At 45.3% G+C, this 72089-nt stretch overlaps 3 protein-coding genes across 4 annotated transcripts; 2 read left to right on the top strand and 1 right to left on the bottom strand.

The window, feature by feature from the left end:
• Nucleotides 1–21968: 21968 nt before the first annotated feature.
• GNG3 (G protein subunit gamma 3) lies at nt 21969–32450 on the bottom strand. Its single transcript, XM_066582847.1, has 3 exons — nt 32313–32450; nt 22763–22867; nt 21969–22378 (listed from the first exon to the last, which is right to left on the bottom strand). The coding sequence occupies exons 2-3, from the start codon at nt 22859–22861 to the stop codon at nt 22250–22252; spliced, it is 228 nt and encodes a 75-aa protein (XP_066438944.1). The 5' UTR covers nt 22862–22867; nt 32313–32450; the 3' UTR covers nt 21969–22249.
• An 8895-nt stretch (nt 32451–41345) lies between these two features.
• BSCL2 (BSCL2 lipid droplet biogenesis associated, seipin) lies at nt 41346–63340 on the top strand. 2 transcript variants are annotated; one of them, XM_066582844.1, is made up of 10 exons: nt 41365–41838; nt 43862–44467; nt 47982–48063; nt 50817–50960; nt 51042–51176; nt 56679–56776; nt 58439–58562; nt 58657–58708; nt 60188–60262; nt 61032–63340. In XM_066582844.1, exons 2-10 carry the CDS (start codon nt 44256–44258, stop codon nt 61208–61210), a joined length of 1101 nt encoding a protein of 366 aa, XP_066438941.1. In that variant the 5' UTR covers nt 41365–41838; nt 43862–44255; the 3' UTR covers nt 61211–63340. The 2 variants fall into 2 exon arrangements, with proteins under 2 accessions (XP_066438942.1, XP_066438941.1); XM_066582845.1 differs by lacking the exon at nt 60188–60262 and having other exon boundaries at nt 41346–41838.
• A 4483-nt stretch (nt 63341–67823) lies between these two features.
• On the top strand, nt 67824–71359 carry LOC136582070 (LRRN4 C-terminal-like protein). The gene is made up of 2 exons (XM_066582843.1): nt 67824–68032; nt 70395–71359. Exon 2 carries the CDS (start codon nt 70395–70397, stop codon nt 71244–71246), a length of 852 nt encoding a protein of 283 aa, XP_066438940.1. The 5' UTR covers nt 67824–68032; the 3' UTR covers nt 71247–71359.
• Nucleotides 71360–72089: the final 730 nt, after the last annotated feature.

Genomic DNA, 72089 nt, shown 5'->3' with positions numbered 1-72089 from the left:
CCGGCATTTTGAATTTTTCCTCGAGGCGAACAGGTCTATCTGCGGTTCTCCCCACCGGCAACTCGGTTGGTCGAAGACTCGCTGGTTCAGCCCCCATTCTCCTGGAAGGATGCTCTTGTCTGCTCAGGAAGTTGGCAAAAACGCTTGTGAACCCTTTTAGATGGATTGCTGAGAGAAAAGACAGCCCGTTGGACTCCGCCTAGCGGAGTATTTTTATCGCCAGTTGTTGCAGGTGTGGGTCGCGTTCCCCCTTGGTGACGAACAAACGACAGAGCTGTCCTATTATCAGTCAGAATTTTGATATGCCTTCCTCTTACAGGGGGTTCTGCTGCCTGAAGGGCCTCCCAGATTGCCCTTAATTCTCTGTAACTTGATGAGCGCTTAGCTACTTGTGGGTCCCAGATTCCCTGTAGATTTAGGTCGGCTACTTGCGCTCCCCATCCTGTTTTGCTGGTATTTGTTGTGATGGGTATAGTAGGTTCTTGTGACCAGGAGGTACCTTTGCTTAGGTTCCTCTATGAGGTCCACCAGCGTAGAGACTCTGACTCGGACGGACAGGCTCACCTTATTATCCAGGGAGGTCTGCCGTTTGTCCCACCTGGCAAAATGAACCCTTGTAGTTGTCGAGTATGGGCTTGTGCCCATGGTACTATCTGTATGTAGGCTGTTTAGGATGCCGAGCACCTTCATTGTTTCTCTGATAGAAACCGTCGTAGCCTGACAGAGGGAGGTTACTCTTTGGAGGAGGTCTTCCTCCTAGATGATGGAAGCCGAGATTCCTGGATGTGGGAGTCTAATAATACACCCAGGTATACCTTCTGTGTACCAGGGTTCAGGTCGGACTTCTGTTTATTGACTATCCACCCTAAACTGTTTAGGGTAGACTGGACCATAGATAGGTCTATACGTATAGTCCTTCTGTCCTCGACACTGAGAAGAAGTCATCCAGATATGGGAATATACGGATTTGGTTCCATCTGAAATAGGCTACCGTCTCTATTATCTTTGTGGACACCCGAGTAGCAGAGGAGATTCCGAATGGAAGGGCCATAAACTGATAATGTTGGATTCTGTCCCCTCCTGCCGAGCGAATCTCAAGTACTTGTGATGGACTGCAGCTATTGGGACGTGACAGTATGCATCTTTGGGATGCATAGTGCACTTTACAGTATCCCCGTCTATTAGTGAGACGATAGACCTCACTGTTTCCATCTTAAAAAAATTTTTTTTATATGAAATAAATGTATTTAGGGCCTTAAGGTTAAAGATAGTCCTAATGGAACCGTTTGGTTTTGATTAGAAATAAGGGAGAATAGAATCCCTCACCCCTTTCATAATCAGGGACTTGTGCAATGACCCCTAAGTCCTTGGGTTCGTGTACGCTTTTTATGAGGTTCCCTTGTTCTTGTAGGGACCCAGGGGAGGTTATGAGGAATCTCCTAGAGGGTAGAGAGTGGAACTCAATTCGGTACCCTGCTTCAATTATTCGGAGTACCCAGGGGTTAGATGTTATCCCCTGCCACTGACTTAGATAGCGTGCTAATCTACCCCCTGTTTGTTCAGGAGAGGGTTGAGCTTCCTTAACCCGACCTCCCTTGGGGTACGACCATCTTCCAGTCTTCCCTTTAACTTCGGGAGGTGGCTGGCGCCTCGGAAAGGATGGTTTCCTGTAAGGCTATCTGTCGCTGATTTTCTCCAGGATCTTGTCCAGGACGGGCCCAACATGTATTCCCCTTAGAGGGGGCTGGCGCAGGGCTTGTTTTTTGATGTCACATCTGCGGCCCATGTCTTCAGCCATAATGTGCATCATATCTTACTGTCTCTGCTGATGCATCGGTCAGAAAGGCGGTAATCATTTTTAGGAGGGAAAGACAACCGGCTAACTCCTCTCTAGGGGCCCGATCTATGATGGAGGCTTCCAGCCTATTTATCCATAGGACCATCGATCTGGCCACAGAAGTCGAGGCTATGTTCTTATCCATTGGATAAGACAGTTGTGAGGTATCTTCAGGGGCCAAGAGGGTTTTCTTGGCCACCTTGATACCTCTATTCTTTTCTCAGGCTCCTGCCATTCATCGGCAATTACCTGTTGTAGGGTCTAGTTGACCGGGAACATGGTATTTCTCCTTGACCGGAGGCCGCCGAGCGTTTCATCTTGGTTTTATGGAACGCTTCACGAATTTGCGTGTGCGTCTATCGTTCCAATTTTAGTATATGTGCTGCCGAAGCGAGCACTGTCCTAGGCGGGTGATCCTCTTGTATCTGCATTGTCTCCCTCACCGCCTTGATGAGGTGCGCAATGTCATTTGAGGAGAAATAATACTTTTTCTCATCCTCTAAAAGTACTGGCGGGTTCTCTAGCTCTCCAGACAGGAGCTGCAGGGATCCCGGAAATTGGGCTCGCCAATTCGGTCTTGGCCTTTTAGGGACCCGTGACGGACCTGGCTGAGCCTGGGGAAGGGATGCCATAGAGGCTGCCCTGATCCTACAGCGGATGCCTCTGCCCTGTGCATTCCTCGCATAGGGTATTTTTTGGGGGGGGGGTCCACCATCGCGGCAGCGGCGGCCGGAACATGTGGACCGCGCGAGGGAGACCTGCGCTGCTGCGGCGACTTACGGCTCAGTCGGCGCCGCAGGTCGGGGATGCAGGGACTCGTGAGTGTGCGGCCCCGACCTCTACCCCTCCAGGGGGATCGCACAGCGTGCGGTAAGTCCTTATTCTTTGGACTCTAACCCATACCACAATGGGGGAGAGGGGAGAGAAAAAGCGGAACATATATGCATCCAATCCAGTACAAGCGGTAATTTGCATTCCGTTTTTTGGCATATAGCCTACTCACGGCTTGTAGGGTATCTGTTTCTCCCTCTCGTGCTGAGCTGTCGCGGGTAGACATGCTGTTTGGCACTTCTAGTCAGTCAGCAGGATATCTCCATGGAGTAGAGCCTGCTTTAGATGGGAGAAACTTTGAATTTGGCGCCATTTCCGGGTTCTCGCCGGTAGCCACGCCCCCTACGTCGAGCGCGTGACGTCACCACGCCAGATGACGTCACCGCTATGCGAGCCGAGGATCCAGGAGCTCCGGGAGGCCGCCGCTGCTGTTCCTCTGCCAGGAGGAACTATCCCATTGCGGCAGCGGTGGCCGGAGCATGCGGACCGCGCGACGGAGACCTGCGCTGCTGAGGCGACTTACGGCTCAGTCGGCGCCGCAGGTCGGGGATGCAGGGACTCGTGAGTTTGCGGCCCCGACCTCTACCCCTCCAGGGGGATCGCACAGCGTGCGGGAAGTTTTCTTCTGATAAGTTTTCTTCCTTCTCCTGCAGCTCTGGAAATGCTCCTCTGTCCCACTGTAGGGACAGGAAGACACTGAAGCATGGGTGGAAAGGGAGGTGCTTTTAAACTCTTCCTGTCCCTACCTGGGCCAGAGGGCAACCTCCATATGTAAATGGGGCCGTCGGGATGATGACCTGGAAACAGGAAATCCCCCTAATTAGTTACATGGCACGTCAGTCACATCTGCTGGCAGTGAAATAGCATTAATAAACAGTAAGTTATCAAGTTGTAGATCAGAATGAACTAGAAATGACACAGAAATTAACATACTATCTGTAAAAAGTCCCTGCGGACGGGTCACAGAATCTGCGTCATCGCCTAGTGACGGTGCAGCTTCATCTGTTCTGCGCATGTGCCGGTCGGCACATCCACATTACAGATGAAGAACACTATGGACAGGTACACAGGGGTCACCAGCCGGGCGCTGGGTCCAGTTCTGCTGTGGGATCAGATCGGGCTGTGTGCATTCAGCCAAAAGCAGCTTTTATCACCGATTTTTTTCTTCAACCTACAGGGTGCCCTTTATTTAAAGTTGAAGAGGTCTGTGAAGACGTGGCGACGGATTAAACTCTGGATGGTCTGTCATTTAAAGGACTAAATGTTGAGAGAGAGAGACCTTAAGGGGGGGGGGGGAAGGGGATGGGAGGGGGGGATAGGGGAAACAGTTATATATATAAAAACGTTATAAAGATATGTAAAAGATGAAAAGTTGAATAAAAACACTTTCAATTAAAAAAAGAAACTCTGGATGGACCCAAACTAACTGGGAATATTTTATACATAATACACCTCACTGCCTCCTGAAAAAAGAGCTGCAAGGATCCTGTAAGATCGGAGTAGCTGATGGCAAATCCTGCCAGGACCACCTCTATTCTAGTCATTTCCCTACCAAGGACCACCCATCAGGACCAGCTTCAGCTGTGCAGTTTAAAATAAAAAGTCACAACCTCTCTGCTCCTTGCATTTCCAGGGCTACAAGCCACTTCTTAGCATCCAGTGCCACAGCGGTTGGGGTTTTATAGCTATTAGTCTGCAGCAATAGCCAGGATGTGAGAAAACCTAGATTTCGTGGCCATTTAACCCCTTAATGACGTGGCCTTTTTTTCCCCATTTTCGTTTTTTCCTCCCCTTTAAAAAAATCGTAACTCCTTTATTTATCCATCGACGTCGCTGTATGAGGGCTTGTTTTTGCGGGACGAGTTGTAGTTTACAATGGTGCTATTTAATGTACCATATAATGTACTGAAAAACTTTTGAAAAATTCTAAGTGGAAAAACGACATTCCGCTATCTCTCAGTGCGTCTTGTTTCTACGGCGCACAAACTGCAACAAAAACGACATGATAACTTTATTCTATGGGTCAGTGCTATTGCCCGCGGGTGTCAGCTGTAGTAAACAGGGTGAGAATAGGCCTTCCACAATGTGTGCGGCATCTTCTCTGCACGCAGTCACAGCTCTTCTGTCCTCCTGTGGGGAAACATACAGGTTAGAAAATTAGACTTTTGATCAATTTAAAAAAACAAGCATCATCCTAAATAACGGAGAGTAGGGGCCGGCACGGGACATCTAGAGGGCACCTGGGGCTGCCACCCAGCCGGTAATTAAGTCCAGTCATATTAACCCCTTAAGGACACGGCCTATTTTGGGCTTAAGAATGCAACGATTTTGGGGGGATTTTCATTTCCACTTTTCAAGAGCCATAACGTTTTTACTTTTCGGTCGACGCGGCCGTATGAGGGCTTGTTTTTTGCGTGACGAACTATATTTTTTATTGGTACCATTTTTGGGTGCCTATAATGTGTTGTAAAACTCTTTAATTTTTCCCCCCAAAAGCATGGAGAGAAAACGCATCAATTCTGCCATTGCTTTTTTAACAGCGTCACTCACAGAAGCCTAAGTGACACAATACATTATTTCTGCTACGATTACAATACGAAAACATTAGAATTGTGTTCGGTTTTTCCACTTTTGCACAATAAAAAAAACCCTTTTCTTTTGGAAATTATAATTATTTTTGCATAGTTGCATTCAAAGCCACATAACTTTTTTTAATTTTTCCATGGGCGGAGCTCTGTGAGGGCTTGTTTTTTTGCGTCAGGAGCTGTAGTTCTTATTTTTACCATTTCCGAGTACATATTATTTTTTACTGCTTTTATTGCGGACACGATGATGCCAAATATGTGGGGTTTTCTTAAATTTTTTAATGTAAATATAGGGAAATTAGCAAAAAAGGTTTTTTTTCTTTTAATCTTTTTTCTTTTCGCACTACTTCTTTTGTTTTTTACACTCTTTAGGTCCCTGAACTATAACATCGATGATCGCTATGTAAAGGCATTGCCGGACTTCCGTCCTGCAATGCCTTATCACTGGTTATAGCGATCACAGTCAATGGCAAAGCAGGATGCCTGTAGGGATTAAATCAGGGGCGTCCGATGACGTCACAGAGGGAACGCGCTCCCTCTGTGAACCCTTTACACGCCGCAATCTACATAGATTGTGGCGGGTAAGGGGTTAACAGTGGGGGTCACTGTCCTGATGCACCCCCGCTGTTGCAGTGGGAGCCCGGCTATCAGTAACAGCTGTCTCCCGCTGCTGGATGCTGCGGGATCTCTTCAGATTCTGTGAGCTCCACATGACGTAAGGGTACATCATGTTGCCTTAGGAACCACCCTGCCATTGCATAACCTTATGTCCTGTGGCGGGAAGGGGTTAATGCACGCTAAAAAAATTATTGCCATCTGCGAACACTTCCTGCCAGGCAGCAACCCCAGTATTACACTCACTCCAAGGCTCCACTGATATAATCAGGGTCTCTGACCTCCCCCCATTCCTGCATGTCCTGAACGCAGCGTCGGGGTGAGTGGTCAGTGGGCGCAGTCCATGGTTACCGCAGCAGTGGCAGCACGGTGGGGAGCACAAAAAGAGGGAGCCCTATTACCACTGGGGCCACCAAGGGGTCTATTATTACTAATCTGGACAGTAAGGGGGCACAATTACCACTGGGGCCACTAAGGGGGTCATTATTGCTACTGGGGATAGTAAGGGGGTTACTATTACTACTGGGGTCACTATTACTATCGGGGACAATATTACCACCGGGGCCACTAAGGGGGTTATTATTACTAATCGGGACAGTAAGGGGGCACAATTACCAGGTATTAGTGTATCTTGACGCCACCAGGAACCCCTGGTGGAGTCAAGATTGACAGGGGGGGACGCCCCCTGAATCTGGTTGGCTGCATAGAAAGGCTGCCAAATAGGTCCTGGAAGGCCACTACAAGTAACGGGAAAATACTTGCAGCGTCCCGTGGTGCACAAGGCGCTCCCCGGCTGCCTGTACTAGCACTGTGGCAAAACAGTGGAGAAGCGATTTGTCCAGCGGCGCCGTTGCCCCTTCAGAAGAGGTGATTTGGACATACAGTGGCTGCAGGGAGGCGAGACTGACCGCACAGTACAGGACGAGGACAGCATGAAGGCCACATCAGTGGCGGGACATGGACTCACAGCTGCCGGGCGCTGAGTATAGGAGGAAGAGGACAGCAGGAAGGGCCAGTGTCCCAGGAAACATACACTCAGCTCAGGGTGGAGAGTCACACAGCTGGACGACAGCGTTGGGGACACCGGAAATCAACATCAGCGTTGGGGACACCGGAAATCAACATCAGCAGCAAGGGGGAACCATGCCGATCAGCAGCAGCGGCAGGGACAATGGGGATGAAGCGGCAGCTGCATCCACAGTAGGAGCGGGGAGGACAAGTGTTGGCCAGGAGAACAGGGGAGAATGAGACTCAGCTTCCAGGACCTGCAGGAGAGCCATCTGTGCAGCTAATGAGGTACTGGGGGCATCACTGGGCTGTCAGTGCTCTCTCCAGCACTACTTCCTGGTGGCGTCAAGGTACATTAATACCCAATTACCACTGGGGCCACTAAAGGGGTCATTATTACTACTGGGTATGGTAAGGGGGGGTACTATAACTACTGGGGTCACTATTACTATTGGGGACAGTAAGGGGGCACTATTACCACAGGGGGCACTATTACTATTGGGGACAGTAAGGGGGCACTATTACCACAGGGGTCACTAAAGGGGTCATTATTACTATTGGGGACAGTAAGGGGGCACTATTACTATTGGGGACAGTAGAATTGGGGAATTTAACTCATACACTGTGCTTAGCCTCTAGCTGAGGCAGCCCTTTTTGTGACAAAGTTGGCCCTGCTGACTGGATGTCCATCCTCCTCAGAGGGCAGTCTGCGGTGTGAGAGGGCAGCTGTCTCGTGCACTCCACTATACACGTCTCTCGGCAGCCGGCCGTCTCACACTCCACTACACACGTCTCTCTGCCCCGTCTCCCCACCCCCGTGTCTTCCCGCCATAGCTCACAGACCCTCCCTCTCCGCCGGCCGCTATGGACGGGGCGCGGAAGTCTGCTAGGCGCCGGAGCTCCGGGATGCTGGTGAACGCGTCCCCGGCGCAGGGGGGAGAGAGCCGGGTGCTGTGCGATGCGCTGGGCAAGATGACCGCCGTGACGAGAGCAATAGCCGCCAATCTGCGGTATGTGAACGCCATCCTGGAGAGGTAAGTCCCGGCTGCGGGGTGTGCGGGGACCACAAGTCCCAGCATAGCATGCTATGAGAGGACCGCTGTCACTGCCGAGCCACCAACCCGGCCACCTTCGACTGTGTGTGGGCTAACAGCCGCCCTAGAAGGGAGTTGTGGGGCGGATTCTCGGTGCCCGGCAGCAGGCTCGCCGCCTGGCAGCACCCGCTGTGGTGGCATCCCGGACTCCCCACTGCCAGGGCTATTGTGGCTGGTACTTTTATGGGGACTTAGTGGCGGCTTTAGTAGTTGCTGTAACCCTTCCCCTCCCAGTGAGCTGATAACTGTACTCTACGGGGCAGTGCGATTACTACCATACCAAACATATATATAGGCGATTACTGCCATACCAAACTTATATATAGGCGATTACTACCATACCAAACTTATATATAGGCGATTACCGCCATGCCAAACTTATATATAGGCGATTACCGCCATGCCAAACTTATATATAGGCGATTACCGCCATGCCAAACTTATATATAGGCGATTACCGCCATGCCAAACTTATATATGGGCGATTACCGCCATGCCAAACTTATATATGGGCGATTACCGCCATGCCAAACTTATATATGGGCGATTACCGCCATGCCAAACTTATATATGGGCGATTACCGCCATGCCAAACTTATATATGGGCGATTACCGCCATGCCAAACTTATATATGGGCGATTACCGCCATGCCAAACTTATATATGGGCGATTACCGCCATGCCAAACTTATATATGGGCGATTACCGCCATGCCAAACTTATATATGGGCGATTACCGCCATGCCAAACTTATATATGGGCGATTACCGCCATGCCAAACTTATATATGGGCGATTACCGCCATGCCAAACTTATATATGGGCGATTACCGCCATGCCAAACTTATATATGGGCGATTACCGCCATGCCAAACTTATATATGGGCGATTACCGCCATGCCAAACTTATATATGGGCGATTACCGCCATGCCAAACTTATATATGGGCGATTACCGCCATGCCAAACTTATATATGGGCGATTACCGCCATGCCAAACTTATATATGGGCGATTACCGCCATGCCAAACTTATATATGGGCGATTACCGCCATGCCAAACTTATATATGGGCGATTACCGCCATGCCAAACTTATATATGGGCGATTACCGCCATGCCAAACTTATATATGGGCGATTACCGCCATGCCAAACTTATATATGGGCGATTACCGCCATGCCAAACTTATATATGGGCGATTACCGCCATGCCAAACTTATATATGGGCGATTACCGCCATGCCAAACTTATATATGGGCGATTACCGCCATGCCAAACTTATATATGGGCGATTACCGCCATGCCAAACTTATATATGGGCGATTACCGCCATGCCAAACTTATATATAGGCGATTACCGCCATGCCAAACTTATATATAGGCGATTACCGCCATGCCAAACGTGTATATATAGGCGATTACCGCCATGCCACACGTGTGTATATATAGGCGATTACCGCCATGCCACACGTGTGTATATATAGGCGATTACCGCCATGCCACACGTGTGTATATATAGGCGATTACCGCCATGCCACACGTGTGTATATATAGGCGATTACCGCCATGCCAAACTTATATATGGGCGATTACCGCCATGCCAAACTTATATATGGGCGATTACCGCCATGCCAAACTTATATATGGGCGATTACCGCCATGCCAAACTTATATATGGGCGATTACCGCCATGCCAAACTTATATATGGGCGATTACCGCCATGCCAAACTTATATATGGGCGATTACCGCCATGCCAAACTTATATATGGGCGATTACCGCCATGCCAAACTTATATATGGGCGATTACCGCCATGCCAAACTTATATATGGGCGATTACCGCCATGCCAAACTTATATATGGGCGATTACCGCCATGCCAAACTTATATATGGGCGATTACCGCCATGCCAAACTTATATATGGGCGATTACCGCCATGCCAAACTTATATATGGGCGATTACCGCCATGCCAAACTTATATATGGGCGATTACCGCCATGCCAAACTTATATATGGGCGATTACCGCCATGCCAAACTTATATATGGGCGATTACCGCCATGCCAAACTTATATATGGGCGATTACCGCCATGCCAAACTTATATATGGGCGATTACCGCCATGCCAAACTTATATATGGGCGATTACCGCCATGCCAAACTTATATATGGGCGATTACCGCCATGCCAAACTTATATATGGGCGATTACCGCCATGCCAAACTTATATATAGGCGATTACCGCCATGCCAAACGTGTATATATAGGCGATTACCGCCATGCCAAACGTGTATATATAGGCGATTACCGCCATGCCACACGTGTGTGTATATAGGCGATTACCGCCATGCCACACGTGTGTGTATATAGGCGATTACCGCCATGCCACACGTGTGTGTATATAGGCGATTACCGCCATGCCACACGTGTGTGTATATAGGCGATTACCGCCATGCCACACGTGTGTGTATATAGGCGATTACCGCCATGCCACACGTGTGTGTATATAGGCGATTACCGCCATGCCACACGTGTGTGTATATAGGCGATTACCGCCATGCCACACGTGTGTGTATATAGGCGATTACCGCCATGCCACACGTGTGTGTATATAGGCGATTACCGCCATGCCACACGTGTGTGTATATATAGGCGATTACCGCCATGCCACACGTGTGTGTATATATAGGCGATTACCGCCATGCCACACGTGTGTGTATATATAGGCGATTACCGCCATGCCACACGTGTGTATATATAGGCGATTACCACCATGCCAAACGTGTATATATAGGCGATTACCACCATGCCACACGTGTGTATATAGGCGATTACCACCATACCAAACGTATAGGGGATTTTTAAAAAATTTTTTCTTAATGTATTTATTTTACTGTAGTTTCTGTCGATACGAAATTCTGGCATTCCATTATTTATTTATTTTTTTCGGACAACGTTCACCGTGCGGGCTAAATAATGCGCAGCTATACCAAAATATGTATTTTTGGCTTATTATTTAGGTTATTTTATTATAAACTAGCGTACCCGTCGCACGTTGCTTCGAAGACAGACATACATGCATTCGTTTTTATATATCTAGATAGCAGCTTTCAAGTTACCTCAGCGGTATAATATATAACAACCAATCACAGCACAGCAGCTTTCATGTTACCTCAGCAGTATAAGAAATAGCAACCAATCACAGCACAGCTTTCATTTTACCTCAGCAGTATAAGAAATTACAACCAATCACAGCACAGCTTTTATTTTACCTCAGCATTCTCAATATCCAGCAATTGTCTTGTGAAACGTTCGGCGGATGCATCATTTTGTAGTTGAACACGCATCCCGTTACTCGTAATGCCTTTTGCTTTCGTGCTTGAGATGAAAATCAAACGATCTTTGTCTGGGTGGCGTAACTGTCTACGACGCTCGCACGCGTGCCACCTATCGTAGGATAGATGTACTATGCCTATAATCTTCCCAGGAGTGTACTCAACAACTTCCCAAAGTCTCATGGCGATTGGATGAATGGTGTAGTAATGCATAAAGGACAGACAGACAGACATACATTCATTTATATATCAGGAAGTGAGAGAATTAGATTCCGTACGTAAAATTTGGACGCTAATTCTTTGGCGCTTAAAATTGAATAATCGAGTTGGGACCCATTAGCTTTTCCTATTTATGACATATTCAATGCTCGTGGCAAATGTCATGTTTCTACAACATCGGGAAGTGAGAGAATTAGTGGCAATGATGGAAATCGAACGCTCTACGTGGGTGGGGGGGGCGTAACTGTCGACGACGCTCGCATGCGCGCCATTTATCATAGCATAAATGTACTATGCCTATAATCTTCCCAGGAGTGTACTTAACAACTTCCCAAAGTTTCATGGCGATCGGATGAATGGTGTAGTAGCGCATAAAGGACAAACAAACAGACACACACACACACACAGACATACATTCAATTTTATATATATAGATATGGGGAAAGGGTTTTTTGAATTTTTATTACTACTTAAATTTTTTTTAAGTTTCAATAAAACTTTTTTAAAACTTATTTTTACTTTTTTTATTTAGTTCCCATAGGGGATAAGAACTTGCGATGCTTTGATCGCTCCTGCAGTATGATGTAATGCCACAGCATTACTTTATACCGTGATCTGACAGGCCTTTCTATTAAGCCACCCCACTGGCATGGCTTGATAGTCAATTTGTAGTGACAGCCCTGGGCCTTTCGGAAGGCCCCTGGCTGCCTTGACACCTGATCTTATCGCCGGGGACAGAACCCCCGAACATCAGACGGGGTATTTAACAGCTCCGATGAGCGACATGGTTTATCGGAGCTGTTCTGGTGGGCATTGACTGTAAGAATCAGCCATCACCCGCGTTGTGGGGAGCGATTTTCAAATGCTGTCTGTTCTATTTTTGTGAGTTTTTGTGTTTTTCAACAAGTCGGCTATTGGTGAACTATGCCAAGGACACATCCCCGACAGAGAACCCCTCTGATTAGTAGTGATGTCTAGTGGAGCGCCTCCTGCTGGAATTACCTGTTTATTGCAGTCTGTATTTTTCTTTTCAGTATACTGATGGATAAGGAAGACCTGGAGGAGCTGGAGAGGATGCTGGTACGTCACGTTACTCCTGCCGGCCACCGCTACCAGAATGTAGTAAGGGATGCTAAAGCACAAGACGGTCTTGCACGCTGGGACTCTTTAACCCCTTAAGGACCAGACACTTTTTAGGAATTTTACCCATGTGGTGGTTTTACTGCCCTATTTTTTTTTTTTTTTACCTTTAGGGCTCATGTCCACGGGCAAAATATGATTTAAGATCCGCAGCGGATCTCCCGCATGCGGATCCGCATCCCATAGGGATGCATTGACCACCCGCGGGTAGATAAATACCCGCGGATCGTCAATAAAAGGGATTTAAAAAAAAATGGAGCATGGAAAAATCCGGACCATGCTCCATTTTCGTGCGGGTCTCCCGCGGGGACGGCTCCCGCGGGCTTCTATTGAAGCCTATGGAAGCCGTCCGGATCCGCGGGAGACCTAAAATAGGAATTTAAAGTATTTACCATCCGGCGCGGGCGGGGAAGGTCAGCTGTTCCTCACGGCCGCATCTTCCTTGCTTCGGCTCGGCGGATGTGCCCGGCGCATGCGCGCGGCACGTCGGCGACGTGCCGGCGACGTGCCGCCGGCGTCAGGAATTCATCCGCCGGCCGAAAATGAAGATCCGGCCGTGAGGAACAGCTGATCTTCTCCGCCCGCGCCGGATGGTAAATACTTTTAAATTCTTATTTTCGGCGCTCATGTCCGCGGGGCAGGAGGGACCCGCTGCAGATTCTACATGTAGAATCTGCAGCGGATCTGATTTTCCCCGTGGACATGAGGCCTAAGTTATCAAAATTATTTTTGCTGTGTTCTTTTTTTTTTTTTCTGTGACGTATAGGGCGATTTTTTTATTTATTTATTTTCTTCAAATTTTTTTTTTGAATATCTTTTTCACTGACTTTTTTCTACTTTAGCTTTTGGAGTACACAGTGCCCCCTGAAAATAAGACACTGTGCCTCTTTTGGGGCAAAAAATAATATAAGACAATGTCTTATTTTCAGGGAAACGCGGTATATGTTCTTTTTTAAAGAATCCCAGCGTGCTGCTCTATCACTCATTTTCTGGACATTGCCTTAAAGGATCCAGGGAGTCGAGGATCCGTTTGGAGCGTGCACCCAGTCCGGCTCTCCCATTATGATGTTTTGAGTATGGCCATTCATCAGCTCTCCAGAGGACCACCGATTACTACAACGGTGGTCCTGAGTCCTGTTTTTCGTTTCATACGACCAAAGTGAGGAGGTGTCTGAATGGAGCATCACCTGAGCCCCTCAGCTGCCTGTCAGCCCCATCATGATGTATAGATGGCTGATGCATGCACCTCATGCCTTTATCTAAGGCTGTGTGTTACTGCACTAAGGCCTCCCTCACACAGGCGTTTGCAGTAAACGCAGTGCTTTTCAACGCTGCATTTACTGCGATTTCAGCAGCGCTGGCATGTGTCTTGCCAGCGTTTTGGCTGCATTTTTAGCACAGCCGATAACAAAGCCAAGGAAGCTGAAAAAAAATATATAGTAGGCGCCGTCCGCCATCCCTGCAGGCTTCTAGGCACTTGTCTGTGCCTGCAGAGCATCTCTTGCTGGTAATGGGGTTTCAAGAACATGCCTCCAGCAAGAGATTGCTCTGATTGGCTGAGCAACGAGCCATTCATTCATTGAATGGCTGTGATTGGCTAATCCAGCGCCAATTACAGCCAGCGCTGGATGCACCAATCAGAGCAATCTCTTGCTAGAGGAGGGGTCTTCAAACTCCGTCACTAGCAAAAGTTCCTCTGACAAGTGCCCAGAGCCCCGGAAAGCAGCGCCAGGGACACAGACAGCGCCAGCATCTGCGAGTATAAATTTTTTGTTTTGGTAGTGCAACTAGCTGCGTTTAGCACTGCCCAAAACGTGGCACCCAGTCATGCCGTCTTTTCAGCAGCGCTGCTAATGCTGCCCATTCATTTAATTGGGCGACGCACAGCTGAAAACTGCACATGCATCGCTGTCAAAGCGCAGCGTTGAAGACGCTTGTGTGAGCAGCTCCATTGAAATTAATAGGAGCGTCGTACAGCGTTTAGTGCAGCGCTGAAAAGGCAGTGCTAAACACTGGGAAAAAACATCTGTGTGAAGAAGGCCTTAGGGTTGCTGGGTGTTACTTTTCGGGGATCTTGGCATCCATTGGCCACAAATCCAAAGCAGTTTAACCCCGTAAGGACTAGGCTGTTTTGTACCTTAAGGACCAGACACTTTTTAGGGATTTTACCCATGTGGTCGTTTTACTGCTCTATTTTTAAATTTTTTTTCTTTCTTTAACTACCAAAATCATTTTTGCTGCGTTTTTTTTTTTCCCCCGTGACATATAGGGCTATTTTTAAAAATCTTTTTCACGGACATCTTTTTCCGTTTTTTTTTTTGTTTGTTTGTTTTATTGGTGCTAAGAAAAAAAAGATTTCTTTTAACATTTATAGTTATTTTTTTAATTTGTATAATTACGCTAAACTTAAGTATGGGAACGGGTTCCTCATTTTGTTTCAGACGTTTTGATATATAAGATGTATGGTTTTGGATTACAGGACACTTATACCGACGGTTTTGGTTGGCGTCAGCTGTAGGTTATTTTCTTTTTGTATGTATATATCTTTATTTTATTCTGTAATATATTTTTTTTACTTTTATTATTTTTTTTTTTTACCATCTATGCCTCGCATGACGTCATATAAGACGTGTTTTTTTTTTATTTGACACCTTTCACCGGTACATGGGACATCCATAGGAGCTATATCTATAGGAGCTCCAGCTACCTCTAGTGACAACATTTATTTATTTTTTTTAATTAAAATCCAACATATTTGGTATCGTCGCATCCGTAACGACCCGTACAATAAATTGAACATTCTTTTTATCCTGCATGACAAAAATCATAAAGAATCCCCTAAAAAACTGGGACAAAATGCCAAATTTTTTCATTTTTGCCTTCCCAAAAATGCAATAAAAGTAATCAAAAAAGCATTATGTACCCCAAAATGGTACCAGTAAATACTACAGTTCATCTCGCAAAAAATTAGCCCTCACAGAGCTCCGTCCATGGAAAAATTAAAATTATAGGACTTTTGGTATTGTTATCATACCGACCAGCAGAAAAAATGTATTGTCATTTATACTGCACGATTAACGCTGTAAAAAAAAAATATCTATGGCAGAATTGATGTTTTCTCTCCCTGCTATCATGAAAAAAATTGATTAAAGTTTTACAATATAGCCTATTTACCCAAAAATGGCACCAATAAAAACTACAGTTCGCCACGCAAAAAAACAAGCCCTCATACGGCCGCGTCGACGGAAAAATAAAAAAGTTATGGCTTCTGAAAAATGAGATGAAAATCCGCCAAAAATTGTTGCGTCCTTTATGCCCAAAATAGGCGATGTCCTTAAGGGGTTAAGAAGGCCCTTATCAAAGCAAATTTCCTGGCACTTTTGAAATGGCAACATCTATTTTTGGAGCTCTATTCAAGTTTTCTGGAAAAAAAATAATTCTTCAAAACGGGTACTTTTGCTTAAACCCTTTGGGAAGAAATTTTTTTTATCTGGTCTCTTCCATTCTTTTTTGATTAAAGACAAAGGTATTCTTATGCACATGAAATGTCCTTTACTTACAGCTTTCCGGGCCTTCAAACATTATGTCCTGTGCCGAGCGAGAGTCATTAGACGCTTCAATATTCATAGCCGTTCTAATTTATCAGTATCCTCCAATGGAAATCAGCCATGTTCCCCATCTCCCTCATCAGAAGACAAGGAAGAGAAACCATCAGGCAGCATCTCCCCCCGATTCTGACCCCAGGGCCAGGTTATTATAGAAGGCTAATTGGGGAAGGAACAAGACACAGGGTAGACTTGACAGGGAAGACACGGAACCAGGAACAGAAGACAAGGAACATAAGAGTTAGGAATCAGAGGGAGCTATCAAGCAAGCTGAATAGCTTAGTATGAAGGGCTGCTGCTCAACAGAGACGGCGCTGCACTGGAACCTAGGGACCTACTTAGATGACAAACGTAACGCAGCTTACACCAACATGCCAGGGATTCACCTACAACAGTGAACACCATGCACCCTGAACAGGACTAATATAGATGAGCAACAGACCTGAGGGATTGGCTGGCTGGAGAAATCCAACCCAGTCAGGTCAATCATTCCACATCTGTGGGGCTGCTCTGCTGGAAACCCATGTAGAACAACAGATCCCAGCAGCACACCTTAAGGCCTCATGTCCACTAGAAAAAATACGATCCGCGTGGATTTCCGCAGAGGATGCACCGAAGGTCACTATTAGATTTTTTTATTGCTAGGGGGAGATCCTAAGCAATGGGTTGAATGGAGCCTTTCCGCAGTAAAATGGAGCATGCTGCGTTTTTTTTCTCGTACGTAAAATCCGCTAATCGAATTAAATCACATCTGTGGGTGTTAAATTCAATTTAATTGACTACGGATAGAAATTTGACTGCGGATCTCACCCGTGGAAAACGCATGGATTTGCTAATTTTATTTTTCTAGTGGACATGAGGTCTAACAGTACCTCTCCGTCAAAGAGGGGCTTCAGAAGACTCGGGCACCTAACACACAGGGGACTGGCTGACTGGAGAAATCCACACCCGGCTAGCTCAGTCACCTGTGGGGGGCTGTGCTGGAACCTAACACAGGACCTGTAACCAATTGAGCCCATTGGTGCTTTGGTTAAAGAATTGGACTGGTGACCTGCCTTCAAAGACTGCTATGGACTATAACCTACCATGGTGAATTCCTGTTTGGCCTGTGTTGGATGTCATTCTAGATAAGGCATTGGACAAATAAGGAAACAGAAACTGGATTGCCCAACTAAGGGAAAGGAAGGTGGATAGAAAAATCCAGAAGCAGAGGCCGTGACCCATTATATAACCCGTTTTCAGAGCAGTCCAGAAGAAAAAAAATCAACGATGATGCCAGGTAGGGAGTAGATATTTCCACAAGTACATGGATTTGGAGACTATAGTAAAAAAGCCTAAAATTAGGATTTCGGTCAGAAACTCCAGAAAAATATGTGGTGGCAAAACACTTACAGGTATGAGAGGTTTAGCTTTAGCTAAAGAAGTGCTAGGTCTCTTAAATAAAGAGTCCTCATCCCTGTAAATCCAGAAGTAGAAAAGCATTTCTATTCCACCCTGGAATAGAAACAAACAAAAAAAAATAGCTTTTCGGACTATAAAAAAAATCTGAAGGGGCTAAACCACTTCCTAAAATTAAAAAGATGCAAAATGGAGACTATAATAATCACAGTAAAGCTACTTTTTCGAGGTTGTGTTAGATCTGGAACATGCATACTACCACATTCCAATACACACAAATCATCAAAACCTTCTGAGCGTAGAGGTAGTATTAGGATGGAAAGTGGTCCATCTTCAGTTCCTGGTCACTGCCCTTCGGACTCTCTACGGCCTCCATATGTCTTCACGAAGATAGCACCAGAATTAGCAGCACATGTTTTTTTGGATAATCCTAGATTTCGGTGCCCAGACCCGTCTATTAACGGAGGAAAAGATTAACTCACAGATACAGGATGGGATAATAAAATAAGTTGGTACTTTGAGAAAAACAATGTAAATTCTAGGGTCCTTGACTGCTTGTATTCTGGCAGACCAGTGGGCACAAAGGCAGATTCTAGAAGTCTGGGATGGAAAGTCTTTAATGGTGGATGAGCAGGGAAATCTCATCTTACAAAGTAATTGTGACAGATGCCAGTCCTAGGGGCTGGGGGTCAATATATAGGATAATTTCTTTCAGGGACGCTGGGGGAGAAGTCTTCACAACTGTTCCTCAAACTAGAGCTTATGGCAGTACCCTGGGCACTGACTGCAGCAGAACCATCGTGTGCAGGTATTCTCGGACAAAGGTCTCCTACATAAACCACCAAGGAGGGACAAAATAAGACGGTTATGACCAAAATGATGACTATCCTTGTACTAGCAGAAGGAAGTCTATAGTTGTCAGCTCTACATATGTTAGGTCAGCAAAACTAAAAAGCGGATTTTCTCAGTCAGCATCGATTAAAACAAGGCGTATGAGCTCTGAAGTAACAGGTTTTCAAGAGGATTGCACATCTATGGGGAAATCCCAGCACAGACCTTTTCACAACAAGAGCCAACAGAATGGTGGATCCTGTCGCAAATGCCAGAGCTTTGAGCTCTGGGTCCGATGTGCCATCCACAAGTAAGAACCTATACTTAGCGGAATGGAAATTGAAAGGGATTTATTCACCAAAAAAAGGGTTTCCTCTGGTACCTCCCTTGTTAAAAAGCTGTTCGATGGTGATAACCAGGATCAATGCAGCGATTTGGAAATAAAATTCTAGGTCTTGTTAATACGAGTCCTTCAGACTTTAAATCTATTCTAGAACTTTTACTGAAAGGGTTGGCCACACGCGTCTAAAGGTTCAGGTCTCTGCACTGGGAGCTCTTTTTGACTAGAAATTGGTAAAGCACCCTTAGGATTGTGAGATGTAAAAGAGCCTCTTTTAGATCTGGACCAATATGTAGAAGTAAAATTCCTCCCATGGGATTTAAATTTGGTGTTCAACAGCCCCTCTGAGCCGATAGATTCCAGATGGATATTGATTCTAACTCTGAAAACAATTCTCTTTACAGCATTCATGTCGGCCCGTAGTTAGTCCTAACTTTACCTCCATTCTGGAGGGCAATGATAATTAAGCCTGATCCAGCTTTTTTCAGCTAAAGTATCTACCACATTTCATAGATCACAGGAGATCTTGCCCTCTTTGCAGCAATCCAAAAATGAGAAGGAGCAGGAATGTAATTCGTTACATATGCATAGGTGTTTGATTCAGTATATTCAGGCAACAGCAGAGTGCTCTCTTTGTACTTTAGCAAGGCCAAAACAAAGGGAAGGTAGCAACAGAGTCCTCTGGCCCATTGGACTAGGTTGGCTATTTTCCTTGCCTATTCAGTTGGCCAGGATTCCCCTACGGAGTTTAGAGCCCATTCCATCAGAGTGCTGGCTACTTCTTGAGCTGAGTGAGCAGGTGTATCTATAGAACAGATTTGCCTGGCTCCTACTTGGTCTTCTTCCAGGACTTTTTTTCCCCCAACACTATTGGTTGAATCTTAATTCTGTTTTTTGGCAGAAAGGCTCTCCAAACGATGGTCCCTCTGTAATTTGATTTTCTGGAACACATGACGGCACCCCTTCTTATACCTTCCCTGTTAACTTTTTCACCCGTTAATAAATAAATATTTTATATATATATATATATATATATATATATATATATATATATATATATATATATAGTGTGTGTGTGTAGTTCTATAAACTGGCTGGGGTCCTCCTTGCTCTGTAAACCACTGATGCAATGGAGAAGCTCCCCAGTTTTATCTACTGGTTTCCTATTCCCTGTCTCCTGGTGCCGACATGGGTTCTTCTGAAAAATGAAATTACCGATGTGTGTAATTTTCCTCACCTTACATTTTCAGTAATGTTCTGATTAAAGAATACCATTTTGGAATGAAGTGAGATTGTTCTGATTGCATAAGAGCTGTTTGGGGTATATAGGGGTTGCATTGGGTAAGACCAGGTGAATGTAATCTACCATAGTGGGTTTGTAGAAGACATTCTTTCTGAAGCCACATCTTTATGTAAAGGAGTAGTTTTAAGGTACGTTCACCCTTTACATTTTTGCTTTCATCTTGTATATTTTTGTAGGGTTAGAATGTTAGGTTGTATGGCACGGTTTCTACCAATATTTCCATTTATCAAATATGTAAGACTGGATTTTTACTTGTATTCTATAGGTGGATTTTCTAATCCAATGGGCTATTAGTGTTTCCCTGAAAATAGGACCTACCCCTAAAATAAGCCCTATCCTGATTTTTAGGGTTTTATTTTGGGGGGGAGGGGATAAAATATAAGCCCTACTACAAAAATAAGCCCTAGCTGCTCCAAATGAAGGGGGGAAAAAAAGCATCACTTGCCTAGCAGGCGCCGTCTAGGTCCCTCCCACTGATCGCTGCATTTCCGGCCAGCTTAATTGTAGTTCTCAGCGCCGACAGAAGATTGTTTGCTGGTAATGGGGTTTCTAAACCCTACTTCCAACAAGCGAATGCCCTGATTGGTCCTCATAGCCGTGGGTTCAACCAATAGCCGTGGGTTCAACCAATCGCATTAAATGGCTGTAATTGGTTCAACGAGCGCCGCAGTGATTGGCTGAACCCTCGGTGCTTGAGAAACAATCAGAGCAATTGCTTGCTGGAGGCGGGGTTTACAAATCCCATTACCAGCAAGCGATCTTCTGTTGGCACTGAGAACAGCAAGGAAGCCAGCCGGAACTGTAGAGCCCAGTGGGAGGGGCCTGGGTGGCGCCTGCTAAGTATGATAAGACATCCCCTGAAAATAAGGCTTTGTGGCAAAAATTAATATAAAACGGGGTTTTATTTTTGGGGAAACATGGTTGTCATCAGTAGAATAGTACTTACAACTGGCATCGTTCCCCCTAATTATTTCATTTAATCTCTCATAGGTACTGTCATGGGTGTAAGGGAAACATGACAGCACTGCTAATTCTCACCCTGCTGCTGTTGAAGTGTAAAATAAAATTAGGTGTAACAAAACATAAAAGGACCTCAAATAGTCCACTGATCTTGCTACAGAACGGAGGAGGTGAAGGGTGTTCCTGTATTTAGAGACCGGGGGGGGGGGTGGTCCTGTCCGGAGGGAGGGAGGCTCTTTCATAGGCGCTGTCATGGGCTCATGGGACACTGACTACCGGAAAGTAATCTTGTTTCAGCCTTACATACTATGTTGCTATGTGTGATTCCAGCCTTTTCTAAGTATCTTGGCCTCTCCCCATGTGTGTACCTGCTCTCACGCGGAATGGGACTTATAGCAGTTCCTGACATTAATGCAATGCAAACTGCGCTTTTGTGCAAAAGCTGTCACCGCCACATTTTGCATTCTCTTATATGACTCCCTGTTCAGTAGCTCCTGCTAAATCAGAGTATGATCGTCATGTTTTACAAGTAGTGTAGGTCTCAGCATCAGCTTGTCTCTTGTGCTGTGTGTGAGCAATAACTGCCTTCTGTGTGTCTTTCCCACCTTGGACGATGATATGAGATCAGACGGTACATATAACAGAAGCACTTGTTTTGTTCCAGAATTCCCTGAAAGTACAGTAGGAATACACTGAAGCACTGCTGTGGACATCTGACCAGCGGGACTCCAGGATCCGGTTTCATGGCTGTAAAGTGGCTGATATTCAGTCTTAACGCCCATTCATTTCATGCTGTTATACAACCGCTGCCTTTGTTTTCTCTGCTTTATTCGTTACATCTGTTGATTTAATAAATCAGTCTAAACTTGTTTGTTTTACTAATATTTATTACTGTTGGTATAACTTACAAATAAATACTGCTTGTGCAACCCCCAATCTCCCATCAGATGAAATAAAAGTTTCTCAAGTCCCCCTAGACTGGGATACAGTAATTCTTCATGCTGAGGAAGAACAGGGCCAACATTAAAACCACTCAAATGGTGACGAGATGTGAGGTGGAGGGGCTTTGACGGTAAATGAGAAGAAAAGTGGTCTGGCTGGGATTGCCAGAGAGCTTAGTAGGGGTTTCCTTCATCCGCAGGATGGATCAGAGAAGGGCACAGAAGAACTTCTTCTCTCTGAATGGGTTTTCCGATGTGGGCACCGGTGTAATCAGTGGATCCTCGCACGCATGAGCGTCGCAGAATGCCATGAGGTCTGATGCTGCCTTTGAGACCTGTATAGAAAGACCAAGTTTAGATCAAAGTCACATTTTAATGAATACATAAGCGGTTAGCTGTGACACAGGGGAAGTATCCATGGAAGTGGGGAGATGTAATGTAACACTGCAATACAAAGATTGCAGTATTGCCAGTCCTCTGCTGAAGTTATGTTCAGACATACGGTCTCAAATCTGCATATGTTACACTGGGATTGTTAAATCCAGAAGGAATTGGACACCTATAGGGCAGGCATGCTATGGATGGCTTGTGTTGTACTTCGTTGCCCATTTCTAGGGCATTATTAGCACTGAAAACCTACAACAAATCTGAACATAGCCGCCTTAATGTATTCTGTAAAATACTTGGTGGAGGACGATTTTCTCTTCTCTATTACATACTTTAATGCGACACATGGAGGCTTCAATCTTGAGCTGCTCGACAAGCTTCCTGGCCTGTCCAACACTTAGTGTGCTATTCACAGGGGTGTCTCCTTTCATGGTTGCCTAGGAAGAGAAATAGAGTTCATGAGTTACCAAAAAACTTCTGATCACACCGAGGTAACATTAAGAAGTCCGCTCCAGTTGATGATTCTCACCTATGACCATTTCTGAGGTCTGAACTATGTACTTCCTGTTTTGTGCCCCTAAACCCAACCCACTTTTGCCCTAATTCAGATTTTTTAAAATGTTTTTGTCTCTTTTTTAGGCTTCTTGTAGACTTGATCAGTATTTTGAAGCTGAAAAGGAGAATTGGATGCACATGAGAAGTCTATAAATATTCACTTCTACTTTAGAATGCATGTTTTTGGGTTGAAAATGCAGATTTGGCCAGTAAAAGTTTGTGGAGTTAAAGAAGAAAAGAAAAAATCCCGTAACTCCCCATTTCTGGCCCCCTACCTCTCCCGTTCTCCGCAGCAGCTGTTTACAGGCTGCCGTTGGTTATGTTTCATATACAGGCTGATGGATGCGGTCAGTCTGTATAGGGAATGTCATTTACTGAAGCTGGGCAGGAGCCGGCAGGAAGGATGGGAGATGCAGTGCTGAAGCAATAGGGGGCCGAAGCTGGTGAGTATGTGTTATTTATGAGGCTTGCCTACAGTTTACCAATGTAACTTTGGGAAACCCCTGTAATATCCAAGCTCTATAGAGAACACCATACTGGACTCTTAATATACCCTACACAGAAAACCTTGTCCTAGACTGCATGTAATAGGGGTTCATTACATAAGCTTGCAGGCTATGGATACGTTCTGCACATGAGCTTATTTATATATAAACCCCAGATCTTGTGCTGCATCATCTGCACATGAATGCAGCCGCTCTTTACAAACTAATGTTTTCTTAATTATTCCACAATGGCTCCTGGACAAGTAAATGGGAGTCCGATGCACTTAAGTCAAGATGCTGATGTCCATTAGCGCACAACCGCGTACTCCGTGTTGGTGGTATTGCATTCGTACGAAGACAATCTACCAGCAAAATTAGCCTTGTCAGAAGGGCTCTGATGTTTAGCTCCGGTTAAGGCTAGGCTCACACGACCGGATCGTAATGGGCTGCATAAAAATTGCTACGTACGGTCACGTTTTTGCTCGTGTATACCTGCCTGCACATATACAGTGTATTTTACATGCACTGTCCTGTACTCGTGTCCTAAAATAACACTGCAGACGTAATGTAACTGCGTACGCACTGTTTCTAACACGTCTATAGAGAGCGATAAGGCTCTTGTGCGCATAATACGTGCTAAAATAGAACATGTGTTCTTTTTTACGTGCGTAATATATGCAAGTAGAAGTGGAACAATGAAAATCAATGTACTTTCATTGACTCCATTTACTGCATAAATTGCGCACGTAAAACGCAATGCAAATACGCTGATGAGAGTTCAGCCTAAAGGCGCAAATCTTTGTAAACTTCTAGTGTGACTAGTCTAGTGGGGGCTGTAACGACTACATGTTCTGGTAATAATTGGAGCGTGTTCGTTATGGCATCAGGTGGATCGGCTATTCTGCAGGGAGTCAAACAATATCTTACCAGAGTGTAAATTTGAGTCTTAGTACTCGCTCAGACGGGTATATTCGCGCCACGTATTATGCACATAATCTTTGCATATATATATAATACGTAGTGAATAGATCTCATTGATTTTCAAGAGCTTTGTGCATGAGCGTATTTTTTCACGTGCTGTGCGATCGCATGACAAAATACGCCGCATGTCCTATCTTAGTGCATGCACTGCCCACATAAGAGCATGAAATATGTAGGCGTTTGCGATTTTTGGTTGTGCTAATACGCAGCGTATTTACATGACTGAAATACGCTAACGCTTGTGTGACTTGGCCCTTGCCTTGCACTGGTCATCAAATTAATAATGGTAACCTTGAGATATTAGTGTAATAATGAATGAAGGCAGTTTTAATGGCCTAAAAAGCTCAAAGAATTATTCCATTATTATGGCCACTAAACACTTTCTGTGGCTGCATTCAGACAAACGTATATCAGCTCGGTTTTCAGGCCGAGCCGATATACGTTGTCCTCGTGTGCAAGGGGGGGGGGAGGATGGAAGAGCCAGGAGCAGGAACTGAGCTCCCGCCCCCTCTCTGCCTCCTCTCCGCCCCTCAGCACTATTTGCAATGGGGAGAGGCGGGCCAGGGGCGGAGCTAAGTTCTGAGAATTAGCCCCACCCCCGCCTCTCCCCATTGCAAATAGTGCAGGTGGCAGAGAGGGGGCGGGAGCTCAGTTCCTGCTCCTGGCTCTTCCATCCCCCCCCCCCCCCTGCACACGAGAACAACGTATATCGGCTCGGCGTGAAAACCGAGCCGATATACGTTCGTGGGAATGCACCCTTAATGTGATGAACTAAAAATTGTGGCTTGGCTTTAAGTAAGAATTAACTTTGCATCTATATGTATTTCCTGCAGACATTCTGTTGGTAAAACTTTCAGAGAGACATAGGAAAAGGAGACTAGAGCTACTCTTAACAAGATACCCAATCATAGACTACCTTGTAGGGCTCCAGGTCGCAACCAAAATTTGCAAATGGTAACAAGATTTTTCAATCTTGTTGCCATTTGTGACCAGCCCCACTGCACCTGTCTATCAGCCTGTCATAATTGAAGGCTGAACTCTGCATCTATCAGCTCTTACCCCATCCCTGATGCACACTGGAGATTCAGGGCTTCTGTTGGCCCATTTCCATTAGTATATAATTTGAGCGGCTGGAGGTGGGCACTTGCCTTGAGTGAATAATGGGAAGGGGAACCTCTATGTGATTGATTGTATCGGGGGGAGCCAAAGCCTGTGGATGTAATTATGTATGTGTATGTGTGTATAATATATATTAGTGTATGGGGGAGTATTAATTCTAGTCCTGCACATCCTATACTTGCCTCCCCCGGGTCCCTACAGCTCAAATTTCCCTTATGGCTGTGTGTTTATATACTGGCATTCTAGCAACAGGACATCACAGGCTGCTGCAGTGAAGCGCAGACCTCTGCGGTGTACAGCTGACATTTGTGAGTGCAGCAGTCAGTGATGCCCCATTCACAGAATGCCTCTGCCACCTGTAAACAGACCCGGTGCGGAGTACAGAGGTGCAGCCCTGGATGTGCAGGGAGCCAGGAGAGGTGACTATAGGAGCACTTATTTTTACACACGGTGAGCACAAATTAAAATAAAACCTCTTAAAGGGGGTTCCTTTAAATTTGGTAACAAAATTTGACTCCTAAATTATTCAGTTTAGGATCCAATGAGTCGTAGGTAAATATTTTTTAGGCTGGAGCCCGGCCTGGTTTATAAAATTGCAGTAAAATATTTTACCAGAAGTTAAACATTTTTTAAAAAATGTAAATGATAATTCACCTCTTTTTAAAGGCTTTAGAGGGGCTGTCCATTTTTAAAAACCCACTGCATATACCCCATTAAGGAGGTAATAGAGGGTGATCCTATGTTCAGTATCCTCATCTCTTGGTCAGAGTAGAGTGCTTGCTCTTGCTTTGGAGGTAGGTAAAGGTAAAGTCCCCTGGTGCAAGCACCGAGTCATGACTTGACTCCTAGGGTGATGTCACATTATGACGTTTTCTTGGCCGGCTGATCTCTTGGGGTCTAGCAGAGGGGTACTTTATGATTGGTGTATTGTAAAGGGCCCCTTCTAACAAGTAAGGATTGTCTAAAGCCAAGAATCCCTTAAATGCTGATAGCCGCTTAAGTGATTTGGATTGGGCAGCAGTATCATACGTAGCTGCATGTACACTGATAGTACTTTATGGGGTAATTCGCTGAATGAACCACCGCCCAGCTGATCATGAAGGCCATGGATATTAAAATTTGGGAAAACACTTTATGGATGGGCCACCCTGTCATATTTTTGTGCTCCTTTTTGGTTAAAAAAGGATCTTAAAGCAGGCATTCCCTATCCATAGGATAGAGAATAACCTTATAATCGGTGGGGGTCTCACGGCAGTGGTGGAAGAGAGGGACACAGAGCCCCCATTCTCGGGATCAGTAGGGTCTTCAACGGTGAGACCCCCATTGATGACAAAGCTATCCTCTATCCTGTGGATAGAGAATAATTTTAGATCCTGGGGTAACCACTAAAGAGTAAACCCTCTGCTTGGATCCTTTGGGTTTTGGCATAAAACCAATTTCAGAATGGTTGTCTCTTTTAGACACCCTTTTAAATTCTAGCATCTACACAATGTCCTAATACAGATATTACCCACCCCAAAACCAAAAATGTATTGGAAACACAGAGGTCAAAATGTAGTAATTTGGCCCAAATGTAAAACCATCATAGGGGGCTATGATGTTCTGCGTTCCAGTCAGTAGACGTGTGTTGGGGCTGGGACACTCGTCCATATTACACATGGGTGTATGCGTATTTCAGTTGCGTAAATATGCTGCATATTTACATGACTGAAAATCTCTTCACCCTTTGTATTTTGTTCCTTCCTGCAGGTTTTTGTGCTCGCAAGGCCGCCTGCAGATGGGCGGAAATTCTGCGGCATGATTTCCGCCGCTTAAAACCTGCATAGGATTGCGTTAACAAACCGCGGCATGCTCTATTCAGAAACGTCACTCACCCGCCGCCGGCTCCGGTCTGCACATGCGCCGGCTGCCCAGCAGTCGGCACATTAAAGAGCGGGGGGCGCGGGTGAGTACGCGCTGCTCTCTGCAGGCGCTCAGGTCGGGTCCCGCGGCGAGAATTCTCGCTGCCGGATCTGACCCGGCCGTCTGCAGGCAGCCTAATACGCAGAGTATTTACGCAAGCGAAAAATATGCAGTGAATATTCACTATTCACTGTATTCACTTAGTATTTGCGCTGGGCTATTTACTTCTATGGCCTTTTTTGGTGCGGAAAACGCACTAAAATAGGTCATGCTGTGTGGGGTTTTTTTCGTACAAATGAAAAACACAGCATGCTCTACTTTTGTGTGCATCTGCGCACCAAAGGTCCCCATACAAGTCTATGGGGGTGGGCGAGTGCGTGCAAGCTATTATGAGGAAAAGGAACACATCTGGGACACATTACACTTAATAGCCTTTTAAATTGGGTGCGGTCGTGTCCAGCGCGCAAAAGTCCAAGCCTTGCACTCGGAACAAGTACAGTAAAACACACTGATATGAGCATAAAAAAAGCTTGCAGCTCAAATACGTTGCACTGAGGTGTGCGCAATTTATGTGAAGGAACCCTTAAGCTGGATTCACATACAGCGGTTTACTTTTAGGGGCATCTTCATTGCCATTTACTGACTTAAGACTAAAAATATTGAAGAGCCTACATTACACAGTATTACGGCTTTTGCGATTAGCGGCATATCCTTTTCACAACGTAGCATCCTCTACGTTTGCCATTGTTTCCGGAGTTTCCTACCCTTGGCTTTTCTATAGTGCTTCAGAAGTGGCAGAAAAACTGCATGTTCAAAATGTTATTAAAAAAACATACAAAAAAAAGAAAAACACTCGAAGCGCACGGTTGCTTTTTGTATATGTGTAAGTTCACACGTAGCTCATATATATCGTGTAGCGCAAAATTTTGTTGCAGTTTAAACTTTTTGTACTGGGACGGTTAGAAATGTTGCACATTAATAAGGCAAAAAAGAGTGCCGTTCATACTTCATACAAAAAGAAAAGGATTGGCCCAAAAGGACCGCCATAGGCTAATATATGAGGGCTGTACAGCTTTGTTGAGGACCGATCCTCAAGGATTGCTAGAAAAGAAATGGCCTGCAACAATCATTATTACAATAGCTGGGTTTAACATGGCTCTGAGATACTAAGGTCTTAGGGCTACAAGCCAATGAAGCATGGAATATAAGTGAGAATCGGGCTGTTTCATTCTTGCCATCAGTAGGGGCCCAGTTCTTCCGGTGGCTTTAGGCCCCCGGTCCACGGATGTGTATTCACACACGTGTATTCACGCCGGCCAAAGATTTCCATAGCATTGCTATGGAAAGCGCTGGCCCCGCGTCCACGGGCAGAGAATCGTTGCGATTCTCTGCTCGCGGCGGGCAATTTGCAGCATGCTGCGAATTGCCCCGATTCTCCGCGGTCCACACCCGTGGACAGGGGGCCTTGGCTATTGCTTCTTTGCTCACACAGGAGCCAAAGCTGTTCACTAAATGGAGGTGGAGTGCGCCTGCATTGACTTCGAACATTCTGAGCGATAACTGAAACGAAGCGACTAGTAACAACCAAGCGATTTCCCACTCAGTGCCCTGTGGAGTTCCACACAACTATCACTTAGAATCCCTTGTTAAAAAGTGTTTTTTCAGTGATAGTTGGCCCGTGTTAAGTTAACCTTATACTCCCACTGTTCTTTAAAATCAAAAGATAAGTAGAAAAAAAAATAAAGAGTGATGTGACAGAAGATCATCATGACAGGTGTGATGTGGTTACATCACCACATATAGGGGCAATGGATTAAATTACACCAGAATTCTGGCATCAAAAAATTGGAATGTTGGTGCAAGAGGGATTTTGCTGTTTTCCACCTCTCTACTTTTCCAGCATAGTGAGAAAAGGTGACAATGTTTGGGCGGAATGAGGCTTTTTAGCAAATGTCACATCTCTAGACATTTTTAGATATAATAAATTTATAATTAGCACGTGACACTGTGATACATTTGTTGCAAATAACACTAATGGTCCCCTAGAAAAACTGACAAAAACCCCACATAATAAATTTTTCCCATAGTTCATAAACAGGAAGGATCTGGCATCAGAGGTTTTTCGACGAAGGACAGGGCCTTAGGACCCTTTCACATCTGCATCCGGGCTCCATTTGGGCTTTCCATCTCTCTGATCCGTTTTCAGAGCAGCGAAATGGAATTAAAACAAAGAAACACAGATTTGTTTATTCCCCCTTGATTTCAATGGGGTTTCAAAAAATGGAAAGCAAGCAGAGGTTTGCATTTGCTTCCGTTCCGTTAGGTTTCCGTTTATGGAAAAAAAAACTGATGCAAACTACACTATTTTTCCATGTAAAGAAGGAAACTTAAAGGGGTGGTCTCGCGAAACCAAGTGGGGGTATACACTTCCGTATGGCCATATTAATGCACTTTGTAATATACATCGTGCATTAAATATGAGCCATACAGAAGTTATTCCACTTACCTGCTCCGTTGCTAGCGTCCTCGTCTCCATGGTTCCGTCTAAATTCGCCGGCAGCTTGCTTTTTTAGACGCGCTTGCGCAGTCCGGTCTTCTCCTTTCAGCACGAGCCGCTTCAGTGTGCTCCCCGCTACAGCTCTTCTGCGCATGCGCAGATGAGCTGTCACTGCTCGGGAGCGTGCTGAAGCGGCCATTCTGTACCTTCCTCTGTTAGAGGAAGGTGCAGAGCCGCCCAGCTGTCCGGAGAAGCCGCCCAGCTGTCCTGCCGTCCAGGTAAGTGATGGGCCGGGGGGGGGGGGCTGTCGTCGCTGTCGCTGCGATGGGGGGGGCTGTCGCTGCGATGGGGGGGCTGTCGCTAGGCCGGGGGGGGCTGTCGCTGCGATGGGGGGGCTGTCGCTAGGCCGGGGGGGGCTGCCGCTGCGATGGGGGGGCTGTCGCTAGGCCGGGGGGGGGGCTGTCGCTGCGATGGGGGGGCTGTCGCTAGGCCGGGGGGGCTGTCGCTGCGATGGGGGGGCTGTCGCTAGGCCGGGGGGGGCTGTCGCTGCGATGGGGGGGCTGTCGCTAGGCCGGGGGGGGGTCTGTCGCTGCGATGGGGGGGCTGTCGCTAGGCCGGGGGGGCTGTCGCTGCGATGGGGGGGCTGTCGCTAGGCCGGGGGGGGGGCTGTCGCTAGGCCGGGGGAACTAGCGCTGGGCCAGGGGGGTAAGTGATGGGTCGGGGGTGATGTTCACTGACAGGTGAAGGCCCCGGAGCCCAGCGCTGGGCTCCGGGGCCTTCACCTGGGCTGAGGGTCTAGCGCTGGGGAGCCGGGAGCGTAGCGCTGGGGAGCCGGGGGCTAGCGCCGGTTACCTGCTGCCTGGCGGTGGGTGACTGGTCGGCGGCTGCAGGGCGTCCGGTTGCCATGGAGACACAGCTGGCAGCGTCTCGGGAGCGCGCACGTCGGGCTGCAGCGAGCGACGGGGAAAGAGCCGGCGGCCATCTTGGGGAAACTTTTATAAGTTGCTGAAACGCTGGAACGGTAAGTACAAACCAGCTAGGAAAGTCATTTACAGGGGTAATTAGTAATGTATGTTTAATTAGGGGGACTGGGCAAAAAAAAAAAATCACTGCTTCCTCGAGACATCTCCTTTAATGGAACGGAAGCAAATGGAAACCTCTCTGTTTGCGTTCTATTTTTTGATACCTTGTTGAAATCAACGGAGGGGGAAAAAACTTCTTTCTTTTTTACCTATTTTAATTCCGTTTCTCTGCTCCAAAAACGGAGAAGAAAGATGGAAAGCCCTAAAAGAGTCCAAATTCAGGTGTGAAGGGGCCCTTATTTATGTCGAAATTTGCATCTATGTACAGGGAAAAAAACATTAAACACAGACAAGTCCAGAATGAAATCAAAGGCAGCGTTTATGGATAATGCGCAGGATATATTGAAGTAGGCATCGTACATTTATAGATTCTTTCATAATTTGATAGAATTAAAGTCATAAAGAAAGAAGGGGCCAAACGAAATACAGCAAATAGTGTCTTATCACACAAGGGAAAGGCTGGTGCGAGCTTGTCATCGGCTCTCAGTTGCTTATCATACTTCTTCCTCAGATTCAGCCATATTGGCCTGGAAGTATCTGGGTAACGTGTTTACCAAAATAAATGACTAATTAAAGTCTTGAACAGTCAGTTTCATGTCTGTATTTCCTTCTGTATCTCTGTAATTTAAAATGGGGACGGATTACACAGAGGAAGAAGACGATATCTCCATTATTCCTCCTGTTCTGACCCAATCCCATTTTCTATGTCAAAAGGACATAAAATCGGATTGTGGGAATGAGCTCTTACTCTTGTGTCACATTCTGCTAGGATGCACCTAGTTTGAGCCGTTCCCCGCTTTTACATATGACATCAACCAATGCATTGTAGAGAAAAAAGGGGGCATCTACATCTTCGTACAATACAGTCATAGAAGAGAACATGGTAAAGGAGACAAATGTTTTCTTTTGTATTACTATGTTTTCTTCTGTTGCAGAATTGTATCAATATGACTGCAAATATTGCAATACAATCCGTACCGTATCTTACATACAGTAATGCCTCCTTTACAATATTTATTATTACAGTGTTATGTTTTGGCAAAGGTTTTGCCTAATAGAGTTTCTAAATATCCCTACGTTACCACAGGGGATATCTTATCTGGAAGGTGGGGCAATAGAAGCAATGAATGGGGATGCCTTTAGAAGGCTGTTCATATAGAAAGACTCTCAGGGGGGTGAGCTAGGTTCAATCGCAGGCCTGGATACATAGATGACATGTTCTCCCCATCATCATATAAAGGTTGCTGTAATTGGTACCTACCTTTCTGGTTTGGTGATGGAGGGATACAGGATGCTGAGAAAAGCTTCTTCACTGCAGCTACACCAAACACACCCTGCAACAAAGAGAAATGGGGGAGGGGAGAGTGGGGAAAGGAGGAGGATGGTGAGAAGTGGCTAAGTGACTGAATATGCTGGTACAAGGCTAGGCAGGGTATTCACAGACAGTGGGAAAGACAGGAGGAGGAGAATCAGGGAGTGAATAGTAGGACAGGTCCACAAATGTATCATTGATGAAGACAGACAGACAAACACGCTATGTTGTGTCCTCTGCAAGATTTATTGCTAAGACCCCATATGCATATATCCACAGATTTTCTAGCATTAGTTGCATAATGCCAATCCACAATCCCATTATCAGCTTTGAATCAGAGATCTTAAAACATATGCAATTTATGGAAGGATTCATGAATGGTCCAATCAGTGACGTCAAAGTATAGGAAATGGTTTGTAGAAGTAAATCTCATATAGCTGCTTTATTTAACTAATTTATTAATTAACCAATTGAATGCAGTTGTCCTTTATCTTCAGCAGTGCCATACACACCTCTATCATTTTTTTTAGATAAAATGTGTTTTTATTAAAGAGTTTTTTGGGGACTTACAATATTAAAGGGTTTTCCAGGAATCAAGAAAAAATTCTGTGAAATGGTGTTGTCACATTCGCCCTGAAGTAAGACGCACCATGTCCAGGAGGAATGTAAGGTTGTGTTCACACAGGAGACAGACTGCGAAACAGAGTGAAGTACCATATAATTCAAAAGAAGGAAGGGACAACCTCACCCTGATTTTTAGGACAACAGCACTGCCTAAGGCCTCCTTCACACGGACAACACTGCATCGCAGCGAGAAAATCGCAGCAATACCACAATTTTGTAGCGCTACAAAGTTGCATGTGATGCTACCAAATCGCATGACTTTGTAGCATCATCTGCGAGGATTTTCAGGGGGGCTTGAAATATAAGCCCTATCCTGAAAATAAGCTGTAACTAAAGGAGAAAAAAAAAAGTATACATCACCTCTTCCGCACTGTCCGGGGCGCCGCAGCAGCTTCTCCCCAGGTCCCGACACTGATCTTCTTCATCTTCTGGCCAGGAATTGAAAAATCCCCGGCTGCTGGAAGCGCTGGCTGTGATTGGCTGACACTTAGCCAATCACAGCCAGTGCTCGAAGAATAGCTGGTTCAATCACTGCCATTCATGGAAGCACTGGCTGTGATTGGCTAAGTGTCAGCCAATCACAGACAGCGCTTCCAGGAGGCGGGGATGTTTGAATCCCCAGCCAAAAGGGAAAAAGATCAGTGCCGGGACCTGGGGAGAAGCTGCGGCGGGGCTGACAGCGCGTCTAAGGTGATGTATGTGTTTTGTTTTTCGGCAGTTAGGGCTTAAATTATAGCTTTGACAGTAGCATTTACTACTGTCAAAGTTGCATCACGTCGCATGCAAACCGCGTTTTCGTGCGATGCGATGCAACAAAGAGGAAGGCTCCATAGGGAAACATGGGCTACAAAACCTTGCGTGTCACGGGCATATCGCCGGACCTGCAAGGTTTGTGTGTCATTTTGTAGCATGCTAGAAAACATCTCGTGTGAAGGAACCCATAGGAAACCATGGGCTTCACATACATGCGATTTGTAGCATCATAGCAATGCTACAAAATCGCGCGACTTTGTCGCCCGTGTGAAGGAGGCCTAATCGCGGTGGTTCTGGGGAGGAGGGTCAGGGAAACAGAAGACTGCCCCCCACCATTTTTGATTGGTTACCGTGAAGAAGTCAATCGGGGAGAGGAGCTGGACAAGGTGTGTTGAGAGTTGCTCCTGTAAAAGACTGGTTAAACCCCATTGCTATGCCCTACAGGTCTACAGAGGGAGAAAGCATTGTACTGGTCAGCCTTGCAGGCAAACTTCTCTTGTTTCTCTGCTGCTCATTTGGAGTCGGCTGTGTACTTGGACTGTTCAGCCTCATGGACTACCTGAACCAGTAGGCCTCATAAATACAGTAATGTCTTGGTAAGGCCTTACAGTTCTTGTTGATTCTACCCTGGTTACAGAATACTAAAGAGACATCTATTATTCTACCCCGGTATATGGGGTATTAAAGAGACATTTGTTGTTCTACCCTAGTTTACGGGATCTCAAAGAAACTTATCAAGGCCCATTAGGTCTAATTGTTCATTGTTATAACGTTAAAAAATTTCAACGAGCATCAACATATCCAAATGAAAGTTTACCTTGACGCCTACAGTGGGTGCCACTCCCAAGGGGCCCCCATAGAGAGATGGCCCATTTGTCAGCCCCATTCTATCCAGAGGATAGGTCATCAGTTGAAAAAAGCCCAGAATACCCCTTTAGGTGGAGATTTCAGACAGATATAAAAATGCGACTTTTTAAAAAGTGACAAAATGTGTTGCTTTATTACTCCAGTAGGTGGGTGGTTTAAAATGTGACTCCGTACCTCTAGACCTCTTTAAAGATGTAGCTAATTCACATTAGTTTGGAACATTTCATAAATTATTACAAATAATGGCAACATGGCTTCCAGCAAAACTGACTTCAAAGAAACTGCATGTGATGAATGATCCTGGGAGTACACGTACGAGGGGGTGCTGATAAGTCTTTGGCTTTGTGTTCCTTTTTTGTTTCTACGGTAATGAATGTTACATCACATGAAAGCCTTATGTGTCTAATATAGGTTTTCAAAATTTTGTGTTTGTAGCTTATGCCAACAGTGATCTAGGCATGCGGGAAAACAAAATGGCGGAGTCTAAGGCGATATTCACAGCAAATGAGAGCAGGGGAGTGATATAATTCTTGTTTCTGCAAGGAAAGTCCGCGAAGGATATTCATGGTGATATGTCGCAGACATTGGGGGATCAATGCCCTTCATATTCTACAGTTAAGAACTGAGTTGCCAAATTTAAAACAGGCCACTTCAGCACCAATGATGAAGAACGTCCTGGACGACCGAGAGAGGTGGTTGTTCTGGAGATCGTCGATGCTGCGCACAACCTCATACTGGAGAATTGGCGAATTTCAGCTAAAGGAATAGCGGACATCATGGGGATTTCTCGTGAACGTGTTTGTGTCATTATCCATGAACATTTGAACATGAAGAAGCTATCTGCAAAGTGGGTCCCCAAATGTTTGACAACAGATCAGAAAAGCATGCGAGTGAATACTTCCCGGTCCATTTGTCAGCGTTTCCGGAATGATAAGAACTTCCTGGATCGACTGGTCACTATGGATGAGACCTGGATTTATTTGTATGACCCTGAAACCAAGGAGCAGTCAAAAGAGTGGAGGCGCAGTGGTTCTCCTCGCCCAAAGAAGTTCAGGGTGCAAAAATCAGCCACTAAGGTGATGGTGTCTATGTTCTGGGATAAGGAAGGCGTGCTGCTATTGGACTACCTTCAAAATGGTTCCACCATCAATGCAAGGTATTACATTGAACTTCTGGACCAATTGAAGGCAGCTCTAAAGGCCAAAAGGCGCAGCAAGCTGTCCAATGTGACACAATGCACAAGTGACCACGGCAAAACTGGTGGAGCTAGGCTTCCAGCTGGTTGACCACCCACCTTATTCACCAGATGTAGCTCACTCTGACTATCATGTTTCCAAACCTGAAGAAACACCTAAAGGGTACTAAATTTCACACCATTTCTGATGCCATGGCTGCTACAGATGACTGGTTTGAGGCACAAACGAAATCCTTCTTTTTGCAAGGCTTACAGAACTTGGAATACCAATTCCATGAAGAGAGGTCAGGGGTGAACTCTCTTCATACAGCGCAGGCGTCAGCTGCTTATTACAGCTGACACCCGCGGGCAATCGCTGCTTTTAATCCTTTAAATGCTGTCAATTCTGACAGCGGCATTTAAATCCCCTGAACGATGTTTGGGGGTCCCCTACGGCCTCCCCGCGGTGAGAACGGGGGATCCGTGCAGGTGTCATGGCAGCCGGGGGCCCTCTGAAAGGCCCCAGGGCTGCCTTAGGAGACTGCCTATCGAGCCATCCCCGTGGGGTGGCTTAATAGACTGCCTGTCAAATCGCAGTATGACGTAATGCTATAGCATTACGTCATACTGCAGGAGCGATCAAAGCATCGCTGCTTGTAGTCCCCCAGGGCTCTAAAAAGAAAAGTAAAAATAAGATCAATAAAGTTTTATTAATTATATAAAAAAAAAAGTAATAAAAGTTTCAATCACCCCCCTTTTGCCATATCTGTAATAAAAAAATCTAAATCATAAAAGAAAAATAAATATTTTGTATAGTCACATCCATAAAAGTCTGATCTATCAAAGTAGCGCATTATTTACCCCACATGGTGAACATCGTCCGAAAAAAAAAAAAAGAACGCCAGAAATGCACTTTTTCAGTTACCCTGTCTCTCAGAAAAAATGCAATAAAAAGCGATCAAAAAGTTGTACGTATTCCGAATTGGAACTAACATAAACTACTGGACATCCTGCAAAAAATGAGCCCTTGCAGAACTACGTCGACAGAAAAATAAAAAAGTTATTGTGCGCAGAAGATGTCTGCAGAAAATAATTTAAAAAAATTAAATGTCTTTGAAAAAAAAAAAAGAGTAGTATAGTAAAAAAAAAAACTATACACGTTTGGTGTCATATCAATCGTACTGAAAGTTATCATGTCAGTTTTGTTGCAGTTTGTGCGCCGTAGAAACAAGACGCACTGAAAGATGGCTGAATGTCATTGTTTTTTTCATTTTACTCCAATTAGAATTTTTTAAAAGTTTTTCAGTACATTATATGGTACATTAAATAGCACCACTGAAAACTACAACTTGTCCCGCAAAAAAAAAGCCCTCATACAGCGACGTCGATGGAGAAATAAAGGATTTACGATTTTTTTAAAGGAAAGAGGAAAAAACGAAAATGGAAAACAAAAAAGGGCCACGTCATTAAGGGGTTAACTGCCCCAATATGCACTCTATGTCATTTGCACCTCAGGGAAATGATGGAAAGTTTTAATGGAGTGTTCCTTTAAGGCCCAGAGGTGGCTGTACATCTGCATCATAATCAGCATGTATTTACACCCAGATTTTGTCATACATTTTTCTGGCACATTTGCCACAGATTTCGCTCTTTCTGGGGTTTGAAAACTATCCTCTTGTATTGTGCTATAAACTGCTGCAGGTTTGTTGCACTGAATTCTTAACTAAGTGCGATCCATGTGCTTGTACAGGACGCCAGCCACCAGTTTGTAGGAGGGCATCACGTGGATGAAGGATAGGAGTTACTGCCCCCCACCCCCGACTAACACAATTATTTACTTCTGCTACTGTATTTATGTTATGATCTTGGTTCTGGTGCTGTATTTATGTTATGATCTTGGTTCTGGTGCTGTATTTATGTTATGATCTTGGTTCTGGTGCTGTATTTATGTACTCAGCTTGGTTCTAATGCGGAATATATTCTATGACTTGGTTCTGGTGCTGTATTTATATTAAGAGCTTGGTTCTGCTACAGTATTACTCACTGAGCTGTTCTGGTGTGGGTATGATACTATCTTGCTGCTTTGTGCACAAGCAGAATACAGGCAGACTATTAGTGTAAGATACTAGTATTGTTTTTTTTTTCTTAATCCCTTAAGGACCAGACACTTTTTAGGGATTTTACCCATGTGGTGGTTTAACTGCCCTATTTTATTTCCTTTAGCTATCGGATTACAGGACTCATACAGTGACGGTTTTGGTTGGCTTTGCGTTATTTTCTTTTTTATGTGTAGATTTCTATTTTATTCTGTAATTTTGTTTTACTTATTTATGTATTTTTTTACTATGTCCACCATAACGCCATATGAGACCTCTGGGGGACATTCACTGGTTTGTTTTTTTATTTGACACTTTCCCACTGTAGCTGGGGCATCCATAGGAGCCCCAGATACAGGAGAAAACATCCCCTGTAGTGACATTAGTCACTGGCAGAGCTGATCAGGGTCTGCTGGGACCCTGTAGCTCTGCTGTAGCAAGGAATCCCGGCGGTCACGTGAGCAACGGCTCGTGTAGTGGAAGGTATACTTCCACTTTTACTTCCTAGTACATAGCGTTCATTGAACGCTGTGTACTCGGAAAAGAAGGCAGAAAGGATTAAAACCCAGTTTGCCTCCTCCGTGTTATCAGCTGTGACTAACAGCTGACAACTCGTCCTGCTTTTGATTTATTACATTATGCCTTCATCCCATCAACTCTACGTATCTGTGGGAACCAATTAACTATCTTTGTGTAGTTTTTGGCCTCCCTGATGCATCCAGGTACGAACTAATTTGGACCCCAAGGCCTGAAAGGTTATGGGACTGTAGCGGTCCTTAACACTTTCAATGAGGAGGAAGCAGCGCTGCCTCCTCATTTTAGTGCTGCAAGCCTTGGATGAAGACATCGCAAATGAGTATGAAACCATTGAAAATGATTGGTTTCATAATCATGTGCTTCACTCACTCTGACATTGCGAGAAAAACTATCACAAGTGGGTATGAGCCGTAAGGCCGGATGCGCACGAATGAGTTGGATTCCACATGTGGGAGCTTGCAACAGAATCAGGCTCTGACCACGGCCGGCGACCCCGCGTACCTTCTTTTCCTGTACTGCGGATGACTGCGGGCGCTCGCTGTGTGGAGTCCATACAAAAATAGAACATGCTGCGATTTGATGCGGAAACGCTTGTTTCTGTGTTGGGTTTCCACACTTGGATGTTGCCCACCGGCAGTGCAAATTCAACTTGCGGATTTGCGTTGAAAACTTTTTGCAGAAAGACGCAGATTTTGCCACATTTTTTTTAAAAAGCAGATAAGAGTATGTTCACTTGTAGTGGAAATGCGGAGCGCAATTGATGCAGATTTTGACTCTTTTTGATGCAGTAATGCTGTCGGTTTTGCTGCAGAATTTTCTATTGCAGAGAATCTGCTGTATTCCTGCTATGTGTGAACGTAACCTGAGGCCGCTTTCACACGGGCTACAAACTCCACATACATCACCTAAGAAGTGCTGTCCGGCTCTGGACCGCCTTCCCCGGTCCCTGACAGTTGTCTTCAGTATCTCTTCTGGCCGGGGATTGGAAAATCCCCGCCTCCAGGAAGTGCTGCCTCTGATTGGCTGAGGGCCGCCGCTCAGCCAATTAGAGCTAGCGCTCGATGATTCAATGACAGACAATGAATGGCTGTGATTGGTTCATCGAGTGCTGACTCTTATTGGCTGAGCACCTCAGCCAATCAGAGACAGTGCTTCCTGGAGGCGGGGATTTTCTAATCCCCAGCCAGAAAACATGCTGAAGACCAGTGACGGGGACGACGGTCCGGAGCCGAATAGCACTTCTTAGGTGATGTATTCTTTTTTTCTTATTTTTTCTGCAGCTAGGGCTTATTTACGGGGTTGGGCTTATATTTCAAGCATGTGGTGCCACGTACGGATAATAAATCGCGGCATGCTCCATTTTACTGCAGATTCCGATGGGCTCAATTGATCTCTATGGAAGCAAGCGCTCCACAATTCAGTTGCGGATTTGTAGGCAGATACTTCACTGGTTGCTTAAAGACCAAGCAGGGGGGTGGGGAAGGTAATCAATTTGGGCTTGCAATTGTTTCTTCCCTGAGCGGACGATCCACATCCGTGCGCAAAAGAAAGTAATTTCTGCACTGATTCGCTGGTTTCCACTGTGGAAATCTACGTGCGCCGCGGTCATTAGTTCTAAAACACTGGGCTGAAATCTGGGTCTCTCTGACCCGGTTTTTGGTGCAAATCCACTATAGAATTCCGAGGTGGAAACTAAAGAGAAGTGACGTCATTTATGTTCAGTTTCTGTGTTGGAGTTCCACGGGCAGCATATTAACACTAACCGCTTAGGTTAAGCAGCGCTGCTGATTAGAGCCACCTGATTGGCTCTTCGGCACCACGTGACTACACAGCGTGCACGCGCATTGCCTTCAGCAGCCGTGCACTACACACTACACTTAAGCAGCACGGGGTTAGGTTTAGGGTTACGGTTTAGGGTTAGGCTTTAGGGTTAGGTTTAGGGTTAGGTGTAGGGTTAGGTTTAGGGTTGGGGTTTAGGGTTAGGTTTAGCTAACCCTAAACCTAACCCTAAACCGTAACCCCAAACCTAACCCCGTGCTGCTTAAAGGGGTTGTCCCGCGAAAGCAAGTGGGGTTATACACTTCTGTATGGCCATATTAATGCACTTTGTAATGTACATCGTGCATTAATTATGAGCCATACAGAAGTTATTCACTTACCTGCTCCGTTGCTAGCGTCCTTGTCTCCATGGTGCCGTCTAATTTTCAGCGCTTGCGCAGTCCGGGTCTTCTTCTTTTCTCAATGGGGCCGCTCGTGCTGGAGAGCGCCTCCGTGTAGCTCCGCCCCGTCACGTGCCGATTCCAGCCAATCAGGAGGCTGGAATCGGCAATGGACCGCACAGAAGCCCTGCGGTCCACCGAGGGAGAAGATCCCGGCGGCCATCTTCAACCGGTAAGTAAGAAGTCACTGGAGCGCGGGGATTCAGGTAAGCGCTGTGCGGTGTTCTTTTTTAACCCCTGCATCGGGGTTGTCTCGCGCCGAACGGGGGGGGGGGGGGGGGGGGTTTGAAAAAAAAAACAAAAAACGTTTCGGCGCGGGACAACCCCTTTAACTGTATTGTGTAGTGCACGGCTGCTGAAGGCAATGCGCGTGCACGCTGTGTAGTCACGTGGTGCCGAAGAGCCAATCAGGTGGCTCTAATCAGCAGCGCTGCTTAACCTAAGCGGTTAGTGTTAATATGCCCACGGGCAGCATATATCGGTATCTATATTACTCCCCAAGTGCACACCATTCGCAACCTGATTGGTTGTTTGGATTCACTCATTCCCGGTGATTGGTTATTTGGTTTGGCTGCTTCACGGTGATTGGTTGTTTAGGTTGCCTCGTGCAGTCGTGGGGAGTGATAGGCTAATATGCCCACGGGGAGAAGATCCCGCAGCGCTTCCGCAGAAGGAACGTATTTTGATTCCAAATCGTTTGCGTGCCTGCGCTTATTACAGACAGATACGGCGCTCCTTTCACCCCGGACGCGGCGGCCTCTAGTGAGTGCAGCGCTGCTACACTTCCTAGAAGCTGCCGTGTGAGGAGGGGGCGCTGTGGATGCTAAAATCAACTGCGGACTTTGGCGCTAATCCTGGTTAAACACAGATTTTCGGAAACCGGCGAATTATACTGCGCCCGTATGGACGGTCTCCATGGTAACGAGCGCAACGAGGTTCACTCGTAACCTTTACACTGCGCACTCTACCACAGGACCAGCTGTGGCGGCCGCACTCCAGGAGGTCATACCCCCCCAAGCGGAGAGCAGCCAATCACATCCTGTCTTTCATCTTGTCAGCGTGGGGAGATGGGAAATACGCGCTGTGATTGGTTACCTGCATTTAGCTCGTTAATTGGCTGAGCTGCGGCGTGTGGGCGTGGCGAGATGCAGTAGGGAAGAGGTGAGCCTGGCGGTGCGGTGGATGCTGGCTGTGTGCAGCGGGCGGTAAGTGTCACATGTAGTACTATAGTGCGTGCAGCGGCCGTACTTGTACGTAAGTGCACCGTGGTGCCTGGCAGCAATGTAGGACTTAGTGAGGCGCCTTCTCTTTGGGGCTGTTTGGCCATTTGTGGATATTTATTAAGGTGCCCCTCCAGTTGTGGTCCTGGAGATTGTATCACTGGCACTTCCCACTAATTTGCGAGATATAAGGTTTAGTTTCTCGGCCTGATTATATTGCACTCCCCCATGTGAATGCAGCCTGTGGGTAACGTCTTCTGTAGCGGGCGACATGCAGTCTGAGCGCGGCGTACGGAAATGCGCAGATTAGAGAAAATCTGTTAGAAAATCTGTGTCCGGATTTTGGTGCTGGTTTCGCCATGGAGTTCACTCGCCGCATGGCAAGGAATGCATTCCGTGGTGAAAATCTGCAACGTTTCTGCAGTAAATGGACCCAATACTATAGCAAAGCTGTGCAGCATGTAGTGATGCGAAAAAAAGCTTCTTGATTAAAGGAGCATATTTTATTGTTCCACAGTTTTAAAAGAGGCGACAAACTAGTGAAAACACGGTTCAGACTTCATGTTCCGTACAGTGTTTTCACTAGTTTGTCGCCTCTTTTCAAACTGTGGAACAATAAAATATGCTCCTTTAATCAAGAAGCCTTTTTTCGCATCACTACATGCTGCACAGCTTTGCTATAGTATTGGGATCGTGGAAGGGGCTTAGGTCCATAGCCCCGTTGCTGGCTTTGCATGAATATTTTTCGCTACAGAGAAGGAAACCTTTTGAATTTCTCTCTGTCCCCCCCCCCCCCCAAGTTTTCTTTTCTGGCGGGGTCCAGTGAGTGCCGCGGTTCTTTTTTGCTAATTTCTGCAGTAAATTGAGCGTGCTGCGATATTCAAAGTCCGCATCGTTGCTCTGTTCTGTTGCAGATTTTTTTTCCACTGTAAGAGAATTGCGCTTGTTAAATCCCGTTCGCTGACCGTGTACTGCAGCACGTTGGGAAATCCACTGCAGCTCTGCGATACGCGAACTCACCCTCAGGACGCGTACACGTGAGCGGGTGCAATATTGGTCCGAGAAACTCGGTTGGATATTGTAATATCCACAACTTCCTAAGCGAGTGCGATGCGCTGTACGGAAAAAAACTGCACTGCTCTACTGTGATTTTCATGCACGGAAAAATCTCCCATTATTTCCAATGGTAGCAAAAAATAATCTTATTGGATTGGCTCGTACAAGTCAGCGCAGTGCGATAATTTCTATTTTTTTTTTTCTCCCATAGGGATGAATGGGATAAAACGGAATTGCCCCAAAAAATAGGATGTGATGCAAGATAAAAATCGTACCTGCCAATAGTCACTTATAATAACGGGTTATTTTACCAAGTATCTTGCATTCCACAGAAATTGCACAAGACAACTGCCCACGTCAGTGCCCCCTTATGCAGATATTGGGGGGTCAGTAGGTTAGAGGGACATTATCAATTGGCGCACCTGTGGTCTAGCTTAGGGCACTTTCACACCTGCACTGGGAGTTCTGCTTTTCCTCTCCGTTCGGGGAGGAAGAAAGAGGAATCCCCGCTGCCAAATGGTTCCGTCTCCTTCTGTAGTCGAATAGCGCCGGGCGGACCCTCATTGACTATAATGGGGTCTGCACACTTTCCGCTCAGCTGCCCTGCTTTTGGATGGAAGCAGTGCTGCATCAGTGAGGGAGCCTCCGGCCTGGATGTCTGGCTATGGCCGCTGTATTTGGGCCGCCTCATGTTGTGGGCTTAAAGGGACTGGGATGCAGACTTGAAAGGGAATTTACACAAATTTAAAGGGAACCCGTCGCCTTCCTACTAATCTTTGGTGCTGGTAAGGGGGTGACGGCGCCGGTGATGGATGTTCTTCCAAGAAAGGATTAGTAAATCTGCCCCTATACTGTCAAATGCTGTTCAGATGTGAACTTAGAATTTCATCACTTAGTAAAAGTATTGCTAACTGGTATCTTTCATTTTGTTCTTTTTTTAACCTCTGCACAGACTGGCATCGCCCTCCGACCACTGCTGCCTCCTCTTCGTGCCCAGCCTTCCCCTTATACTCTGTCCTCTCTTACCCAGTTCTGTATCCCAGTAGTCATGTGACTTGCAGGCCTGCCCCGGCAGCGATGTGCATCTAGCTGTACAGGATTATCCTCCCATCACAATGACTGTGCCCTCTTCTATACACACATATACCACGCATGTACCTCTTACCAGCATGGTCTTCCAGATGCTCATATCTACAGCCTGCTGCCTGCATGCCATCTATTGTGTGGGTATTTGCAGTAGAGCCTGTTACACTAGTGATACATTCACTTACTAATCACTAGTTGGCGCCCGCACAGCGCTTTACTATCCACTATAATTCTCAGGCTTCTGTAGTAAAGACCTCATTATGTCCCACGGAGTGTCGCCTCCTCTGCTTCTGTGGGCAGAAGACATGTGCTTAGTCTTGTTCCTGCGGACTCGTCGGCTGCTTCTCCAGACTGGGATTTTGTTTTGTGTCCTCCTGTTACTCCTCTGGGTATCGGTCTTCCTCTATGGCAGCTTTTACTATTCCTATATGCCTACTGTCAAGTTTTCCACTCCGGTGCATTACCAATACAGGTATGTATGGCTTTGTAACTCCTAGCTGACTTACTGTTCATGTGACTTATCTGTGCCGATGCAAGCTACAATAGTAAGGTGTAATGAAAATAATGTATGCCAAAACGATACGGGAAACTGGCTTAACCTTTTTTGCCAGTTTTCTGGTATTTAAAAAGGTGCAATTTTGTTTGGCCCTTTCTCACCCATTCGTCACTCTTCTTTAAGTGGACCGGGCTTAGCAAAAAGGGCATAGACTCCTGCTGTCTGCCAGACTTAGTATAATTTACGCAATAAACTAGTTTAAATCATAGTGGAAATCTATATCCGCTCATAGCTAACCTAGATTTCAGTCTGCTGCATGGGCTGGCCAGACCTGCAGCAGACTTAAGAAAATGGGGAAGATGGGACAATACCTCTGCAGCACCACCTATTGGAAGGCAGCATTCCTGCAAGTCAGCGTCAGACTCTTTAGGCAACCCTTATAACAATGACTGGGAATTGAATGCCAAGCCAGAATACAATACTTAAAGGGGTGGTCTCGCGAAACCAAGTGGGGTTATACACTTCCGTATGGCCATATTAATGCACTTTGTAATGTACATTGTGCATTAAATATGAGCCATACAGAAGTTATTCCACTTACCTGCTCCGTTGCTAGCGTCCCCGTCTCCATGGTTCCGTCTAAATTCGCTGGCAGCTTGCTTTTTTAGACGCGCTTGCGCAGTCCGGTCTTCTCTATTCAGCACGAGCCGCTTCAGTGTGCTCCCCGCTACAGCTCTTCTGCGCATGCGCAGACGAGCTGTCACTGCTCGGGAGCGCGCTGCAGCGGCCATTCTGCACCTTCCTCTGTTAGAGGAAGGTGCAGAAACTGGAGCTGCCCAGCGGAGAAGCCCAGCCCAGCCCAGCAGCCCCGAGAAGCGTCCCAGGTAAGTGATGGGTCGGGGGGGAACTAGCGCTGCGCCGGGGGAACTAGCGCTGCGCCGGGGGGGGGGGGGCTGTCGCTGCGATGGGGGAACTAGCGCTAGGCCGGGGGGGCTGTCGCTGCGATGGGGGGGCTGCCGCTGCGCCGGGGGGGGCTGCCGCTGTGATGGGGGAACTAGCGCTAGGCCGGGGGGGCTGTCGCTAGGCCGGGGGGGGCTGCCGCTGCGATGGGGGGGCTGTCGCTAGGCCGGGGGGGGCTGCCGCTGTGATGGGGGAACTAGCGCTAGGCCGGGGGGGGCTGCCGCTAGGCCGGGGGGGGGCTGCCGCTAGGCCGGGGGGGGCTGCCGCTAGGCCGGGGGAACTAGCGCTGGGCTCCGGAACCTAGCGCTGGGCTCCGGGGCCTTCACCTGGGCTGAGGGTCTAGCGCTGGGGAGCCGGGGGCTAGCGCCTTACCTGCTGCCTGGCGGTGGGCGTCTGGTCGGCGGCTGCGGGGCGTCTGGTCGGCGGCTGCGATGCGTCCGGTTGCCATGGAGACACAGCTGGCGGCGTCTCGGGAGCGCGCACGTCGGGCTGCAGCGAGCGACGGGGAAAGAGCCGGCGGCCATCTTGAGAAAACTTTATAAGTTGCTGAAACGCTGGAACGGTAAGTACAAACCAGCTAGAAATGTCATTTACAGGGGGGCTTAGTAATGTGTACTTAATGGGGGGGACTGGGCAAAAAAAAAATTTAACTGCTTCCTCGAGACATCTCCTTTAAGACAGCCGTTTCAGGGTTTTTGCCTGCACATTGATGAGGGGCAAAAACCCAGAAACAGCTGTCTGTGTATGGTATTGTGGCTTGGCTTTCAGTTCCCAGTCAGTTATAAGACTTGTCTAAAAACTCTGATGCTGACTTGCAGGAATGCTGCCTTCCAGTAGGTGGTGCTGCAGAGTTATCGTTCCATCTTCCCAAAGGACCAGGGATGGCCTTAAAGGGGTTGTCGCGCGCCGAAACAGGTTTTTTTTTTTTTCAATAGCCCCCCCCGTTCGGCGCGAGACAAACCCGATGCAGGGATAAAAAAAACAAACCGGGTAGTACTTACCCGAATCCCCGCGCTCCGGTGACTTCTTACTTACCTTGTGAAGATGGCCGCTGGGATCTTCACCCTCGGTGGACCGCAGGTCTTCTGTGCGGTCCATTGCCGATTCCAGCCTCCTGATTGGCTGGAATCGGCACACGTGACGGGGGCGGAGCTACGAGGAGCTGCTCTCTGGCACGAGCGGCCCCATTCAGAAGGGAGAAGACCGGACTGCGCAAGCGCGTCTAATCGCTGAAGATTAGACAGCATCATGGAGACGGGGACGCCAGCAACGGAACAGGTAAGTGAATAACTTCTGTATGGCTCATAATTAATGCACAATGTACATTACAAAGTGCATTAATATGGCCATACAGAAGTGTATACCCCCACTTTGTTTCGCGGGACAACCCCTTTAAGTCTCCTCACACCTTCTAGGTTCTCTCCTCAAGGAGAAACAATACCCTTACAAACCCATATTTTTTAAGGAGCATGCATCTTTGTTTCTTGCACTTCACTTAGGCATTCTTCATTAAGGGCCCTTTTACACGGGTCGATAAATCATTTAGACTTGCACATCCAGCAGGAATCTGAATGTTATCGTTCAGTGTAAATACAAGTTTCTATACACTTCTGAGATGGTCATCAGCTGCGGGAAGGAGCTGAAAACGAGCGAACATAACCAAGCCGGGCACAGCCCTCGGGTGAGCGCTGCTGCCCCCCCTTGTTCTAGTGATCAGCGGGACCCCATTAATCAATACTTCTGACATGTGAAAAGTATTGTTCTGAGAGTGCAGGTGCTCTTTAAATTGTGTTTACCATGTTGTAGTGTTTGTGTCATGTTTTTTTCTTCTATTGTTACATGTACTTTGAAAGATAACACAATTCTTTGTTCTTCTGTACATTTATTTTTTTATTTTTGGGGTGGGGTGGGGGGTTATTCATGAAGTTACTGCTAAACCGCTCCCCAATAAAAAGTCAGTTTTATTCTAGCTACTGCAGTATTAAAGTAAGCATTCGCCCCTACTGAACATTTGTCAGGTAGAACATACTTTTCATGTAGACGACTTTGAAGCAAGCTGCCTCCTGACTTCTGTACGGCAGGTGATGTCGGCATGGAAGGAGGCCTGTGTTGTCGCAGCATACATTCAAGTTGTCTAGAAGTGATGACTCCCGTAGCCCCGCCATCTGCTGCTTACAGTGACCGCCTGGATCCTGTGAGGAACTAGAATGTAGTTCCATTGCGCTCCATTTTCAGTTTTCCTCTGAGCTATGCTCAGTATAATCAGAAGCGAGGCCTGGCTTCTATATGAGAGCTGCAGTACGGACCTTTGTGCCCCGCCACTCACTGACCTTTCAGGATAAATGGTCCTCTATAGTAGATCGCCTATAGCAATATGGTGGTTCATTAGCAGACCTCTTACCTTGGTTGCTGCGGGTAGTGATCACTGCAGACTATTGTGTACGGGATTCGGTGGCAGTCGTAATCCTATTTGCTGACAGTTTCTCTTCGTGTCTGAAGCATTCTAACTTGTCTTTTTTTCCTTTTTCAGCTCCACCTGCAGCCCCTCACCTGGAGTCCTGTGCTCCTTCCCCACAGCTAATGTGTCTCTTTTGAGGAATAGCCGTGACCGGGTGAGCGTCTACGTAGGGTAAAGCCTAACTTACATGGAAGAACTGTCTAAACAATCTGCATGAGCGAGTCCCGTCGCCGCTAGTTGTTCGCACTCGTGCAGAACGTCTAGCCAGGCTGATCATCGCTAGGATTCGCTCCCTTGTCGCTTCATTCTATGTGAAGAACTGAACGGGGAGCCTTTAAACGCAAGTGAGCGAGCCAGCGATGATTCTTATGCTGGTTGTAAGTGAGCGACAAACTAACAGTAAATGAAGAGCGCACGATGGCTGCGTATTTAGACATAACGGTTATCGTGCACTTTCATTCCTTTGAATGAATTTTGCGTAATAATCATGCGGTGTAAACGGCCCTTGACCTGCGAGTTAGGCTAAGTCTCACTACACCCATTGGGGAAGCATTTCAGACACCAGTGTAAACTATGCACCGAGCTCAGGGCGGCAAATGTGTTGAGAGGCTTGTGCCTCTTAATAGAAAGAAGTATTGCATCTGGCGGCACCTCCTGATTGAAACCTAGACCTACTCTAAAGCTTGTCTGGCTCCCGGCTGTAATTTACATCACATAATGTAGATGTGCCGGACCATGCTCAGCCAAGAACCCTGATGCTATGCCCTTTTTTTTTTTTTTTTTTTGAGAAGGTGGTAACGCTCGGTGTAAAAGTCCAAAAAGTTGCAATTTTGCATCGTGCACCTAAATTACGACCTCCTGTACTGGTGTGCAAACCGTAATACACGTGTCCCACTTTATTTTAAGCACTGTAAACCGTCTGCTGTGTAGTTGCACATTTCCAAGCAGAAAATCTGTTAACCCCTTAAGTACATGGCCTATTTTGGCGTTGAGGACCAAATGATTTTTGGTATTTTTTTTTTCACCTCCATTTTTCAACAGCCAGAACTTTCTTTTTTTATTTTTCCGTCGACGCGGTCATATAAGGGCTTGTTTTCTGCATGACGAACTGTAGTTTTATTGGTACCGTTTTTGGGTACATAGACTATATTGTAAAACTCTTATTATTATTATTTTTTTTTTTTAATGATCGTAGGGAGAGAAAACGCATCAATTCTGCCATAGTTTTTTTTATTTATTTTTTAAAGCTTTAATTATGCAGCACAAATGATACACTAAATTTTTTCTGTGGGTCGGTACGGTTACAACGATACCAAAATTCTTTTATTTTTTTTTTTCTTAGATTTTTCCACAATAAAAACCCTTTTTTTGGGGGGGGGAGGGGGGGGATTATTTTTTTCTAAACTCACTGCATTCAAAGTCCTATAACTTTTTTTTTTTAATTTTTCCATGGACGGAGCTCTGAGGGCCTAGTTTTTGCGAGACGAGCTGTAGTTTTTATTGGTACCATTTTGGGGTACATACATTTATTTATTTATTTTTTTTTATTACGTTTTTTGGGAGGCAAAATGCTAAAAATTAGCATTTTCCCTCAGTTTTTTAGCGTTTTTTTTTTTTCAATGCTTTTCGCCGTGCAGGTCAAAAAGCGTGTTCAGTTTATTGTACGCGTCGTTACAGACGCATCAATACCAAATTGTGGGATTTTTTTTTAATGCTAATATGAGAAAGCATAAAGGTTTTTTTAACTTTTTTTTTTTTTTACACTTTTATTTTTTGTACTTTATTTAGCTCCTTATTTTTACACAATCTGTTTCCCTCTGAGGGACTTTTACTGCAGCACTAATGATCACTACGATAAGGCATGGCAGGACTTCTCTCCTGCCATGCCTTATTGCTTACTATAGCGATCTTAGGCAATGGCAATACAGAACGCCGATATGGCGTCCTGTTGCCCTAGCAACCAGCCGGGGTCTCAAGATGTTATCGCAAGAGCCGGCTGAAGTCACAGAGGGAGCACACTCCCTCTGTGAACCCTTTCCCTGCCGCGATCAACGGCTCCCGCTGCGGGATAGCGCGAGATCTGCTATGATCTCGCGCTATCCCTGTGACGTAAGGGTACTTCACAGGAGCGGGGTACTTCCTGCAAAATGACGTACCCTTACGTCATGGGGAGGGAAGGGGTTAATTTACAGTGACATGTTTTTGGAATTCCTTCGCCTGCTTTAAACAAAGGAAGGCTACAATTGATTACCGCTGCTGCTGAAGTTGTGACGATGCTAAAGCAATAATTGGTTTCATCAAGAAACTGATTACCGAAGCCCCGTCTCCTCTCATGCCTCGTCTGTTCTAATAAATAATTGTAATCTCGATGGGATCGCTGTTCTGGAGTACCATATATTAGAACTCTGCACGGGGCCTTTTATTTCTCCTGAATATTCATAAAACTGGGTCCTATTTCCCTTAACGCCACAGGGCGTAACTGTGTGTCCGGGCAGGGTGGGACTTACCGCAACAGGATGTACAGTTACGCCCTGGGGATAGCACGAGATCAGAAGAGATCCGGCAGCGGGAGGCTGCTGTCACCGATAGTCTCTCACTGCAGCAGTGGGGATGCATCAGAACAGCGGACCCCGCTGTTAACCCCTTCCCTGCCGAAATCTATGTAGATCGTGGCATGTTGTTGCTTCCTTATCAGGCCATGTCCTTAAGGGGTTAATAGTACCTTTCCCTACACAGTCTGGCGTTATCAGTACTGAGTGGATAGTATCAGACTATATAATGTATCTTTTTCTGTTCTTTTTAATCCACTTCTGGCTCAACAAAGAGCATCAAACTCTACAAGACTATTTTCCAAAAAGTTGCTACCTGTGAAGCCACCTTTATTCTTCACTCTATTCTCTCCATTAGATACTTATGTATGGGCAGCCATATCGTATAACCCTAGAGCTTCTTGTGCCTGAATCTACAGTCAACCGAAACCTTGGGATGTTCATGGTTTCAATGGTGTGTTACACGCGAGGGGGAAAAGAGATTTCCTACACGGCTCGATCTGTGAGTTACTGAAGTTACTTCCTTTCCTCCAGTGACCTCCTTTTGTCTTGTCCTCCTTGTAACCCTGTTGTATCTCACCAGGCAATGCTGCACTACAAATCCCACCTCCTGAAGACATTGGAGACTCTGGCCTCCCTCCCTCTGTTGCTCTCGGGGCTCTCTGAGCAGAAGCAAACTCTGGAAGTTGAGCTGCACTCTGAATATCGAGAAGATTCGGTTGGTTTTGTTAAAGAAGTTTTTGTTCTGTAGATCAGCTGAAGTTTTAATGTTTGTTCTTAATGCTGACTATCTTGTAGATGTTGATGGCACTTAAATGGGTTTCTCACAATGGCCGCTTGGTACCCATCTACAGGTTGGGTAAAAAATATATAACCACTGGGACTCCTAGCGCTGGACTGCTGCTCCATTTAAACGCCTCCTCACGTACCTGGGGCCCCTGTTTTAGTGACTGTATATTTTGTACCTGTCCTATGGATGATAAATGTCCTTTGTGAGAATACTCCTTTAACCCCTTCCCGACATGCGCTCTAAATGAACGGCACAGCGGTGATCTCGGTGATTTATCCTCTTCAATATAGCTGTCAATACAGACAGCGGCATCTAGAGGGTTTGGAGAGGGAGAGGGCTTCCTTTTTTCCCTCGGCCATCCCCACTTCTGTGATCTGATCACAGGGTGCTAATGGTGGCCACATTAACCCAAGGTCAAATCCTGACCTCTGGGTCTGCCATAAACGGTGGCCTGTTGGGGGTCAGTGTCCTCAATGACAGTAATAGGCTGTACTGTCAGTCATGAGAATGTGACAGATAATACACTGTAGCACTTATGTAATACAGTGTATTATCTAGGTGATCAAAGTATGACATATTCAAGCCCTCTTGTGGGATGAACAAATGTGTGACAAGGAAAAGGTGAATCATTGGTAAAGTCAAAACGTAACTCTTACGAAATCATTAAAAGTACATGGCAGCAAACTCGGAACACAAGTGGTGTGCGTACATACATAAGAGGCAAATATGTTGCTAGGACATAAACAGTACCCCATAGAATTGGAATGGTCTTACCCGTTCCTGTAGTGTCAGTGAGGTTGTATCATTAAAGTTGCACCTCCTAGAAAGAAAGTTTTCATAGGCAGACAGTGGGAGGGAAAGGACCACAATACCGGATAAACCCTTCCAGCTGATATGTCCTACCCAAGATGAAAAGTGGAGCGATTGCCCTGAAAACGGCTCCTTGGAATCTCTATGATATGGTCCCTGCTATGATCCTACGTTAGAGGTCCATCAATCCGTCCCATGTAATAGGACAAGTCAGTCAGTAGAGCGTGGCAACAGCATGAGGGCTGCTAAATAAACATTGCATATAGTGGTCCAATGCAGCAACTGTAAAAAGACGTCCCGTATAGCATATGGCAGAGTGTATGGTCTTGCTTACATAGCGCGGGGTTGCCACTTGAAATGGAAGACGGTGCTTCACCAGAAATGTCAGCTAGCATGGTTGAATGACCTAAACGGATCAGGGAGACTCCTCCACAGTAACCACATTTCCCTGTGCCGACTCCAAAGCAGGTATCACAATGCTGCTGAATTAATTGGTCCCATGACCTGCCATCATCATAACCCATTAACGCTACTATAGGACTTAATGTGGTACTTAGCGCAACAGGACGTAAACTTACACCATGTGCGGTGGCAATTGTGGCGATACTGTAGTGATCGCTGCTAACATGTAATTAGCAGCCTATCACTACCTGCTGCTGAAGGGCCAATCACAACAGTCCTGCCCCAGAGGTCACTGTGACTGACCAATCAGAGTGTAGCAGCCAGAGTTTGCGCTATTTACAATGTTAGCTCTCTCTCTCTCCAACCACGAAAGTGTGTTATTGGTGGTTGGTGAGACAGGGCTGTGGAGAGAATGGTGTCCAAAAAAGAAAAAACCTATAGCAGTGGTAGTGTAGGTAGTGTAGGTGTAGTTAGTAAAGTGTGATCAGTGTGTCAGTGACTGTAACTAATCTATATGCCCAGAAGACTCCAACTGCAGTTATGCAAAACCCCTCAAATGGACCCCTGTGGATGCATCAGAGATCACAAAATTTGGGGTATTGTATTATGTATGGGGCTTAGTAAAGAAGCCGAGTATTGGGACACACTAGAACATGAATATCTTATACTACACCCCAATGTTCCGCATGGCGATGTAAAGAAAGTGTTTCAATGACGATACGCAGTGCCCATCCAGTGAGGACCCCAATTATGCGTACACGCCAGAGAAAATATTTCTGTAGACGAATCCCTGGTACATTTCAAAGGGAGGCTTAAATCCGCTAGTACCTGCCCAGTAGGAGGGCACGGTATGGCGTTAAAATGTACACGCTGTACGAAAGCACATCAGGGTAACCCATAAATTCAGGATTTATGAAGGGAATGACACCAGATTTGAGCACGCAGAATAACCTCCCTCCCTGGGAATTACAGGAAGAATTGTATAGGAATTGTTGCCCCCACTACTGGACCAGTATTCCCATAATGCAGAGCCTCGTTTACAGTATATGGCACTGTTATGGAGGCTTTTCTGTTTTTTTCTAAGTCGCTGCTTGGGCAAATTCTCAGAAGGGGTGAGAGCAGGACAAGAGGAATGTCCTTATAGTGAGCATTGAAAGTAAATAAGAAAAAAAGAACTGCGCTCCTTAAGGAAAATAACCTCTGGTGTCTATAATAGATACAACCTCCGTTTATTCCGTACAACGCGTTTCGTCACTGAGACTTTATCAAGTACATACAAATCATACAACAACATCACTTTATATAGTATCTGCATATTACCTTTCCTGATGAGGATCCATGGCTGCCTCTAACTCCGGCGCCCTCTGACGTCCGCTCTGCGTCCCGCGTCATGACGTTACGCTAGGGCACACAGCGCAATGACGTCATCACGTTAGACGCTTCCCCTTATGCGGGGAGGAGTTTGGAGCCGGCCAGATCGTATACTGCACTATTGTGCCCTGTATATTGTCATCCAATATGTGCTTCTAGCCTAAAACACAATTAGAAGCAATTTTATCAAACAGCTGAAATATCCATATCAAGAAAAAAGTGCCTAACATTCGTTTTACTAAAAATTCAACAGATGCACATCGGTCCTCACCCTAATTTGCCTCCTATGCAGAAGCTATATATATCAATCTAAAAATAACTATATATATATATATATATATATATATATATATATATATATATATATATATATATATATATATATATATATATATATATATATATATATATATATATATGATATCATAATAAAGGAGAACAATTAAAACGTGTGTGTGTGTGTGTGTATGTATGTATATATATATATATATATATATATATATACCTGAATAATACTATTAAATAAATACATGAATGAAAAACATATTTTCTTTATATATAAATACAATATAATATAAATAGGGATAAAATATTTTTTCAAAAAAGATATTCTTACAAAAAGCCCCTTTCAAAAGAATATATATATATATATATATATATATATATATATATATATATATATATATATATATATATATATATATATATATATATATATAATGTGTGTGTGTGTGTGTTTAAAACCATCTTATAAAAACCTACATATATTAATATACCTCCACTACTCAAAGTTTTTCCAAAATCTCATTAAGACCATTGGGGATGAGCGTATTTAGCCTAAAAATCCAAAACATCTTTCTCTCGCAATTATTGTACAGACCTTTCGTTAATACATTCGATAGGTGTAACAGGCAATCCTACAGTATCTTTATTATGATTATTAAGAAAGTGGCGAGATATACTGTGTTTGGTGTATCCCTTACGGATATTGCTCCGGTGTTGGTTTAACCTTTCGCGAAGAACATTCTTCGTCCTCCCCACATATCTTAACCCGCATGGGCACTCCAATAGATAGATCACATTTTTTGACTGCAATAGGTACTTGGAAGAGGTTGGCCTATCTGATCAAATACTCAAGCCGTACAATGCCATGCGGAAAACAAGGGTGTGGTATTGAAAAAAGAAAAAAAAATAAAGACACTGCACATCATACATGTGGTGCTATATAAGTTTTGTTTATCTGCTAGCTCCTGCTGTAGTATAGAAAAAATGCAACAGTCTTAATTTTGTGGTGCACTTTTCTTCCATGCATGCGTGGGCATGGAAGGTCTTGTATCCTGTTGGGCCACCTCTAACTTGGATGCAAGATGTGATACGGGCAGGCATGGAGACATACAGGTTCTGTATGGTATCCAGAGGCATTTTAGTCCACATTTGCTGTAACTGAGCTTCTAGATCGTGTAATCTCATAGGCTGTTAAAGTTGGCATCCCAGATGGTCCCATACATGTTCTATTGGCGATGAAGCTGGTGACCAGGCAGCCATGGAAGTGTGACAATGTTGTGGAGGCATTCTTGTGACCCCCTTGTGTGCGCGGTCGGGCATTGTCCTGCTGAAAGCCGCCATGAGAGGAACACATGTGTCTGCAGGATGTACTGAACATATCGCTGAGCTGTCATTGTCCCTCATACCACTACTAGGGGTGACCGAACGTCATATGTGATGCCCCCCCCCCTCCCAGACCATCGCACCAGCAGTGGGGGCTGTGTGCCGCTCCACAGCAAAGGCAGGATTCAGGCGCTTGCCCCATGGTCTCCAGATATAAACATGCTCTTCATCAGTGCCCAAACTAAACCTGGATTCATCACTAAAGACAACCCGGGTCCACGCTGTAGCAGTCCAGTTTTTTTATTGTTCATGACACTACTGCAAATGGAAGTGATGGTGGGTAGTAAAGGCAGTACATGTAATGTTCACCGTGAGACAAATGTCCTTCATCCAAGCACCTGGAAATGGTTCTGATGGACATAGAGGCCTCTAATGATGGTTCCACCTGTCTCTGGATGGCGGACAACAAAACACTTAGAACGCTTCATGCCTGTTGGGCAATGTACTCTACCAGTGGTCTGTCGAGGGCATCCAGAGCCTAGTCGCCGTGTGTGTGGGGTTCATATTCCTGCGAGATTTGTGCATCTCACAAAGCACAAATTTCGCACAATGTTCCTCAACCCCACTGACCTGCCGTATAAGAATAATTTATCAATTATACCACAAAAGGGAACTGATTCCGAAAAGTAATGTCAGTATTGTGGTTGATCAAGAATACAGATGAGCGAGTATACTCGCTAAGGCACGTTACTCGATCGAGTAGTGCCTTAGCTGAGTATCTTCCCACTTGTCTCTAAAGATTCGGGGGCCGGCGTGGGTGACCGGTGAGTTGTGGGGGGGGGGAGCGGGCGGGAGAGAGGGAGATCCCTCTCGCATGAATACCCGGCCGATACATTCGTCTGAATAAGCCCTTAAACAGAAATTTTTTCAAAACTTTTCTTCAAACTAGGATTTTTAATAAATGGTCGCAAAATGTACCAACCAAAATTCACCATAAACATAAAATAAAATAAAATATATCATGAAAAAGCATAAGTAGAAAAACATCTCAAAGTTATTACCTGTTATAGTGACAGATCTCAGATTTGAAAAACGGGGCCTTGTCAGAAAGGCCAAAACCGGCTGCAGTGGGAAGGGATTAACCCAGTTTACGTTTTATCCTGCTTATTCTATAATATTACACTCCCATTTTGTATCATTTGTTTTTCTTTACCATTTTTTGAACTGCTGTCTTTGCAGTATGTCCCTACCACGGGGGCAGTAATACAGATACAGAGCGTCCACATCCAGATATACAGTGCCGAGCTCCGGGTCCATGCACATTTTACTGGTCTCAGGTAAGTTGTATTTGGATTTAATTCTCATATCGCACATGTATCCCCAAGACATGTACCGTATATTCTGGCATATAATACGACGGCGCGTATAAGACGACCCCCGACGTTTTGTCTTATATGCTGGGAATACAGTGTGGGGGGGGGAAAAAATGAATACTTACCAGCGGCGTTGCTGCATGTTCTCGCTCCTCCGTGCGCGCTGGCAGAGCATTGCTTTCTGCAAGTGGGTTTGCATGGCTGTGATTGGCTAACACAGCGCCAGCTTTCATTGGCTGATGCCGCCTGAGTTAGCCAAACACAGCCATTCAATGATGTCATTAAATGGCTGTGATTGGCTAATGCAGTGCCAGCTTTCATTGGCTAACTCAGGCGGCGTCAGCCAATCAGAGCATTAGCTTTCTGGAGGCGGGGATTTCAAGCCCCACTTGCAGAAAGCAATGCTCTGCTGGTGTGCATGGGGGAGAGACACAATGCAGCAGTGCCGCGGGAGGTGAGTATTCATTTTTTTTTTTTTTTTTTTAATTTATTGATTTATTTTTTCGAACAACTGTACACTTGGTGCATAAGACCCCCGACTGCAGAGCAGTTTTTTTCAGGGTTAAAAGGTTGTCTTATACGTCGGAATATACGGTGTGTTGTATGTAGGGGAATGTTTAGAATGGTGGAGAAAAATACAACTACTCTTTATTTCATCCCAAAGATGGAAGTCTTAGTGTGAATAAATGTATGAACACTGAGTTGTGCCACAGGGGTACAACAGTAGGGAATTAATGACATTATGTGGCTTCTCCAGCAGTGTGCCGTACCCGTAATGCTAACTGCAAATCTCTCAGAAGTGTTAATTGCAGTCAGGACATACATGGAAGGAGCTGAGCTTGCTCCATGCACTGCAGGTGTCAGCTGTGTTATAGTGCTATTGCCCACCTACAACAGCCAGGATTGGCGCTAACCCTGCCCATTCAATCCCTGACCAGGCCAATGTACTGCATACAATACTCTCTAGCAGCAAAGTTACCATTGGGCAGTGAAAAATCGTCCATTTTTCTCCATCAACCATAAAACTTCTAACATTTACTGGAAAAAAAATCATAGTAAAAAATGAACCAACTGATTAAAACCACTGGGTGGCAGCGCAGCACGTGTCTATCAAAGTGGTGAAAACATTAATCCAAAAGGTGCATTCAGCTAACTGCTATGTTCTTTCCCATTTCATATGTAATTAAAATCAAATCTTTAACCCCTTAAAGCTACGGGCCGTACAGTTATGTCCTGCAGTTTCGGGGTATGTATAAAGGGGGATCGCGGGTGGATCCCGCTTCATACGATGCGGGTGCCGGCTGTCTCTTACAACAGGTACACGCTTACAACAGCTTCGATAAGTTGTGCCGCTCATCGACGCTGCTAACCCTTTAAATGCTGCTGTCAATTCTGACAGTGGCATTTAAGTGCCCTAAGCGATGTTTGAGGGTCCTGCCCAAAGTGGCTGCGACTGGAAGGAGTTAAGAAACTTTTTTTTTTTTTTTTTTTAATCTTTGTCTTTTCTTGTTTCGATGAGCATTTTATCTACATTTGCATGCACTGCAGCGCTCTTCTGTGTTGCTCCTAAGTTTTGGGCTTCTGCAATCACTGGCTGACTTCCTGTTATCTGTGGTCTGTTTGCAGGTTCCTGCTGTACAATTACCCAATCATCTCTGCTATAATTGGCATTACTAGCAACTTTGTCTTCATGAGTGTCCTAGTGTTACTCAGCTATCTGCAGTTTGGATTTGGAAGATCTCGTGTAAGGGTGAGTGGGGACTTGTATGAGGAACACATTATATAGTAGGGGTGCACAGTGATTGAAGATGGCTATGTAACTACATGACTTGTCTCCTCTGTAGGCTGACACTAGGGGGCAAGGCAGCACCGAAACGGGGAGAGCTCCTCAGTCAGGTGAGGCAACCTGTTCCTTCTGAATAATGCGCCAATGCCAGCTTTATGATATTTACTAGGGCAGTGTTTCCCAACTCCAGTCCTCAGGGACGGCCAACAGGTCATGTTTTCAGGATATCCTATGGTAAGAACACCTGTGGTAATGTCTGAGGCACTGACAATAATTACATCACCTGTGCAATACTGAGGAAATCCTGAAAATATGACCTGTTGGGCGAGCGTGAGGACTGGAGTTGGGAAACGCCTCCTCGGACGAGAATGCAGTTACTCGAGAAGAGCGATGCTCGCTCTAGTAACTGCATTATCCGAGCGTGCTCGCTCAGCTCTAATCTCTATCCAGTTCTGTGATAATGTGTATTAGCTGTCAGTGATTGATTCTAGCAGCAGCTAGAAGCCCTGGTCCATACTCACAAGCCTCTATGATTCGCCAATAAGTAATGTTTATATAGCGCCAGCTTATTCTGCAGCGCTTTCAAAGCACAGGGGATCACAAAACGAGACCATTACATGTCGTATACAATTATTTGGGGGGAGACAAGGTGGAGGTGGTTCAGGGGGTACAGGGGCAGGAGAGGAGGCATCAGGAACACAAAACAGTACAAAAATTGTGTATGGTATTTAATTGGGAAACAGAATGGGGGCTAGGAGTGGTAATGGGAAGGTACAGGGGCAGAAGATGTATAGAACAGGCAAAGTGTAAGGTATGGGGAACCATAGGAAGGGGCATGCTGTGGGGGCTGGGCGATTGGATCAGGAGATTTGGTACGCCTTCCTGAAGAGGTGCGTCTTTAAGGCGCATCTGAAGTTCTGTGCATGGGGGATTGTCCGGATGTTTTGGGGTACTGCATTCAGAGGAGTGGTGCTGCTCTGGAGAGGTCCTGGAGTCGAGGATCAAATTAGAGGGGCGTTTAATCTCAATGTTTTGGCTGATCGGAGTGTGCGGGCTGGGTGGTGTATAGATAGAAGGGAGGTGATGTATGGTGGCGCAGTGCCATGGAGAGCTTTGTGTGTGAGGGTGATGCAATATTCCTGAGGTGCAGGTGGCATGTTCGGGCCAGAGATTGGATGTGAGGGGTGAAGGAGAGGTCTGATATCTGCTGCTCCCCAATGTGAGGTTTACCACCACTTACTATTTGGCTGACCCTGCTGTATCTCATACTGTAAGTCTAATATGTGGTCACTTGATGGCAGAATTGTTCCTGAAGTGTCGTCATGAGGTCTGTTCTTGTATAACATGGGTAGTCTCCTACTTGCGTGAGATGCCAACCCTGGTCCAGAGATCTCCGTGGTTTTTGTAGCCAAGTAAATGCCGTCAGTAGTTTATATACAGCCCAGCAGAGCTTTTACTGAAGCCTTCTGGTAACTTCACGTAACTGTTGTAATGATTTTGTAGGGTACGCTGAGAAATGAAATCAAGGAGTGCAGCCAGGATTTGATAGGCTGTTTACCCCTAGACATAACATAAGTGTTTCTTCTCAGAGCAAGAAGAGGCAGCAGACACCGAGAGTGTTGGTCAAAGTGAGAACGCTACAGAAGACCCTTCAGACGACACTGGTAAGAGCCCTGCTATTTTCCACTGGGTCTAAGCAAGGGCGTATTTGGGTTCTGTAGGAGGCTGCTGTACACGGTCGTCCATTATTGGCGTGCTCCCGTTTAGGGATACTGTAGGGCAAGCCTAGGCATTTGAAAGTTGCAGTTGCCCCCTGCTTCTGTCTATCCTCAGGAGATTACCTGATTAGTACTGTCATTGCTAATGGTGGAAATTACTGGTGAGCACTGTCATCAGCGTTGGAATTGATTGCTGACTGAGCGCCTTTTTATATAAAACATAACTTTATTATATATTAGAGTTGAAATTAATCTCGTTTCTGTGATTATCTTTCTTATGACTTAAGCACTGGGTTTTAATGAGATGTTAGCGTGCACCAAGCTTTACAGAAAAACAAGCTTACTTTGCAAATGTCTTTATTTAACAGCTTCACATATTAGCAATATAAAAAAAAGTATCAAACTTTTTCCATCATCATAATGCATAATCTTCTCGCATGAATCTATTGCATTAAAAAATAATTTAACTTTTTCTTTGCCCGTTGTAGATATGACCATGTTGGTCAAACACTATAATTGTTGTATATTCACTGTTCTGTTCCTCTATCCAGTTGAACAGCTGCTGGCTGGTAGTTTATTTTCCAGCCATAGTTATTATTGGGATTATCCAGTTGGGTGTTTCTTCTTTTCTTTTCATACTGGGACTGGACAAGAAGTGATGAAAGTAGATCAGATCTATTAGTAGCATATAATTGACCAGTGATCTTTCTCTTAGGTATAAGGCGAACCCCTCGGACTGTAGGAATGACAGAGGAGGATGACGACGAGTTGGACATCAGTTTACCTGGAGACGCAGACAACTCTGGAGCTGTTGGTACTGATATGGACACTCAGAATGAGCCTCACACGGAATCACTGCTGCGGCAGAGGATTACTCTGGCCAGTGCCCACTGATGACTCGGACCATTGCACTCTACATCCTCTCGGTGCCAATAGCAATGGAGTAGCAGAGCTGGTCTTAGATAAAGCACTTTAGGGGACATTTAAGAAGACTTTACACCAGTTTTTTTTTGCATAAAAAAAAAAATCACAAAACCTTGCGACTTTTCAACCTTCCGCGTTAGATCCAGCAGTTTTTGAAAAGTTGGCGTGGCTGGCAGGGAGAGGCATCACTGCCCCGGACCAACAGATCGATGTATAATTTACACCAGAAATGTACACCGGGTTGGGATCAGGCCTACAGTCCTGTGAAGGAGCACAGAGCTGCGCTTAATACATGAAGAGGCGTGCGGCTGTTGTACTAGGCTCACCATGCACAGGAGAAAATTATTCTAAGCCCGGCCTTGAAATTGCTGGGCTTAGTAAATTTCTCCCTTGGTGTCTCTGTTGCTGTTTGGCTATTCCAGCATGTTCTGTTACACACCGCACATTGTTCCACCCCAGCCTCAGTGCCACAGATTACCACTGGGATCAGGAACCTATGACTTTCCTGGTGTTAAACTACTGTGTCCAGAATGCCCGGATAGCTGCTGTCTCATAAGTTCAAGATTGCTGTTTTAGTCAGCAGAACACAGTTGAAGTCTTGTTCCATAACATGGGCACTAGAAGCTGAAATCTGCTGCACTGTGGGGTTATGCATTACCTTACCTGCAATTCCCAAAGCACTTACTATCACCCAGCTACCTAAGTTCTCTGGGTAAGTTTACAGAGTGCCCTTGGATTCCTGACATGGTCGTCTTTTTCTTTACCTGCAATAATTACTGTGAACCTCCATATTCCATGCTTTCCAAAAAAGCTGCATTTTCTGAGCTTATCTTGCCCCACCATCCAGAAGAATATTATGTTTTAACACTTCAACTTTTCCCACTTTGGCAGTGTTACAAACACACCTTAATGATCTGGAATGTAGCGGTGCACATAGAATGTGTCCAGACAAGAGGACATACCTGAGTTTGGTTCCAGCTTTTGTCTGTACATGCTGATTTACACACTTCTCACAGCCATTATAACTAAGGGGACAACTAAAATCTTCTAGCACTTAATATGATGGCCTCCCATTCCATTATTCTAATCCCTCATGTTTTATCATAAGCTAATAACGGGATACACTTATTCCTGTAGGCAACAATTTTTTTTCTCCTTTTTACATATCTGGACTTATTACTTGTGCAAGGTTTGGAAAATTAATCAGGACTAAGGGTTCATGCACACGGGCGTATGCGAGTTGCACCTGACATTCTCGCACACATCCGTCTACCGTGTAAGACCTACGGACAGTGCATGTCTGATTCTAGTTTGTGATATGAACCAGAATAGGTAGGGCATGCTGAAATCCCCAAGTGAAAAAGGCCTATCTGTAATGCCTAATTAGCTAAAGAGAGTCCGTGTGCCGTCTGTGCAATACAGGAACGGCACATGAACTGCATATACATTCATGTGCATGAGCCCTTAGCCTGTATTTTATTTCTAGCTGGAAGGCAGATTGCTGTAGCAGGAACCTTCCCCCTGCTCTTTTTGTAACGGTGACCAGTCCTGCTACGCCTGCCCCTTGGTCACACCCCAGCTGAAGGTGGGCACACACCACCAAAGTTGAGCCTTTCTTTGTCTGTTACATAGCTGTAGGACATCTACAAAGTTACACAGGTTTTCTTTTCTGTTTTTCCCATTTCTTGCTAGTTTAGTGTTCTTTCAGTGCAGCTTCCCCCGGTGAGCTCGCACTAGTGTTATTTTATCATAGGTAAGTAGCGGTACTACAGCCCACACTAACTTTGCAGTGTGTGAACTGCTAGAACTGATGGGTATTTCTTTACTAATTAATTTCATGGGCCATATTCGCTGTCCATAATAGTAGCACAACTACACACAGTAGTATTTTACTGCACGGCCGGTATGTACGCTTCAGATACTGCACACGGGTCAACTACAAGAAAGAGGACATTCCAAAACTAATACAGTCCAGATAGAAATGTGTTACAGAATTAGTAATTGTTGGTTTCTGAAAGCAAATAAAACTGTTATGAAGTTACAATTCAGTGAATGGCAGAGACTACTGGACACCACCAATAAACACATTACGGTGTCATATTTTGCTTTTGTGTCGATTATGTGATACACCTATCTGGTTTGTGATGCTTTACCCCATGACAAATTTTGAGGGGGGGATGGGGAGAGAATCTGCAGTATGACTCTTAAAACCACACTTTTTTTATCTGGCTCATTTATAGAGCATACATATTCTGCAACGCTGTACATCACTTGTGCCCCATTGAGGCTCGCAGTCTGTGCTCTTTCCTTACAGTTTTATCTAAGTTTGGATGGATGACAAGATCCCCATTCCCTCTTAGGCCGCTTTCACATATCCGAGAAAATCCCTCGACATTTGTGTGTCGAGATGCACAAATCTCACACTAATATGGACCTCCTTCTTTTGAACAAATCGTGGCATGTTCTAACTTTTTGCATGCCTCAGAGCGTGTCGCCCTTTGTTCTCAATGGAACTGCAAACAATAGGAAACACTTGCTGATCCTTCGCTGCGGCTGAAAGTGATGTTCAAAAATGTGGTGTTCTCAGTGCACCCTTCCATCAGTTTGTGCCCATCTGCTGCAGTAATGCAACCTAAGGCTCCATTCACACAGGGCAGTTCGGTTGCAATGAAAACCGCACCAAAAAGTGCATTTTTAAAACTGAGTGGTTTTTGCCACATTTTACTAGAACTCTGGCAAAACACAGAAGTTTAACAAATCACTCTTAGGTGTGGTTTTAACTGCAACCGCACTGCCCCGTGTGGATGGAGCCTTCTGTAGATGTAAATAAGCACCCACCATGTGTTTGTAGGAAGTGCTGACTGAACTTGGTTTTTGATGTAAATTGGATAGAAATAGCAGCCATCCGTTTGAATAGGTGTATGCACAAGGGCTTTCTTTACTCGGATGACTAGCCCAAGTGAAGGGGGGAAAAAAAAAAATCAGCATGTCCTATTCTTGCCCTATTTAGACTAGAATAGCGCATGTCAGTGTGCTGTCTCCTGTGCATCGAACAGCACACAGATGGGATGTCCATGTGTTGTTCAATCAGAGTTGCACCTGAGAATCTCGGGCACAACTTTATATTTGTCCCTGTGAAATTAGCCTGGGGTCATATACATGAGCATTTTGGGTGAGTGCAGGAACGCTGAGCCTGTGCAGACTGCCCCTCCCTAAATACTGTCAATGCGCATTCTAGCTGGGGTAAAGGTAATCACTGGATGTTACTGCTGCTTGCTCAGACATTAGCAGCAAGGGGTGGCAGTGGAGCTGTGGAAGGGGAGTGCAGAATGGCAGGATGTGTGACTCAGTGCTCAGTCAGCCTGCCTCCATGACTTGAGCATGGTCGCTTTGCATACTTGGTGGCAGAATATAAAAGTCTGTTTTAACTGCAATCACAAGTCTTTTCAAGGTGTGTTAGGCCTTGCACTAATTACAACACTCTGTATGTTTTGTCTGGCGTGTTCCTTTACAACTCGATATTCTACAACTTTGGTAGTACCTGAATGCAGCGCTGCAAGAAAGGACTGCCTGTTGTCGTAGTAAATAAAACATTAGTAATGTGATCTCTCACATTGGGTGGTGCAGAGAGCTGTGAAAACCCTTCAGTCATGAGGGAACAAGCTGAGGCTTAGAACTGTGTAAACCTTTACCTGTTTTAGCTGGAGTTTTTGAGTTTATTTGCCTAATTTGCTGGAAATGACACAGCAGTAAGCGTAACATGCCCGCACTTGGTGAGAAGGTTGGCGTATGATACTTGACAAATGGAGGCATACTGAGCACAATGCTAAAGCTACTTGCAGCTCCACATGCCCCTGTGTGTCATGATCACATGCTGTATAGAATCTGTATATCCTAAAATATATTCATAGGTCTATTGAGTATATGTACAAAGCTCCCACTTATGCCAATTTACATACCGTATTCATTTAGGGCTTCTTAACATGGGCGTATTTGCGTGTGCAAAATCATAGATTGGTAGAGTTAGAAGAGACCTCCAGAGTCATCGTGTACAACCCCCTGCTCAGTGCAGGATCCACTAAATCACCCTAGACAGATGTCTGTTCAACCGCTGTTTGAACACTTCTATTGAAGGAGAACTCGCTACCTCCCGTGGTAACCTGTTCCACTCATTGATCACTCTCACTGTCAGAACGTTTTTCTAATATCTAATTTGTCTCCTCCCTTTCAGTTTCGTCCCATTGCTTTTAGTCTTTCCATGTACAAATGAGAATAAGGCTGATCCCTCTGCACTGTGACAGCCCTTCAGATATTTGTAGACCGCTATTAAGTCTCCTCTCAGCCTTCTTTTTTGCAAGCTAAACATTCCCAGATCCTTTAACCGTTCCTCATAGGACATGATTTGCAGACCGCTCACCATCTTGGTAACTCTTCTCTGAACTTGCTCCAGTTTGTATTTGTCTTTTTTTTAAAGTGGGATGACCAGAACTGGACAGATGAGGTCTAAGGCCACATGCCCGCGGCTGTGACTGCAAAGTTACGCTGGCAGAGTCCACCACGGTGCCCCCAAAACCCCTATACTTACCACTCCGGATCCGCCTTACGTGTCCTGCATGGAGAGCCGGCGCATGTGCAGAATAGTGCGTGATGTGTCGGCAGTGTCAGATAACTCGGAAGGTGGGGATGTGTATGCACACGATACTGCCACTGTGCTATAGTGTAAGGGCCTGCGTCTATTGACTTCAATGGAAGCCGGCCGCGCGTACTCCCGCGGCAAATAGGACATGCCACGTTTTCTTTCGCGCTGTGGAATTCCAGTGTGAACATTGAGTTATTAGGTTCAATAGAACCTAATAGCTGTGGGGCAACACCGTGGATTTCTGCCGCGTAAAACATGGCAGAAGTCTGGCCGTGGGCATTAGCCCTAAGGAAGAGTAGAGGGGGATAATTACCTCACGTGATTTAGACTCTATGCTTCTCTTAATACATCCCAGAATTGTTTGCACAAATCTGTGCATGCAATACGCAGAGAATAGAACCCATTGTTTTCAATGGGTTCATTCTCACTGTTCTTTTTTGTGGGCGTGAAAAAAAAACGCAGCATGCTCTAGATCAGTGCGTATTTGCGCACAAAAGGCCACAGAGGAGGCCATTGTTTTCAATGGAAGAACTCTGCGATCCTCTGCCGTGGCTCTGAAAGCCATGGCGGGAGATTCCCTGCATCCCCGAAGTGATGCGAGGCTGTTTTCATACGAATTCGCCTCACATCCACGGGCTTTCTCATGGATGGCGAGGGAGACAGTGGGATGTGATTCACAACCCAATATTGCTCTCGTACATGTGAAGTTAACCTAAGGCTGCCTTCACCCTGCCATGAAAATCGCGTGAGATTTGTACGTTGCGAGACACACATCTTGCACAAATACGAACTCCATTCTTTTGAATGGGTTAATTCACATTAGTGATTCTTTTCTACATGCCAGCACGATGCAATGCGGGAAACAAATCACAGCATGTTCTATCAAGCTACCCGATCTCCCCTTGTTTTCAATAATTGAAAGTAATGGCAGAGCTCCGCAATCCTCTGCCGCGACTGTTTCCCTGCATCCCCGAAGTGATTCAAGACTGTATTCACATGAAAACGCCTCGCATCCACTGGGCTTTCTCAAGGTGAGGAGCGCGATATCAAGCTGTGAATCATGGCCCGATACAACGTTTGCCAGTGCGAAGGAGTCCTAAGAGATAGTTGAAACATTCCCGTGGTATTTGCAGTTCATCTCATTTATGCTAGTGGCGCTGAACCAGAATACCGAACCCACAGCCTGATGTCGCATGGTTTCTCAAGAAAAGCCAAACCTTGCAGTATCCCAGCATGGTCAACCATGATGAAAGAGAATGATAGCAACAATGTACCTCCTGTAGAAGATGCCTTTGTAGTTTTTGTGGGACTGGGGAACTTCATCCTCTTCTTGCATCTATCACCCGTTTCTTACGGAAAAGGGTGGTAAGCATTGGGCCTCTCCTACTTCAATAGGTGGTTTGAAATAGGGACAGCAGAGGAGACACTATTACGATTTTAGCCCTAGGGTGTCCCCTTTCTTCTATCTACACACTGGTAGCATGAGTTAGCACAAGGTGCTTTTACATGAAATGATTGGATTATGCGACAATACTCGTTCATTGTCAATACAGCCAACAATTGAATGATAATTTGTTTGCTTATCGTTCATTTCATGCAAGTATGAAAGTCATCGTTGGCTCATTAACTAATCGTTTGGTTTCAATAGTGATCGTTAAATTGTTTTCATATATGTATACAGTAAACTGAAAGATTCTATTAAAAAAATAAAATTATCTTTGTGTCATCGGTTGCCCCGTTGAACGGCTTTCGCTACGTGTAAAAGTACCTTTAGATGATAAAAGATTGCTTGCACCGTCGTTATGGACTCGCATGTTATTTACTGCTAGCCTAAGGGAATGAGCAGCATAGAACACACCCTGAACACTCTGCAAGCTCCTATTACTTTATATGCGCATTAGCAGAGCTGGAGGGATGGGTGCTGGATTATACACTTTGTTTCCGGTTTTCTCTCCTGGCACGTTCATCCTAATCACCTTCCAGTCACTCTCCACTCCCACATACTCAGCCTGTGATTCAGGACCCGCATTCCCCGATGACATCACAACTCGTGTTAATATAAAGACACCTACAGGATTCCTGAAGAACACATACAGCTGGAGTATACAGCACAAGGGACGACATCCTCAGGAGAAGCTGTTTTGCGTTGAAAGGTAAGTAAGACGGTGCCCCAAATCCTATATAAAACGCAAGCCTAATACCCTCTATAGCACATGATTAAATAGAAGAAACATATGAATAGAAAACTGAGTTCCACTGCTAAGACGTTGCACTGTGAAGCTCTCTACCTACCAACTTCCAGCGTATTTTGATAGCCTGAGGCTAGGAATTATGTTTCCACAGTAGCTACAGTCCCACAAGGTGTATTACAAGTGCTGTTATTTGGACGCATGGGTCAACTCTACCTGTTGCTACTAAGTAGGGTTAGATGTAGTACATCATCTAATGTTAAGTCATTGTTTCTCAAGTATCTCCGAAATAGCCATACACATCCATATTGGACGTTACAACCATTCAACTGGACGTACATTGGGTGAAGGATGAACGATCTTTAAAGGAAAAGTTCCTGGAAGAAAGATCTTTCAACTACTAAATGCAAACTTCGAACGTGGTCAGCTTCAATCCACACAATGATGGTTTGTCGTCCGTTGCCTAAAACAATCGTTTGTTGTTAAGTGTCACACGTTTTGGTTGAAATTGTCCACTTTCATAAACTTAAAGTGAGTATGAGCACCTTTAAGCCCTGAAGGACATAGTTTTTCGGTTTTGTTTACTCATCAATGCTTTCAAAAAGTGATACATTTTTTATTTTTTCCATCGATGAGGGCTTGTTCTTTTTGCAGGACAAGTTGTATCCGCTAGTGATACCTGTGGACATACTATTTCATCTCCTATTGACACAAAACTAGGATAATCACCTAAGGATAAGAACTTCCATGTTGTTCCACAGAATCCTGAAATGCACATCTTTCCAGTTATGTTAAGCTACGTTACCTTCTCCCTAAGGCCTGCTTCAGACGGGCAAGAAAATCGTGCGAGATCTCTGCGTTGCGAGACGCACAAATCTTGCATGAATATGAACCCCATTCTTTTGAATGGGGTTATACACATGTACGATTTGCCTCATAAGCTATTAGGGCTCCACATGCTGTCCATGGAATGCATGGACAGCACACAAACCAATATTATGGCAGTCTGAATGAGCCCCAAGGCCGGCTTCATATGGGCGTATTTGCGGACGCAATACGCAGATAATATAATGCATTGATTCCAATGGATTCATTCACAATTCTGTATTTTTTACGTGCAATTCGGTTGTGCCAAAAAAAAAAAAAAGGACATGCTCTACTTTTCCGCGTATTTGCGCACCAAACGTGCAAATAAACATGCTTTGCGGGTGCAAAAAGTACAGTAACCTACATCAATGCATGCGCAAAAGAAATTGTTCGTTCTGCAAAAATGCTATGCTTATGTGCGTGCAAATATGCATACGCTTGTGTGAAGCCGGCCTTACTCTTCATATTTGCCTGTGAGTTAGTAACATTTCGAGACAACCCTCTATGGGCCCATGCACACAGCCAAATTGTGGATTTATGTTGCACTTATGGGTAGAATAGTCCGTATGGACTGATATTGGCACGTACTCATATGGAGTCAACGAGGAAAAAATGGTCAAATTCCAGTACATTCAGAATTGTCGAGGTTTTCTCCCCCAGAAGCTTTGCTTTTATAGAAGCATCATATCGCATCACACTGAGGGCCTACTGCTTAGTAGTATGGACCATAGTATAAAAAACTTTCTGACCGTGATGGTGATCAATGAGTGGGACAGGTTACCACGGGAGGTGGTGAGTTCTCCTTCAATGGAAGTCTTCAAACAGAGGCTGGACAAATATCTGTGTGTGATGATTTAGTGATCCTGCACTGAGCAGGGGGTTGGACCCGATGACCCTGGAGGTCCATTCCAACTCTACCATTCTATGATATAGACTACAGTTCAGGTCCTTGGAATGTGTATGGTCCTTAGCTTTTACCCATGTGACAGAAGAGACAGATTCAGTGATTAATCTACAAGATATTTTCTATTTTCAGCCAGTATACTTATTCTTGTACTTGTGGTTGCTCCTAACATATGTAATATATTTAGTAAATGAGCTGTCAGCAATGACTTTACTTAGAACCCCCCTTTTGTGCTGCGACGTTATATAACAAAATTCCAGTGAATGTAGCTGTTCCAAAAAAGGAAAGGCACAGTGAGGGGTGTATGTAAGGAAATGGAGAATAGATTCCTAACAGAATGTGCCAAAGATAATGATTCATGATCCCTGTGTGGGCAATATATGTATCCAAACGAGAGCACAGCCGGGTATTCACTGTTATGTACCGATAATAAGAATAACATAAAACAAAAATACAATAATAATCATATCTACCATCTCTTTCTGCTCTCATTGCACTCTTTTCTCCCTGTTCTGTCCCCTTTTTATTTGCTTTCTCGTCACTTTCTGCCTTTAGATGGCACCTCCTCTCCTGTTGCTACTTCTGCCTTTCTTAGCTTTTACAACAGGCTCCGTACAAGAAGACAGCAACGGCACCTCTTCCACCACTGCTGCCCCTTTCTTGGACCTAAACCAAACATCCGTGACTCAGCGGACCACACAAAGGCAACGAAGCACTGCAAACAGGATTGAGTACATCATTGGAGGGTCAGATGAGGATTATGATGATGAAGATGATAAAGTGTCGACAGTCCCTAATGCCTCACCTGTTCTTCAACTTCCCTGCCAGTACAATAGGTGTGAGCATCTGGCATCCACATGTGAGGAGATCCAGAGACGTGCAGGTGGCAATTGTCTATGCCCAGGAATTGATGGTCCAGAAATTAAACCAGAATCTCCAGTCCTTAAAGAAGTCCTCCTTGGTGATACAAAAATGACTGTAAACTGGTGTTCCCCTTCATCTACTGTATATGGTTACAAAGTGTTGTATGGAGAACCAGGGGGTTCATTAGAAAATGGACCAGAGCTAAATGCCTCTTTTCGCTCATATACCTTTGACAATCTTAATCCCGGTTCTTACTATACTGTGTGTGTGGTAGCATTTAATAAGGCAGGAGAAAGTCAAGTGGATAAGGAACAAGATGGACCGGCCGGTAGTAAGCCAGGTCCCTGCCGGACTGTTCATACCACCATGCAGTCACTGTATATAGGAATTGGGATAGGGCTGGCAGCAGTAGCAGGATTATTGATTATTCTAGGCTACTTTCTTTGCAGAAGAAAGAGAAACAAGACAAACAGGGAAACCAAGCTGGAAGAAAGGGGAATATCTAACTGCATCTATAAGGCAGGGAACATAGACCAGTTGTGAAAGTAAAGAGTCATATAGAGTCTGAGGACAGAGCGAATGAGACGATATGTGAATAGAAGGAAAAAAATGTATATTTTCTGATATTTATTGTAATAAAATATATTTTTATAACATATCATAGCTTTATCATATAATTACAAAAGAATATTTTGATTCACATTGGGTATACTAAGCAGAAAGCCTCACATACCAAATCAAGTTGTATAGACAAGATCCTAGTGAGAAATGCCTTGGATGTGATTTTAAAAGGTCCACTAACAGTATAGTATTAGCGAAGGAAAATAAGGCTGGGGCTACACAGTAACTCAGGATGTGACACAGGTCATATGACCAAAGCTCGCTGTGTAGCTCCGTGACCTAACACTCTCATTGAAGTCAATGCGTAGCAATATAACTTGCAAGTTGCTGCAATCACGATCTGTGGATCACAAAAAATGCAACCTCAGTGGATTTTTTGCAAGCTGCAGGTTGCGGTAGCAGCAGCTTGCGAGTTGCATTGTTGACTTCACTGACTTCAATAAGAGCGCAGGGTGGCAGGGCTACACACTGATCTTTGGTCCTATATCACAGCCAAAGTCATTGTGTTGTCCTAGCCTAAATAAAACTTTGTGGCAAAAAAAATAAATATTCATGAATAATCATGCTCACCATAGGAATATAGTACCTTGGACCACCAAAGAAAAGTCTCTTAGGTATACAGAATATGTACACGTCCCCCTTTAATTGTATTTCAAACTCACACAAAGGCTGTAGCATTGCTAATGACTAATATGTTGTGTATTACCGCCAAACTACTCATCAGCTCTTAAAGGCTGGGGAACAGAGTGGACAACTGTTCAGGCA

This window comes from Eleutherodactylus coqui, chromosome 11 (assembly GCF_035609145.1).
Source record: "Eleutherodactylus coqui strain aEleCoq1 chromosome 11, aEleCoq1.hap1, whole genome shotgun sequence".
NCBI classification, from domain to species: Eukaryota; Metazoa; Chordata; class Amphibia; order Anura; family Eleutherodactylidae; genus Eleutherodactylus; species Eleutherodactylus coqui.
Note: the sequence above shows the minus strand (reverse complement) of the source record. Positions and strands in the feature narration are given on the sequence as shown.

Bases quoted from the DNA above. Each gene is read 5' to 3' on its own strand.
- BSCL2 (XM_066582844.1), top strand. From the start codon at position 44,256: ATGTCCCACGGAGTGTCGCCTCCTCTGCTTCTGTGGGCAGAAGACATG. The intron at 50,961-51,041 runs GTGAGTTACTGA...GTATCTCACCAG, and splicing joins TTTCCTACACGGCTCGATCT to GCAATGCTGCACTACAAATC. The intron at 56,777-58,438 runs GTAAGTTGTATT...GTCTGTTTGCAG, and splicing joins GCACATTTTACTGGTCTCAG to GTTCCTGCTGTACAATTACC.
- GNG3 (XM_066582847.1), bottom strand. From the start codon at position 22,861: ATGAAAGGAGACACCCCTGTGAATAGCACACTAAGTGTTGGACAGGCC. The intron at 22,379-22,762 runs GTATGTAATAGA...CTTTCTATACAG, and splicing joins CCTCCATGTGTCGCATTAAA to GTCTCAAAGGCAGCATCAGA.
- LOC136582070 (XM_066582843.1), top strand. From the start codon at position 70,395: ATGGCACCTCCTCTCCTGTTGCTACTTCTGCCTTTCTTAGCTTTTACA.